General features: G+C 36.5%; 3 protein-coding genes and 1 non-coding gene across 4 annotated transcripts; 3 read left to right on the top strand and 1 right to left on the bottom strand.

The window, feature by feature from the left end:
• Window positions 1-6238: 6238 nt before the first annotated feature.
• LOC145071696 (small nucleolar RNA R71) lies at window positions 6239-6345 on the bottom strand. The gene has a single exon (XR_013690703.1). It is a non-coding gene; the product is annotated as a small nucleolar RNA R71 (small nucleolar RNA).
• An 11709-nt stretch (window positions 6346-18054) lies between these two features.
• On the top strand, window positions 18055-19330 carry LOC145066765 (uncharacterized). The gene is made up of 2 exons (XM_079014039.1): window positions 18055-18204; window positions 18326-19330. Exons 1-2 carry the CDS (start codon window positions 18055-18057, stop codon window positions 19328-19330), a joined length of 1155 nt encoding a protein of 384 aa, XP_078870165.1.
• A 24966-nt stretch (window positions 19331-44296) lies between these two features.
• Window positions 44297-46602, top strand: LOC145068573 (glycosyltransferase BC10-like). The gene is made up of 2 exons (XM_079015554.1): window positions 44297-45577; window positions 46284-46602. The coding sequence occupies exon 1, from the start codon at window positions 44487-44489 to the stop codon at window positions 45552-45554; it is 1068 nt and encodes a 355-aa protein (XP_078871680.1). The 5' UTR covers window positions 44297-44486; the 3' UTR covers window positions 45555-45577; window positions 46284-46602.
• Window positions 46603-51783: 5181 nt separating this feature from the next.
• Window positions 51784-58056, top strand: LOC145065684 (exocyst complex component EXO70A1-like). The gene is made up of 12 exons (XM_079012727.1): window positions 51784-52139; window positions 52940-53035; window positions 54421-54626; window positions 54738-54977; window positions 55117-55255; window positions 55322-55534; window positions 55612-55817; window positions 55959-56159; window positions 56883-56982; window positions 57303-57412; window positions 57503-57649; window positions 57754-58056. The coding sequence occupies exons 1-12, from the start codon at window positions 51963-51965 to the stop codon at window positions 57869-57871; spliced, it is 1953 nt and encodes a 650-aa protein (XP_078868853.1). The 5' UTR covers window positions 51784-51962; the 3' UTR covers window positions 57872-58056.
• The last annotated feature ends 14033 nt before the right edge of the window (window positions 58057-72089 follow it).

Raw genomic sequence — 72089 nt, 5'->3', positions numbered from 1 at the left:
AAAAAAAATTACAAACACGAAGGGTACCTAAATTAAACGGGTTTCGTGTAGAGATATCACTTTATAAATTTTTAATATGTGCACCACCCCTCTTTGATATAGCTAAGGGGGAAAACCAAATCCCCAAAAAATTTAAAGTACCCCACCTTCCTCTACCTTTGCGCTCTCTCTTTTAGGTCTCACGATTGGTTTGAGTTTTGCGTTGTAATGTCTCAAAAATTACAATAAATTTATACTTTTTAAAACAACCCAATTACTGAAAAGAAGTGTTTATATCATCATTGTTTCAAAACATTATTAAAAAATAGAGTCTTCCAAGATCCAATCAATCATAAAACCATGGATGTGTAATGTCACGGCTTCGCCTTGCCCCAATCCTATGAAGTACCTGAAACGAAACTAAAACTTTAAACCAATGCTTAGTGAGTTCCCCCAAACTACCACCACATAAACATAACAAAAAAGCATGCAAACATGAGCATCAAGACTGAATGGACCTCCTCGCATGGCCTACAGCCTATCTGGACCGCTCCACGAGCAGCCAGCCTGAATGGATCGCCTCGCAGAGCCTACAACCTATCTGAACTGCTCTACGGGCCGCCGGCCTAACTGGACCGCCTCGTAGGGCCTACAACCTATACAGTCATCCCCAGGTGTCTTAGCCTACAACACAAGGCAAGACCACCTCAACCTAAACCAACCTGTCGACATATGCAACACATAAACATGAACACAAAGTCGGTAAACATAGATAATCGTACGGATCCAAAGGATCATAACAACATAACATCATATGGTAACCAGGATATCAATCCAATGGGCCAACCTTGGTGCCTTCGACCCGTAAGTATAGTCAGGAAAACTCACTTCACAGACGCTCCGCCACCCAAATGGCTTGTTGTCGTCGTTACAGTTGTGAGTTCCAACCACCACAACCTCCAATCTCGTCGGTACTCTCCATCATGTGCCTTCGTTTGTTGCTGCCAAGAACAACCACTAACGTAAGGGTGGTGTTGCTATCGTGACCACCGAGAAACCTTCACCACCATATTTATTAATCTGTTACGATTCATGTTTCTTTCTTTTAATCACTAAGGATCAAAGACCCCAAACCTCGATTCATTTTAATCAAAACAACCCCATTGTTTGTATTCTTAAACAAAATCAGCCCCTCCAATCATTTTAACCATTTAATCAAATCAACCTCGCTGGTTTGTGTTAAATAGCCAAAACAGCCCCATTTGAATAGATTGACCAAAACTGTCCCTTTTAGTTAAGTTAAGTTACTAAACAACCCTTTAGTTTAAATTGCTACAAAATAGTCTCGAAAACACTTCAAAGTTCAAGAGCGGGTTATTTTGTGGTTTCTAATGATAAGCATCACAAAAGCGAATAAAATACGAGATCACGTATCTAGGGTGAGTGCTTACGGCCCCTTTTTAACGTTTTTATTATTTTTGGGGAGAATACTTGTGAAACACATATATCGATTATGAAAAATGCATACAAAAAATTATATCTAGCATAAACAATATTTTATCAAAGCATTATATCATATATTTGTTTATCATGGCATACATATGTTATAACGGGTTAAGCATGTTCTGTACTAAAAATATAACCTATGATAATGCTATGATTTTCACGTGAATATGCATGTCATAAAACATGTGAAACAAATGTTTATACCTATACCATGCATGTATTTATACATATGTTAAATATATATGTATAAGTTATTAACCTTTTATCTTGAAATTTATGCATGCACATGAGAAACTTACTATCTATTTAAGCGAGTAGTATACACTTTTACGAATTAATCGAAGTTACTCGTCTTTTATAGAACAATTATATCGTATACCTTAGTTAATTGGTTTTATAGTGAGCCACTATTCATTACATAAGTTTAACCACTTACTATTCCCACTCGGCTATAATCATTAATTCTCAGAGCGAGATACGTATGTATAGATCTATACATGTTGACACAACCATGTACGGTTGTTGGCTACAACCTTGACAAATCAATCGAAGCGGGTGATAGTTTCATTTTATTACTTCTTTTCATAGTTTATTTTTAGTTAAAACCATCTCATTTTAGTTAATCATCATGCATATTTTATCTTTTTGTTATTTTTCTCCTTTATCGCGTGCTTTCCAGCCTTTTGAGCTTATTTGCACGATTTAACGAAGACTTTTTGTCATTGGAGGTATGAAAGGAATCTGGGACTATTGGAGGCTTGCGATTTGCCTATGGACTTGAAGTGGCGCAATTGGGTTTGGTGTCAATATAAACAAGAAGCGTGTTAGACTTAATTTTTGGACGAGACGACGAGGACTCGAGCTAAGGAAGATTAAAGGAGCATTGGATCATATTTGAAGGATTTGGAAAAACATAATCGGGCTCCCAAGAAGTGATGCAAATGGGCTGAGATGCTAATGAAAAGATTGGGCTGGTTTGTTAGTTAAATGGGCCAAGGCACCCATTCAGCGAGACCCACGCGGTCCGCTTGGATCCACAAACGGTCCGCGTGGATCGTGTTGTGAAGGATCCAGGTTTTTGGATTGAGTCTCTACTTTGGGAATGTTGGTGGATTACTTTTGGCCAGCTTTTAGATCTGGAAATAAGCCCCTATTTACTGAAGATTTTGAAGGGAATTCATCAATAACACTCTCAAGAACAACTCATTTTGCTCTCAATAAGGCTTTGGAAGAAATTGAAGATTTAGAAGATTGGTTTAATTTCATTTCATCTTGCAACTTGAACAATGTTCGGTACCTCTAAACTACTTTGCATTTCTTTTTGTAACATCCTGATTCCCGAGAATGAGATTTCAGGGATTTCATGCAATTAAAGAAGCTTACTCGACGAGTTGGAGGTCCCTAACTTGTCGCGTAGGGATTAGTCAGTCTGTGTGATTTATGAGGTCTACTCTAGGGTTTTACACCCTATTTAAAGGGTCATTAGCCTCCCTATGCCTCCCTTACCATCCCCATTGAGCTCAGAAAACCCTAATCACGCTTACTCTCCATTTTTTTAGTGTTAAGAAGCTTGGAAGGTGGATTTTGTGAATAAAGCTTCAAGTCTAAGGAGCTTAGAGCATGGAGAAGCTTGTGGATCTGATTTCTACTTCATCTTAGCATCATTTTCAAGGTAACAAGTCATTACCTTGACTTTTCTCTAGCTAGATCTCTTCATGCAAAGGTTTAAGTCCATTTCTAGCTGGTTGTGGGTTCTTTCGGGTATCGGGCATGATCTGAAGTTGTAACTTCAGATCCGAACTCCTGTAAGTCCTTATAGTCATAAAGTTCCATCCTTTAGCAAGATGTGGCCTTCTCCTTACCTAGAACTTTTTCTTTGACTTGGTTTTGGCCTTTAAGACCTTGCATGCACGTAAAGTTTGCAACTTTACATGATAACTATGCCTTAGGAAGCTGGATCTACAATTTGGAGCTTTGGAGTAGCTTGAAATTATCTGGATAAGAAGTAGACTGCATGAAGTTGATGAGTTGCATAAGCCAACTTGATAATTCGAGACCAATTTCCCCGTTTTCAAGTTTCGGCATGAACCCGATGAGTTAGTAAGAAGACTCGACGAGTAGATAAGGTTTTACCCGACTTTTTGGACGTTGCATGGACTCGACGAGTTGAATAGTCAACTCGGCGAGTCGAATCTGATTCACGAGACTCTCTGAGTTTTGAAGGAAATCGAAGAGTCTGTAGGTTGCACTCGATGACTTGGGTCAACATGGACTGTTGACCTTGATCATTGACTTTGACCTTGACCAAGGGTTGACCAGTTTGACTTCTAAGGGTATTTTAGTAATTTGGGAATTTATAAAAGTGGATCATTGGTGGATGTAGGTGATTAAGTTTGGAGCTGCATTTGGGAGTTTGACATTTATCATCCCGAGCTACTTGTGAGGTGAGTTGTCCTCATCACTATACTAACAGGGTCGAAGGCACCAATGCCGACCCTTTTCGGATTTATATCCTGGTTTATTGAATGATATGCTTATTGATTTGCATCCTGGTAGTTAGGATGGTGATATGCTTAGTGACCTGGTAGGTTGGTATCCTGGTATATAGGATGATGCTATGTTAGTGACCGGTTAGGTCGGTATCCTGGTTATAGGATGTTGCTATGAGTAGTGATCTGTTATATCGTTTTGACTGTTATATATGCTAGCATATGAAATTTATGTGCACATGGTTGTTTGATTAGGGGTTGGGTTGGCGCGGACCTGCTTTTTGCTGAAGGCCAACATACCCAAGGCGGACCGGATAGACTGCAGACCCGAATAAGGCATACTAGTCAGGCCGAAGGCCCGACGAGCGGTCCAGATAGGCTGAAGGCCCTGAGAGGCAGTCCATACGTGCCGATGGCTCGGAGAGCGGTCTAGATAGATTGATGGCCCTGCAAGGCAGTCCAGTCAGGCTGACGGCCCATATGCATACTATTTGTTTATATGATTTGTTTATGCTTGTATGTCATTGGTATTTTGGGGGAACTCACTAAGCTTCGGGCTTACAGTTTTGGATTTTGTTTCAGGTACTTCGGATGATCGCGGGAAGGCAAAGGCGTGATCGTGCACCTCCTCACATTTTTATGATCTGGACTTCTGGGATGCTCTGATGTTTGAAATATTTGCAAAACACTTTGTAATAAATTAATGGTTTTGAATGGTTGAAAAAGTTTTAATTTGGCTTGATTTTTATGGGTGTTACACTTTTATTTTGGTTATGCTTGGCTAGACTTATATTTGGTTGATTATGTTTTAGCTCCTGGATGATTGGTTGTTTTGAAGACTCATGTTATCTTGTGTTTGAAGTTTATGGAAATGCTTTCTAGTCAAACATCTTATTGTGTTTATTTATCCTTGATCATGAGATTTGATGAATGAATGCTTATTTTTGTTGACTAATTTATTGGTTAAGTAATGGATCCTCAAATTAGTAAGCAACAAATGGTTTTTATGTTTGTTTTCATTTCATTTGAACCTTGGAAATGTTTCCTCCATAATGATAATGTAAGCATTTGATTATCTTTTGGACTTGGTAACACTTGGAACTAAAACCTAATTGATTTTCACAAGATTATATGCTTCATTAATTTTGTGACTTTAATTAAGGAAATGTGTTAAGAGCTCCTCTAACCATTTTAATAACAATGAAGAGTTGAGGTAATTTGTGCTTATGAATTGCTATAGCCAAGTTAAATTAATTCACAAGTATTGTTCAATTTAGTCTAATGATAAGTCAACCATGTCATCCATATGGTGTATCCCAAAATCAACCAGATTTACTACACTGAATTTAATCAAATCATTTACTTGTTTACTTGTCATATTTACATTCCAGCTTAGTTTTAATATTTCGCAAGCAATCAAAAAGATTAAAACCTCCCATTTTACTTTTACTCTTGTTTTATAAGTACTTGAACAAGTGATTTATATAGATATTTAAATTGAATCAATCTCCGTGGATACGATCCCTTTACCGCTATACACTATTCTAGTGTGTAATATTTAGTGTATTTATTTTGTTGGCCTCGACAACCACCAAATTTCGGGCCTTTGTCGAGGATTGGTTTATTTTTAATCAATTTGTTTCACTATGCCTAGATCTCAACGTACAAGTGACTTGATTCATAATCCGGAAATTGAAAAAGAAGCAAGGCGTTTGGAGAAGGAAAAGAGAATAGAACGTGGTCAAACTTCAAATCGTCACAGGGACCTGGAGGTTGAAACCGCTTCTTCTAGTGATACGGAACCCGATTCTAGCCCAGACCCTCGCTAAGAAATTCTGGAAACACCACCCTTGTAACAAAATCCACCAATCATAGAACCAATTTCAATGGGGGACGGTGGAGAAGCTCCCGAAAGAACCTTGAGGCAAATGATGGAAACCGATGTTACACAAACTCCAACCGGTATCAATTACCCCGTTTTGGAAGGAGGTTTGGAATTGAAGTCAAGTTTAGTCCATCAACTTCCAACTTTTCATGGATTAGAGAATGAATACCCTCATAAGAACTTGAAGATGTTCCACATTATGCACCAGTATGAAGCCACAAGGGTCAACCGATGACCAAATTAAATTAAGGGCATTCTCCTTTTCATTGGCCGATAGAGCAAAGGATTGGTTATTCTATCTTCCCCAGGGCCAATAAACTCATGGACCGACATAGCAGGAGCTTTCCATTACAAGTTCTACCTCGCTTCAAGAGTCTCAAGTCTTAGAAATGAGATTTGTGGAATTCGTCAAAGTCAAAATGAGACTTTCAATGATTATTGGGAGAGGTTCAACAACTTGTTCTATAGTTGTCCACAACATCAAATTCCTAGAACAACTCCTCATTCAACACTTCTATGAGGGATTGTTGCCAATGGAGAGAATACTAGTTGATGCCTCAAGTGGTGGAGATGTCTTTAACAAAACTCCATAACAAACAAGACAATTCTTCAACACCATAGCCGCAAATTCACAACATTTTGGCCCGCGCCAAGATATGAAGAGAGAAACTCAACAAAAATTCAATGAAATGGGGACATCGAATCTAGAGTCTCAAATCAAAGATTTAACATCCATTGTTCAAAAGTTAGCCATGGGACTAACTCCATAAGTGATGGTTTGTGGAATATGCGCAATAATGGGACATCCTATGGATATGTGTCCCATTCTCCAAGAAGATGCGGAACACGTGAATGCCATGGGAGAATTCCAAAATTACCATAATAAACCATCCAGTTACCAAAATGCTTGTAATTCAAGTTGGAAGCCAAATCCCAATATGAGCTACAACCCAAGACCATTGCCTCAAAATGCTTTGGTTAGACCCTCCTACCCACCACAACAACCTCAATACCAACATCCACAACCACACTATCAACCCAAACCACACCCTCCACATCACCAACAACCTCTTCAATCCCAACTGAGTAGCTCCAGAATGTCTCTTGGAGACATTGTCACATCCTTAGCCACTAGTACCCAACAATTCCAAAAAGATACAAGGACTAGTATCTCCAACCTTGAAGCACAAATAGGATACATAGTTACATCCATAAGCAAGTTGGAGTTGATGGGTTTTACACAAAAGAACATCCTATGTGCACATGCAAACCCTAAAGCTTGGATCTAGGTTTCTTTATTGTACATGCAATTCATCCAAGACTTATAAACCCTAGATCTGGCATACATATTTCGAAATTATCATAAGAAAATAGATCTAGATGATTACCTCTTCAACAATGGCTTGAATCTTCTTGTCTTGGATCTTAGAGTCACAAATGTCACCCCTCTAATGGCTTACAAACACCACACAAGCAAGAGGATGATATAGGAGAAAAGGGAGAGGCACAATTTCGGCTATGAACACTCTAGGGATTCAAGTGGCTAGAAATTGGATGTCATGGGGTCTTATTTATACTGGTGCTACTAGGGTTTCAGTTAAAACCCTAATGGACAACTTTATGAACGGATTCTCAATAATTCTAGTCAAGTAATCTTAAGATTCATGCATCAAACTTGAGATATGGAAGGAATGTACCATTCAAATACTTGAATTTGAGATGTGTGCTTGACTTTTTCACTGCATCTTCAACCTCAAGAAAAGTTGATCTCTTCAATGGTGGAATGCACAAACGGAGGTAAAAGCTTCCCTTCTTCTTTACAAAATACCTCCCCAGGCTTGCTCTTGAAACCCTACAAAAGAATTTTGAAACCTAATACAAGAATCAATTCAAAATTTGCAAAGAAAAAAATCTAGGGTTTTATGCAATATTCGATTTTGTACACTTTCATGGAGGGAATTCTACCTAAATGAAGAAGAATATGGAGTTAGGAACTTAAAACAACAAACCTTTGAGCTTTAATGTTGGAGTGATTGATGAAAGTCAAAAGTTTATGATTGTTTAGGAGGAGAGAGTACACAGTCGTGAGTTGTTAGGAGGAAGAATGACACAAAACACATGGTCCAAGCCAGGCCGTGCTTTTTTTATGATATCCCATGCGTTTTCGGAGGTAGCCTGTGAGTTTTTTTTTCGAAAATGCGCATAGTCTAGGGACAGGCCGTGTGTTTTCAATTAGCCCATGCATTATTAGCATGGTCCCTGAGTTTTGGCCATGTGTTTTTAGCATGGCCCCTGAGTTTTGGCATTAGGCCGTTCGATTTTTTTTGAAACTTGTGACTAGCACGCATGGTCTAGCCATAGGCCGTGCGTTTTTTTGATCTAGCCCTGCATTTTGGAGTTTGCCCATGCCATTTTTTTAGTAAAAACCTCGATGTCCACGCATGGTCATAAAATTAGGCCATGCATTTTATGCATAGCCCATGCGATTTTTTTACATGCCCGTGCGTTTTCTTTCTGTTAAACTCAAAAACTCTGTTTTTTTAACCTCACAAAACTTTTTTTGTGCATGGAACTCTAAAAAGACTTAACAACATTGCAACACAATAAAGTAAATAAAATAAGAATAGGAAGAAAATATTGCCTGAGTTGCCTCTCGGTTAGCCGTCCTTGTTTCAAGTCTTTGGCTCGACTTGGCCCTTAATTGGAATATGTTATTCTTTGAATATTAGGGCTTTCCAACTCATTGAACTTCTTACTACTTCCTCAAATTGGCCACTTATCTTATACCTGACTTTCTTTTTGCTTGGGAACCATATCAGACTTAGACCCTTGATGACAACAATCATCCAATTGACCCCTTTCATGTACTTGTCCGGTAAGGTGATCAACCCTTCCTTCTTTAATATGGTGGTTGAGTAGATGACGGATTGGGTGTTTTCCTTCTCGGAATTTGTATCCTTTGAAGGGTTTGGCAGGTTTATCATTTCCGGCTCTAGTGACTGGCCTACCAGTGAAAGGATTTTTTCATTGGTAGTGGGTGGCTCAGTCTCTTTTTGCTCAACCTCCAATACAGCCTCTACAACTTCGATGTCATCCTTCTTAATTTCTACTTCTTCCTTAACAATCTTCTCCAATTCTACTTCTTCCTCCTCTTCCCCATCTTCAAATTACAATCTTGGGTCATCAAAATGTTTCCCATCGTTCAAGGTGATGGCAGAAACGGTATGCCTTGGGTCCTCTTTAGTCTGCGATGGTAATTTTCCTTGAGTTTCCAATATACTCACAGATTGAGCAAGTTGTGCAATTTGTTCCTCTAAGCTTTTGAGGCTAGCTTTTGTAGTTTCCTGGAAGATTTGGGTAGTAGTGGCAATGCTTTTCACAATGTCTTCCAAGGACATGCTCGAAGTTTCAGCTTGTTGGGGAGGTGTAGAATATGGTTGTTGGAACTTTGGAGTTGGTTAGTATTGGACATTTCCCCAAGCTTGGTATGGGTTTTGGCATTGGTTGTTTCCTCAAGCTTGGTTGTTTTCCCACCATTGATCATGTTGAGGTTGATCATAACTCCATTGGTTTGGCAAGTAGTAGCTTCCATATTCCTGCACTTCCACCCATTCCCCTTATAAATATGGACACATCAATTGGTGTGATGTCCATTGTGAGTGCAAAAATCACAAGGAATAGGTGTGGGTTGCACACTTTGGTCATTTCCAATCATCATAACTATATGGGCTAGCTCAGAAAATTGGTCTTTATTGTAAGGAGTGTTCATTTCCGAGCCACACTTCTTTTTTGTTTTTGTTTTTTTTTATTTTTGTTTTTTTTTTCTTTTGATAGAGATGTACCAGCTCACAAAAATCTTGACATAAACAATTGGTAACACCGTGTCCCCGACAACGACGCCAATTTGTTAGGCGTGTCAAACCCAACAAATAATAGGGGTACAACTGACTCCAAATACACCGCTTTAATGCACTAAAAAGTAGTACAAGGCAAGCAAGGTCATACCACAGAGACACTAGATAAAAGTCTATACCTCTTTGCGCAATGTACTTTGGTCCCAAATGGGGTTTTGTTTGCAAAAGTCAAATAATGAAAATAACAATCAACTTTGAAACATGCAGAAAATGAAACAGATTTGTAAACAAGATGTAAAAGTGCTTCCAGTTCTAGTTCTCAATGTTGTCATTTAACCTGATTATGACTTGATGTAATTTGTTATTGCTATTCTAAGTTGGTACTGAAAGATATTAACACGCTCTAATACCTCTCTCTTGCCAAATTATCTAGCCAAAACACGCTCTTTGACTAGACCTAGCTTCACTAATTAAACCTAAACACACTCTTAGATTGTATTGAAAAACTGCATTAAGTTTTGTACAAGCTTCCCAACAATGTCCATTTCTTCTCATATGCTCGGAAGTGTGAAAACATGTGATATATGTTTTACAATAAGATAACTTATTGTTTGTTACCAATCATTAGCTTTACAGAACGATTAGGTGCCCTAAAAGTTAATTAACTGCACAAAAATTCAATTAATGAAAGTGGCCAATCAAACACAAATCAAATTTAAGGGTTCTAGTTTAAACAAAAACATAATCACTAGAATAGAATCACAAATCAAACATCAAATCACATGCTTCCAGTCAAGCAATCAACATGTTTTGAACAAGAACTAGAAACTAGGGTTTCTTAGCCACACATGGCTAAGAACAAATCAAACAAGAATAAAGATGGAATTGGAATGTTTAATGCTTATAAAAATGAAATCAAAAGTGTTTGCAATGATTAGGTCTTCTCAAAAGCTCTAAGAATTCTCCCAAAATCGCCCTAAACTACTCCTCAAAAACCGTTCTCCTTCAAAAATGATGTTCTTGTGTTTTTAATTAAAGTTCTCGTGTTTTCCATAAGACCATGCGTTTTTGGCATGACCATGCCTTTTTCCCATGTGTTTTTGGCATGGGCATTTTTCTTGACCATGTGTTTTTGGCATGTCCCATGCTTTTTTGCTAAAACACAAATAAGTCTTCACTATTGGCTCCATCTTCGGTCAAACTTCACCACGAGTCATGTTGCTCAACTATGAGATGATAAAGGACAAACACGACCCGGGTCAGTGTGACAAGAACCGCGTTTCAAATGTAGTCATTTGCTATGATGACAATACACAATGACTCGGGTTCCATATTCATGTTTTCTGCCATGGAATGACTGGTTCATCTTATCCTCATGCTCCAAAGCTCCAAGCATCCAAGCTCCACGTTCCATGCTCCATAATGCCTGCAAAATAAATCAAAAATGGTGAAGTACCAGGAATTCTTAATGAAATATGCAACTGCCCAAATAATTAACTAGATGCAAGAATTATGAAGTAGAATGCTACGAAATGATAGAAATAACATGCAAAATAGGTGCATAAAATGCACCTATCAATAAACTTCGAATTATATGCATTCGCTATTCACTAATCAAATCATACATAACAATGCATTTTATAACATCAAGTTACTGATGTGTTTACTCATTATCAATGCACAACCAATTAGCAAACAATAAACCATATATCTAGGTTTTAAGACCATATGATATTATCATCTGGCGATCACTCGAGATCAATTCCATGAAGTGATGCCAGCAAGCGCAGGTTTATTCCAATGCTCAAATCTTATTCATAAGCATTCATGAACGTTGTAACAAACTTTTGCTATGTCTAATACACTTTAGACAATCTACACACCAATTCATGACAATCTTCTTTCATGCCTACTTCCAACATATGAACGACTATGGACTGTTATTATTCAGAAAGTCAAAATATGCAAAATGAAACAATATGTAAATAATTAACATAAGATAGTAAGTTTACTCATCAATAATACCCATGTATTTAATTATCGAATGTTAATTACAATTTATCTATTACATGTTTCTAAACTATCTAATCTAAACTAATATCGTCCTTCAGCCCAATGCTCCTAGCGTGCTGCAAGTGCTTAACCCTACTCAGTCCCTTCGTAAGCCGATCTGCTGAGTTATCCTCTAATGATACCCTCTTCACTACAAGGAGTCCTTCTACTCGATGTCGAATAAAGTGATATTTTCTGTCGATATGTCGAGATCTGCCATGATCCCTTGGTTCCTTGGTCAAGGCAACCGCTCCTTCATTATCATAGAAAATTTCCATGGGCTCCTGTATGGCTGGCACAACTCCAAGGTCTCCAATGAAGTTCTTCAACCATATTGCCTCCTTTGATGCTTCGCTTGCTGCAATGTACTCTGATTCGCACGTTGAATCAACTACGGTCTCCTGCTTGGAACTTTTCCAAGTCACTGCTCCTCCATTTAGGGTAAAGACCCAGCCCGAATGCGAACGGTAGTTGTCCCTATCGGTCTGAAAACTGACGTCACTGTACCATCATACCTTTAAGTCATCACTCCCACCGCGGGCTAGAAACCATCCCTTGGTCCTACGAAGGTACTTAAGAATATTCTTGACTGCGGTCCAATGTGTTTTGCCATGGTTCCCTTGATATCTGCTGACCATGCTCAAAGCGAAGGCCACATCAGGGTGAGTACAAGTCATAGCATACATAATCAAGCCAACTGCGAAAGCGTATGGTACTCGGCTCATCTCTGCTATCTCGACTTCGGTACTCGGACTTTGAGTCTTACTCAACTTGGTATTACTTTGGATTGGTACCCCCCCCCCCCGCCCCTTCTTGGAATTCTCCATACTAAAACGTTTTAGCACCTTGTCCAAGTAAGTATTCTGACTAACTCATATTAGTCTTTTACTCCTGTTTCTCACTATCCTTATTCCCAAAATATAGCCAGCCTCTCCGAGGTCCTTCATAGCTTACTATACTCCCACTGGCTTTGACATATTCACATGATTCATCCTCGCTTCGCAGAAATCCAAACTCTTTGACTTTCTCATCGAAACAAATATTCCATATGCGAGACGCTTGTTTCAGTCCATAAATGGACTTCTCAAGCTTACACACTCTATTGGGATGCTTCGCATTGACAAAACCCTCTGGCCGATTCATGTAAACATCCTCAGCCAACTTTCCGTTAAGGAAAGCAGTTTTGACATCCATCTGCCATATCTCATAGTCATGAAATGCAGCAATGGCCAACATCACCCTAATAGACTTTATCTTCGCAACTGGTGAGAAGGTCTCATCATAGTCAACTCTGGGAGTTCGAGTAATGCCCTTCGCAACCAATCGCGCCTTATACGTGTGCACATTCCCATCCATGTCGGTCTTCTTCTTGAAGATCCACTTGCACCCGACCGTCTTACGACCTGACACATTATCAACCAAGCTCCAAACATGGTTATCGTACATGGACTGAATCTCGATGTCCAACGCCTCTTTCCACTTTGCAGACTCCGGGCCTGCCATGGCTTCCATATAGCTGTTAGGTTCGTCCAATTCACTAGTGTACTATCACTAATGAACGTATCCCATTCTGTAGTAATATGAAAACCATAAAACTGGGGTTGAACCCTATATCTCTCGGAACGTCTAAGAGTTAAGGACTCGTCAATCGGTTCAACCGGAGTTTCCTCCTCGGGTTGAGCGCCATCGTTAAAGGTTCCTTTAACGCTCGACTCTTGAATCTCTTCAAGATCTATTTGCCTCCCACTTTCCCCATGGCTTATGAGTTCTTGCTCTCAGAAAACCCCTCTCCTCACGACGAAGACAACATTCTCACTCAGTCTATAGAAGAGATATCCAAAGGACTTCTGCGGGTAGCCGATGAAAATACAACGCTCAATATGCAGTTCGATCTTGTCGTGAGTCTTTTGTCTTATGAAAGCCTCACAACCCCAAACCTTGACATGTGCCAACGAGGGAGCTTTCCTTGTCTACATATCGTGATGTGTTTTGGCAACCTTCTTCATAGGGACTAAGTTAAGGATGTGGGTGGCAGTCTCTAAGACACACCCCCAGAATGAGATAGGTAGTGAAGCACAACTCATCATGGAATGAACCATGTCTAGCAAGGTTCGATTACACCTCTCAGCCACATCATTCAACTGCGGTGTCCTAGGTGGCGTTAATTGCAAAACGATTCCACATTCCTTAAGGTAGTCGTGGAATTCAAGACTTAGGTACTCTCCACCTCGATCAGATCGAAGCATCTTGATTTTCCTGCCAACCTGATTCTCCACTTATTGTTTAAACTCTTTAAACTTTTCAAAGGTTTCTGACTTGTGCTTGATTAAGTAGATATACCCATATCTGTTATAATCATCAGTGAAAGTTACATAGAAGCGGTTCGCATCCCTTGTGGTGGATCTAAAGGGCCCACATGCATCAGTGTGTATGAGATCCAATAAACCCTCACCCCTTTCACAAGTGCCAGTGAAGGGTGACTTGGTCATCTTTCCAAGTAAACAAGATTCGCACACGTCATCGTCCCTAAGGTCGAATGACTCTAACACTCCATCCTTTTGGAGTTTAGATATGCATTTCTTGTTGACATGTCCAAGACGACAATGCCACAAGCATGCTTTATCCAAACTATTGGAAGAATCAATACACAACACATCATTTCCTAAATTATTTTCAATCATCACAGTTTCATATATTCCATTACATGGCAACGCTTCAAAATAGAAAACACCATTAAGATAAGCATTAATAGAAACCTTTTCATTATCAAATGAATATCTAAATCCTTGTTTATATAAACCATGAAAAGAAATGGTGTTTCTTGCCATATCTGGCGAATAGCAACAATAGTTTAAATCTAATCCTATTCTATTACTAAGCACTAAAGAGTAAACTCCAATCTTGGTGACAGGTGACGATCTTCTGTTCCCCATGATCACGTTTATCTTCCTATGCTCCACATCCGTATTTCTTCTTAGGCCCTGCAAATCAGAACATATGTGAAAACCACATCCCATATCAAGATCCCAAGAAATAGCATGCGACGAATCATTAGATTTAATAGTCTAAATACATGCGAAGGACGGCTTGATCTTTCCATCCTTGATATCTTGCAGATAATTCAGGCAGCTTCATTTCCAATGCCCTATTTCATGGCAGCAGTGGCACTCTGCCTCCTTGGGGTTGGAGTTGGGTTTAGCAGAACCAACCTTGGTTCCATTAGAAGAGGTACCATCTTGGGACTTTCCCTTGCGGTTGCTCTTTGAGAGAGCCTTCCTCTTCTTACCCTTTTCCTTGCCCAATTGCCAAGACCGGGGTAGCAGCAGGAGTAGGAGTTGATGCAACAAATTTATCTTTGAGATTGCTCTCAACAGTCCTTAGCAAGCCTTGAAGCTTGCTTAAAGTGACCTCTTCCTTACTCATGTGGTAGGTCATGCGGAATTGGTTGTAGCAGGGAGGCAAGGAGTGAAGGATGATGTCAATTGCCAGCTCTTCATCAAAGTTAACATTTAACTATATCTGCATCTTTTGCAGATGAGTGGTAAGGGACTCTCCATTACCCATTTTGGCAGTGATCATCGAAGTGATGATTTCGTAGCTTTCTTGCCTAGCGCTTTGGTGGTACCGGTCCAGCAGATCTTGATGCATCTCACATGGATACATGTCCTTATAGGACTTTTGGAGTTCTGCAGTCATAGTCTCTAGCATGATGCAATGGACTTTCGTAGCATTCACACTCATGGGCCTCAAAGGCAGCAATCTCATCGGCAGTGGCAGTGTCGAGGTTGATTTCCTTTAGCTTTTCATCAAGGACATACTCTTTGTCTTCATAACGAGTGACCATTCGAATGTTGTGGATCCAATCATTGAAATTGGACATGTCAAAGATCACTCTCCCATACAAATTCATGAGTGAGAATGAGCTGGAGGAATTTAATCCGGAAGCATTGTTGTTCACATTCGACATCTGAAATAGAAAAGAGACAAGTTTGATTACAAATGAATCCCCAATTAAACACCCAAATGAGAAATTAGGGCTAGGACCCAACAACATTATTTACAAATTAGAAGAGGGATGCCGTAATCTAACATGTAAATAATTTGAAGGTAAGTGAATGCCGATTCACTAATTCTCCACCATGAAAAAGGAAAAAGAGATTAAGTTTTAAATGTATTGAAAACTCCTAGATCTTTTGAGATTCATTGAACGTTTCAATGACATGTTTAAATCTCGATATGCCCCTTAAGTTTGTGACTGAGATGTCGAGGATCAGAAAGCGGGTGTGAATAACCATGTAAATGTACTTGGTGCCCCCAATGTTACAGTCACCTGATCGACGTGCCGGTTAGCCACACACGCTCCATCGATTTATGACAAACATCGAGTCACCCTTTGCAACCTTTGCTTAAAGCCCAATTAGTGTGCCAGTTAACCACACACACTCCGCTAACATCTTAGCAAGGGTACAAAGTGCAATTTCATGGAATTGCATCAAATTCACTTTTTCCTAAAGTAACTAAGATTGATAATTTTGTAAAAACATTTAGTTACTTTATAATTTCATTATACTTTTAATGAGGAAAGGTTTGCCCTATCCTACCCATTCGGCTAATGACCCTCCACCAATCAAGAAAGCGGTGGGTGAGAGTGAACACCTATTAAACGACCATTTTATAGGCCATAACCTTATACCCCCTTATAGATCGGCTTCATGAATGAGGCCTACTAACGGTAAGACTAGCAATTTAAGTTTTATATATGTGTATATATATATATATATATATATATATATATATATATATATATATATATATATATATATATTATAATAAACAAAGTATAAGGTTGAATTTAAAACTTGTAAAAATCTAGGGTTTAAAATTTAAATAATTCAAATTAAACTTTTAATCAAAAAATTTTAATTTCAAAACTTGAGGGCAAGTTTTTGAACTTTTCAAAACTCATAGGATCAAATACAAATAATTTAAATCATACAATTAATTTGATGATTATCTAAATTTGACGTATTCCATTTTATTCACAAGATAATTCATCAAATAAATCAAATAATCAAATTTTATCATATAATGAATTTATTATTCAATTAATTGGTAATTATCTTTTGTTTTGGTAAGGATAATCACATAATAATAAAAAAATTCGGATTTTATTAGTCAAAAACGATTTTGGTAATTATCCTTCAGCAAAACAACAAGAAATCCCGAAAATCCCTCTGTCTAACTCCCCGACTCGCCGAGCCACCCAATAGACTCGCCGAGTTGGGCCGAATCGCCGAGTCAGGTCGGGCAGAGGGCAAAAAACGATTTTTTCCAGCAAGAAGAACATACAAGGCATCAATACAATAGAAACCAATCAAGGATCTGATACCAATGATGAGTTTTACACAAAAGAACATCCTATGTGCACATGCAAACCCTAAAGCTTGGATCTAGATTTCTCTATTGTACATGCAATTCATCCAAGACTTATAAACCCTAGATCTAACATACATATTTCAAAATTATCATAAGAAAATAGATCTAGATGATTACCTCTTCAACAATGGCTTGAATCTTCTTGTCTTGGAGCTTAGAGTCACAAATGTCACTCCTCTAATGGCTTACAAACACCACACAAGCAATAGGATGATATTGGAGAAAAGGGGAGAGGCACAATTTCGGATATGAACTCTCTAGGGATTCAAGTGGCAGAAAATTGGATGTCATGGGGTCTTATTTATACTGGTGCTGCTAGGGTTTCAGTCAAAACCCTAATGGACAGCCTAGGCCTTAAGCAATCCAAGGAAGCTTATGGAATAGGGCCCTTATGGCTGAAATTAGGATGGACACATCCCTAATTTCATCCATGCCTAGTCCATGAGGCTCCTCAGCCCAATATTCAACTATCACACATTTGACAGTTTAAGTCCCCTTTATTTAATTAATGTCTTTTAGTCACAGAATTAATTCTTAATTAATTATTGTCTAATATTATTTAAACTATATGATTTCTCCTTTAATATATTATTCATATAATATATTAATAAACCATAATAACTTCTCTCTCTCTCTCTGTCTCTCTCTATAAATCACCCTGTCAAGTTGCTTTGGTGAAGGCAACCTAAAAGGACCATGCACAACCGGGTCAAGTACTTACCAAATATAGTTACGGGCTTAGACACAAATCCAACAGGAGTCTCGTGGCAAGCTTCCTTCTCAAACCGAAAAGAACCCAAATGTCAATGTGGTGATCTAGAAAAGTGGCAAACAAAGCGGAGAAATTAGTTCAATGAAGAAGTCAAGGGAAGATGAGGAAGAAATAGAGATCACTCCCATTGAGGATCCTATTGTCGAGAATAATACACAAGCTGGGGTTCCAAAGAAGACTATTCCTCTAGTGACACCAATAGCCACTCAACCGCCATTCCTCTCCCGACTTGTAACTTCAAAGAAGAATATGGAGGAGAAATAGATTTTGGATACCTTCCGAAAGGTGGAAGTAAACATCCCTTTACTTTATGCAATCAAAAAAAATTCCTAGATATGCAAAATTCTTACAGGAACTTTGTACTAACAAGATGAAATTGAAGGGAAACGAGAAAATCTTAATGAATGAAAATGCATCCGCAGTCTTACAAAGGAACCTTCCACCTAAGTGCAAAGATCCAGGAATGTTTGCGGTTCCTTGCAAGATTGGGTATGTCGCTTTTTGTAGTGCCATGCTTGATCTTGGTGCTTCTATCAATGTCATGCCTTATTCGGTGTATGAATCAATGAATGTCGGACCTTTAAGTGAAACTGGTGTCATAATTTCACTTGCGGATAAATCAAGTGTCTTTCCTAGATGTGTTTTAGAAGATGTTTTGGTGCAAGTGAACCGATTGGTCTTCCCGATGGATTTCTACGTGATTGATCAAGAAGAAAAAGTGTCCTCCAGGTCGGCTCTAATTTTACTTGGGAGACCATTTTTGAAGACGGCTAGAACAAAGATTGATGTGTATACAAGAATCCTAACGATGAAGTTTGATGGGGAAACAATAAGTTTTAATATCTACGATGCTATGAGATATCCTAGTGATGTTTCATACTTGTATTTTGTTGATGTTGTTGAACCTTTAACCCAAGAATTGTTTGAGTTGTATAATGGTGACATGTTAGAGATGATTTTGAGCAAAGGATTTGATTGTGGAAAATTAGCCAATAAGTTGAAGCTCTACTCATTAGACCCGGAAGTTGAAATATTGGTTAACAATTTAAAGATCAAGAAAGCTACCCAATTCAGTGTGAAGCAAATTGAATTACCTCAAACTCACACAATATTGCCGCCCTCCCTTGTTCAACCACCGGAGCTACAATTGAAAGTCCTGCCTCAACACTTAAAGTATTTGTACTTGGGAAACAATAAGACTCTCCCGGTTATCATTTCAACTCACTTAACCGAATGTGAAGAAGAGAAACTCCTAAATGTGTTGAAGGAAAATAAAGAAGCAACGGTTTGGACGATTGCAAACATCAAGGGATTGAGCCCTTCCACTTGTATGCACAAGATTTTGATGGAGGATTAATGCAAACTAAGTCGGGATGCGCAAAGAAGGTTGAATCCGCCAATGATGGAAGTTTTCAAGAAAGAGATTTTGAAGCTCCTTGATACGGGAATGATCTACCTAATCTAGGATAGCAAGTGGGTGAGCCCAGTGCAAGTTTTTGCCAAAGAAGCCGGGAATCACGGCGGTCGAGAACAATAAAGGTATGATGGTCCCCACCCGTGTGCAAAACGGGTGGAGAGTATGTATTGACTACCGCAAACAAAATGCAAGAACAAGAAAATATCATTTTCCATTGTCTTTCATTGATCAAATGTTAGAAAGTTTGGCCAAGAAATCTCATTATTGCTGTCTAGACAGGTATTCTGGTTTTCACCAAATCCCGGTGACACCAGAAGACCAAGAAAAGACAACCTTCACATGTCAATTTGGCACTTTTGCATACCGGAGAATGCCATTTGGATTGTGTAATGCCACAGCCACTTTCCAACGTTGTATGGTTAGCATCTTTTCGAAATATGTTGAAAACATAATTGATGTTTTTATGGGTGACTTCACAGTATATGGAAACTCATTTCAAGAATGTTTGACCAATCTCACCAAAATTTTGAAAATATGCATTGAAATGAATATGGTTCTAAATTTTGAAAAATGTCATTTTATGGAAAATCAAGGTCTTATTTTGGGGCACATTGGGTCAAAGAAAGGAATCGAGGTTGATAAGGCTAAAATTGATGTTATTCAAAGCTTACCTTACCCGACTTGTGTTCGGGAAGTTCGTTCTTTTTAGGTCATATCGGATTCTACTGAAGGTTTATCAAGGACTTTTCAAAGATAACAAGACCAATGTGCCAACTCTTGCAAAAGGATGTTGATTTCGAGTTCAATGAGGCGTGTAAAGAAGCTTTCGACAAACTCAAATAGTTGCTTACATCTGTTCCTATCATGCAAGCACCAAATTGGGATCACCCATTTGAGATCATGTGTGAAGCAAACAACTATGCTATAGGCATTATTTTGGGTCAAAAGAATGGAAGATCCTCCCATGTGATCTACTATGCATCAAGGACACTATAAAACGCTCAAAGCAACTACTCTACCACGGAGAATGAGCTATTGGCCATAGTGTTCGCTTTGGAGAAGTTTAGGCAATACCTACTTGGTACCAAAGTTACTGTGTACTCGGATCATGTGGCCCTCAAGTACATGATGGCGAAGAAAGATGAAAAGCCAAGACTTATCCAATTGATCTTACATTGCAATAATTTGATTTGGAGATTCGGGAGAATAGCGGATGCAAAAACCTTGTTGTCTATCATCTAAGCCGGATCACTTCAAATGAGACTCATTTCCCGTTACGGGACGAGTTTCCGATTGAGCATCTCTTTTGCCATACTCAATCTACTCCTTGGTATGCCAATAATGTTAACTTTTTGGTCACAAAAAGGTATCCCGACACATTCACACGTGCTCAAAAAGATAAATTGAAAAGTGATGCAAAATACTATGTGTGGGATGAGCCTTACTTGTGGAAACATTGTCCCGATCAAATTATTAGGTTGTGTACCCCAACAAGAGCATCAATCCTTTTTACAATTTTGTCATGAATTTGCTTGTGATGGTTTTTATACAAACAATCCTATGTGTGCATGCAACTCTAGAGTTGGATCTATGTTATCACTATTAGTTATTCAACTTTATGAACACAAAAAGAAACCTGGCATGCTAGTACTACTTTTGAAATCCACATAGAAGAATAGAATACATACCTTTTGTTGTTATATAGTAATAACAACTAGTTCCTTGAATCTCCTTAGCTTTGAAAGCAAGTACCACAAGTGTAGTACCTCTAATGGCTCACAAACACCAAGAGCAAGAGGATGACTTAGGAAAAGAGGAGAAGCACCCAAAAATGTCTAGAAACCCTAAGGAAACTCTTGGCCACGTTTTTGATGCTTTAGGGGTCCTTAAATAGTGATACTATTAGGGTTATCAAATAAGGAAACCCTAATTTGACTGCTTAGGCCCCAAGCAGCCCATGTACTCTCTTCTTAGAGGCCTTGGACGATTTCTAATGGGTTTTCCCATAAAATTCGTCCACCTCTCTAATATGGAGTCCATTAGCCCAATATTCAACTTTCACACAATTGACAATTCTAGTCCCCTATATTTAATTAATGTCTTTTAGCCACAAAATTAATTCTTAGACTATTATTAATTAAACAATATGATTTCTCTTTTAATATATTATTCATATAATATATTAATAAGTCATAATTAATACTCTTTCTCCATAAATCATCCTATCTAGTTGCTTTGGTGAAGGCAACCCAAAAGGACCATGCATAATCGGGTCAAGTACATACCAAAATAGTTATGGACTTAGACACTAATCCAACAGTCTCCCACTTGGATAAGTCTAATAACTATTTTGTGTATGACTTCAGATCCTGATTAGCAATCGTAGCTTTCAAAAGCCACTGTCAACTCTGATCTTATCAGAAGCGTGTCCTTTAGATAAGAGATCATATAATCCTCCATTCTTAAGATATCGTATATACATAAGACATGAATTTTAATCATTCTCTCTTTAGTGTTTCCAGACTTCCGAGTTATGACGACTGACAACAGATTATAATTGAACACATCAACTTAGTCTTGGCTTGGCCAAGCGCTTAGATGCCATCACTAAATCATCGAGGGGCCCATAGATATCGCTTTATCCTGCTTTGGGTAAAAGGAATGGATAAACTTTGACTCATATGCTCGCTTGCATTCACTCATCGAATCACACACAACAATAAGTTTTATAACACCAAGTTACTGGTGCGTTTACTTATCATCAATGTGAAACCGACCAACAAATAACAACTCACACGTCTTGTTTTCAAGAATATACAATATTATCGACTCACAATCACTCGTGATAAAATCCATGAAGTGATTCTTATGAGCGTGGGTTTAATCCAATGCTCAAAATCATATTCATAAGCACTCACGAACGTTGCAGCAAACCTTTGCTATGTCTAATACATTTTAGACAATCTACAAACCAATTCATGACAGTCTTCATTCATACCTACTTCCAACATATGAACGACTATGGACCATTCGAATAATTTGATTATTCTGAAATAATTAATTATTCAGGAAGTCAAAACATGCAAAGTGAAACACAAGAATAATACTAATCCTATATGGTCCCAAACCTTTGAGTATAAATAAAAAACCTTTTATTTATCACCATATCGATTGCTCATTATTTGTTGTTTCGGTTAATTAACTTATTACTTGAACTATTACTACAATTATCCCATGCTCTTAGCATGCACACAATGTTTACCTATGGTCCTTACTTTGTCAAATAGATCAAATGAACACATTTCCAATCATACTCGTTTCACAACTCCCAGTCCTCATCATAAGTGTAAGAACACAAGGTTCTTGACACTATTAGAATATGCTAGATTCTAACATTTTATGCAACGATCTTTTCGTAATGTCATAACACAAAAGTCACCAAGACCCGGCTAATGAAATTACAAGGTATTCTATCAGAAATTGTTACAAGACAATTCCATAGACGTGATGTCTCTCACTCAAAGTACATTCATTTGAACATCCTTTTGCATAAAATTTTCTAATCTAGACATAGACTCTCAATATCCAACTCCCAATATGGAAGCATTTCCATATTTTCCATATGACAACTCATTCTTAATAGAATCTTATCTATTCATAATAACGTTGATATGGTCCATCCAATACCATACTTCCAACTACTCACAAGCGACCAATCCTCAGCGAACTTTGGATCGTCCTTTGATAGTTGTTTAATTATCTTAGTCAAAATCGATTCTTGTCCTTTTTCCCTCTTAATGCGCTAGACATTTGGAAATTTTTAGAACGGTCAAATATTATAGCACTTGCAATCGATCCTATACCCAAAGCGTATAGGACACGATGCATAATGTCTAACATAAAGATACGATACTCTATCAATCTTCTGCCATAATATTTTATGTGTCACGTTCTTATAATTCGAACTCTGAAGAGGGATTCCGTAATCATAACCAAAATTTAAGAACACACTACGTATCCTTTGACTAAATTTATTAAAATTTCTCAATCTAAGCTTCATATTTTTAAACAAAGCATAATATTCTCTCCCTTAATTGTAGCAAAACAACTTTTCAACCCTTGCGACTTTGCAAAGTATAACTCTTGTTTTCTATAATTAATATTGCTAACTTGCAATACTTTCCTTAATAATCATACAAGCATAACATTTATGCTCCCACTATCATGATGATTATTATCATATAAGCACAACACTTATGCTCCCACTAGCTTTGACATGTATTCAGAAAACAGTTGAACTTCCAGAAAACAATACCTATTGAATTTCTTAAGTTCATATTTCTAATACTTAATGCTTTGATAAGCCTTTATCTAAGCTTCTTAAACTCATACACCTTTGCCTTAGATAGCTCATATGTGTGTCTAAACAATTCAGAGCTTATATCAATAAGTCCCAAATGTTAGACTAATTGCCAAATCACACAATTCGAACTGTGGAAAGGGATGCCGTAACCATAATCGAATTTGAGAATTCAATTTTTACAATTGCTATCTTCTTAAAATCTCTCTTAGTGAAAGCATTTCCTCACAGTCATTTTCATGAAGGATGGAATCTTACGACACATAGATTTTATGGTGTATGTGTTCCTATCCATGTGAATTTTCCAAAACCAAGTTTGCGACAAATCCAAACTCATATGGACTGAACTTTATTTATCTTGATTTCTTGCCTTATGGTAACACGAGTGCCCACCATGTCTTCCAAGTAGTTTAGCAACTTATCCTTACATATCAATGTACTTTCCATCGATCAAGGTGCTTTGTCTTTCCACATTCAAATGAGAACTCATAGAACTCACATACATAATTAACTCAATTGGAATGGCACAGAAACAAAATAATGTCAACACGATAGGTTGTAAACCTCAAGTCATGTGCTAGTGATGATCGATAAGGTTTATTCTTGATTAGTTCTTGAAACCTTTTTCAAGATAATTGAAACTCCCACTGACCTCTTGACATACATGATTCTCTTGTCAGGAAACTTTCTTAGACAAAACAAATATTCAAGAGTTAGTGTAGTTCTTATCAAGACAAAACACTTCACATAATTGGTCCTAGTTGGTCTTTGTCTTATCCAAGATAGCACAACTTACCAATTTCAAATGTGCAAGAATAAGAAAACTTTTCCAAATTCCACATTTGTTGATTTTTATAAACCTTCTTAAGACTTGTCACTCAATTCACAATGTTGGAGTATAACTCTAAGACTTGATATTGGAACGAAGTATGATTGACTTCTTGATTTTAACCATTTCCACAATTCTCGATTCCTCTTCTTAGACATACAAACGCACTAAGACTCACTTAGAGGATCAATTGAGATATGGTTCTTAATCATTAAGACTTATCAAAAAACACAATAAAAGATACTCTCCCTTCTTCTTAGAATAGAGAAACTTTTATCTTTCTGCCTTCTTGATTCTTCTTATTCGTTCTGCTATTCATTGAAACTCTTTCAATCAACTCAGAATTACACTTAATCTTATAAGTATAATCATATTTACTAAACTTTAGTATATCATGACGAATATCTTTGTCACTCTTGTGGTGGACTTGATCAACACACAACCTAGTGTGCTCGATCTCCTAGACCTTCACTTGACACTTTGTCAGAGAATTAGTCTAATTTCCAAAATATGGAGTCTCTCATTCATCACGCAACCAAGTTGTATGATTCCACGTTTCTGTCCAATTGAAACTTGGGCGATGAGAAACTCTCCATATTTGGTAAATTCTCGACATTTCCACAAATAACCTGATTAAGAATCAAATCCATCAGTGCTAATAATAGAAACCTTCAAACATCAATTTCTCATACACGCCATTGCAAGGATAAATAAATAAGATAAAATCAAAATTTATTTTATTGCGGAAAAATTTGTCCTTACAATGTAATTCAATTGAAAACTATGTTAATACATATTTCTTAGCAATCTATTCTAACTCCAAGTAGTAGCTCAAGAATCTAATCTTCAAGGAATGCGATCGAAATCCATTTCTTCACGATTAGATTCAGCTCACTTCTTCCCTTAAGCTTCCTCTCTTTTCTTCGATCCTATAAAACATCAAAATGTAATATTATTACTGTTGGATAAGGTGTCTAAGTCCATAACTATTTCGGGCTTGTACTTGACCCGACCCGGCATGGTCCATTTGGGTTGCATGGCACCATGCAATTGGATAGACTAAATGAGAGAAATAACACTTGGAGATTATTAATATATTATAAGTTCTAATATATTAATAATATTATTTAATTAGTTGATCAAAGAATTAATTTGGAATTAATTAAGTGATCAAAGGATAACTAATTAAATATATGGGTTGATTATGTAAATCATCCATATCTTGTATAGTGGGCTAAGAGGCTCCATGGATTATCAAGTTGGGTTCTACCCATAGGATGCTCCATGGATGCTCCATGGGAGTTACAAACCCATGGGTCATGGAAATGAAGAGTCATGACACATTAGGGTTTACATGGTGTAACCCTAGATGTGCCAACACTATATAAGAGTCCCATTCTCCACAAAATTGGCTACACAAGTTGAACACTAAGAAACTAGAGGGCTTAGCTGATTTTGAGAAGTGTGTGTTATCTCAAGAGTCTTTCCAAGAGCATTTGGTGTTGTGTGAAGCATTTGAGGCATCACACTTGGGGTGCTAGGCTCACAAGGTTTCAAGGAACACAAGCAACAACAAGGTAAGTTATTCTATCTATGATTCAAGTTAAAATTGTTCCCCATGTATGCTAGATAGGAATATAACCTTGGAATTCAACTTTGCATGATAATTAGACAAACATAGATCCAAGGTTATTAGGGTTGCATGTACACTTAGGAAGTGTTAGAATGCTCAAAACCCATCAGTGGTATCAGAGCCTAGGCTTGTTTGTTTGTTATTTGTGCTTAAAAGTTGAAGAAAGTCGAAAATTCTGCTGTCTGACTGATGGACTCGGCGAGTCCATGGGGAGGACTCGTCGAGTTCATGTGTATCTTCAACCTACTCGGCGAGTAGGTTTATGCACTCGGCGAGTAGGGTCGACAGAGTGCAGAATTTCGACTTGAGTTGCTGGAAATGAATTAGAATCATTACCCTAAAATGTTTTGGTACTTGAAAACTTGTTTTAGAAGGTGTAATGTCTTTTCTAACTCATTTACAACAACTAGTTATCAAGATTACAAAGATTAAATGTGATTTTTATTCTTGAAAGTGTTCATATTCATATTCTTGTTCTTATGATGTTTAGATGATCATAGGAATTATTTGTAACCTATGTGGTAGATTAATTCATGATCATAATGTGTTTTAATGGAGTCCATAACTTGTCCTCAAGTTATGGAAAACCAAAAGTCTCTTGGATTAAAAACCATTAAAAGAACACAAGAGTTAGGAAAAATGAAAAGTCCTCATTTTATTACTCTATTAAACTCATAAGTTACAAGAAATGAAAAGTTTTGAAAGTTTACAAAACTTGCCCTCAAGTTTTGGAACAAGTAAAGTTAAGTTAAAACTTTAGTTCCAACCCCTAGAATTTTAAAAGTTAAAATTCAACCCTTATACTTATATTATTATGATTTAATAATTATATATATATATATATATATATATATATATATATATATATATATGTATAAGAACAAAGTCGTCTTACTGCTAGTACGCCTCATTCACGAAGCCAGTCTATAAGGTGGGTATAAGGTTGTTGCCTATAAAATGGTGACTTAATGGGTGTCCGCTCTCACCCACCGCTTGCTTGATCGGTGGAGGGTCGTTAGCCGAACGGGTAAGACAAGGACTTATTAATTCTCATTCAAAGTATGATGAATATTATAAAGTAACTAAATGTTTTATTAAATTCCCAATCTTAGTTACTTTAGGAAAAATGTGAATAAGGTGCTATTCCATGAAATTACACTTTACACTTTGATTAAGTCGTTGGTGGAGCGTGTGTGGTTAACCGGCACACTAACTTGGACTTAACAAGGTAGGTAAAGGGTGACTTAGGGCTTATTATAGTATCGATGGAGCGTGTGTGGTTAACCGGCACATCGATTGAGTGATAAACTTTAAGGGTACCAAGTGATTTGCATGGTTACTTCACACCTCGTTTTGTGATCCTCGGTATCCCAGTCACAAAACTTGGAGGGCACACTCGAGATTGAAACATGCCTTTGAAAAGTTCATTGAATCTCAAAGAATCTAGGAATTTCTAAGAACCATTCAAAAACCTAATACTAAAATACTGCGGTTTTCGTGGTGGAAATTGGTGAATCGTCATTCACCTACCTTTCAAATATGATATAGCTTAGATTACGGCATACCTCTTCTAAGTTATATTATATTGTGATTGGATCCTAGCCTTAATATTACATTTGGGTGTTTTATTAAGGACTCTCTTATATCTAAACTAATCTTGTCCTCTTTTCTTCAGATGTCTTTCAACAATGCTTCTGGCTCTAATCCTAATGGCTCCTTTACCCTTATGAACTTGTGTGGGAAAGTCACCTTTGATGGATCCAACTTCAATGAGTGGATCAGAAACATCAGGATGATTACCCGCTACGAGGACAAAGAATATGTCCTTGACAAGGAGCTTAAGGAGATTGATGAGTCCACTGCAACTCCTCAGGAGATCGCTGAATTTCGGGCACATGAAAGGGATGCTACGAAAGTGGCTTGCATCATGATGGCCACGATGACAGTGGAACTCCAAAAGTCTTATGAGGATTTCTACCCTTATGAAATGCACCAAGATTTGATGGAAAGATACCATCAAAGTGCACGACAAGAGAGGTATGAAATCATCTGCTCCATGATAACAACCATGATGAAGGACGGGGAATCCGTCACGAGCCACATGAAGAAAATGCAAAGGTATGTGGATCGTTTGCTGAAGCTTAATGTGAACTTTCCGGAGGATCTTGCAATAGATATTATTTTGCATTCCTTACCATCGTGCTATGATCAATTCTGCATGACATATCACATGAACAAGGAAGAAGTCACCCTCAGCAAACTTCAGGGACTTCTCAAGACCGCAGATTCAGGTCTTAAGGGGAAGTCGGTTGCCATCACTCCTACTCCAAACTCAACTCCGGTTTTGGCAATCGGGAAAAGTCGGGGGAGGAAGAGAAAGAGATCTTCGAAGGGTACCAAGGCTCGGACCCTTGATGGCTCTTCTTCAAGTGGAACCAAGAAAGGTTTCATTACTCCCTCTTCTGACCCAAAAGAGGCTGAATGCTTCTATTGCCATGAAAAATCTCATTGGAAGCGGAACTGCCCAAAATACCAGCAAGATGTGAAGGATGGGAAAGTTAAACCCAACCATGCAGGTATTTACACTATCATTTCTAATAACTCACCCCATTCTAATTCTTGGGTCCTTGATACCGGGTGTGGTATTCATATTTGTTGTGACTTGCAGGGACTAAGAAGAAGTGAGAATGTGGAGCAAGGAAGAATAAACTTGATCATGGGGAATAGGAAAGCTTTACCTGTTACCAAGATTGGAGTTTATACTTTATCGCTAAGTAGTGGGTTTAGTTTAGATTTGAATAAGTGTTGTTATTCGCCAGGAATGGCAAGATATATTATTTCCTTTCATGCTTTGTACAAACAAGGGTTTACCTTTTCATTTAATAATGAAGTTGGTTCTATTGATGCTTTCTTTAATAATGTTCTTTATTTTAAAGCATTACCTTGTGATGGTGTGTATGAAGCTGTATCTGTTGTAGATAACTTAGGAAATAATGTTTTGTGTATTGATTCTACTAATAATAACTTGGATAAAGCATCTTTATGGCATTGTCGTCTTGGACATATAAGCAAGAAACGCATAGGCCAACTCCAAAAGGATGGAGTCTTGGAGTCGTTTGACCTAAAGTCAGATGATAGTTGCGAATCATGCTTACTTGGAAAAATGACAAAGTCACCCTTCACAGGTTCGTGTGAGAGGGGTGAAGGTTTGTTGGACCTTATACACACGGATGTGTGTGGACCATTCAAACATGCCACAAAGGATGCTAATCGTTATTATTTGACTTTTACTGATGATTATAGTAGATATGGATATGTCTACTTGATCAAGCATAAGTCAGAGACTTTCGAGAGGTTTAAGGAATTTAAACAGGAAGTCGAGAATCAATTGGGCAGGAACATTAAGATGCTTCGATCCGATCGTGGTGGTGAGTATCTTAGTTCAGAGTTCCTCCACTATCTAAGGGAATGTGGGATAGTCTCACAATTGACACCTCCCAGGACACCACAGTTGAATGGTGTGGCTGAGAGGCGTAATCGAACCTTGTTAGATATGGTTCGTTCCATGATGAGTCGAGCTACGCTACCAATCTCATTCTGGGGGTATGCCTTAGAGACTGCCGCCCATATTCTTAATCTAGTGCCTACAAAGAAAGTTGCCAAAACTCCTCACGAGATGTGGACTGGTAAAGTACCTAAACTAGACCACATTAAGATTTGGGGTTGCGAGGCTTTCGTGAGACGCGAGACTCATGATAAGCTCGAACCTCGAAGCGAGAGGTGTATTTTCATCGGTTACCCACAACGATCCTTTGGTTACCTCTTCTACAGACCTAGTGACAATGTGGTCTTTGTAGCAAGAAGAGGAGTCTTTCGAGAAAGAGAGTTTATAAGCCAAGGAGACAGTGGGAGGCAAATTGATCTTGAAGAAATTCAAGAATCAAGCGGTGAAGGAACTTCAAACTCTAGCCCTCAACTTGAGGAGGAAACTCCTGTTGAGTCAATTGACAAATCTGTACCTCTGAGACGTTCCACGAGAGTTAGGAGTGCACCTGAACATTACTATGGATTCCATATTACTATAGAAGGTGAGACACTTATTAGTGATGAAACACTAGTAAGTCAAGATGACCCTAACAGCTACGAGGAAGCCATGGCAGGCCCCGAGTCTGCTAAATGGAAAGAGGCTATGGATAGCGAGATACAATCCATGTATGATAATCAAGTTTGGAACTTGGTTGAAAATGTACCAGGTCGTAAGACAGTAGGGTGAAAATGGGTCTTCAAGAAGAAGACCGACATGGATGGTAAAGTACACACTTATAAGGCTAGACTGGTTGCAAAGGGCTTCTCTCAAATTCCTGGAGTGGATTATGATGAGACCTTTTCTCCAGTAGCCAAGATTAAGTCTATTCGGGTTCTGTTAGCCATAGCTGCATTTCATGATTATGAAATATGGCAGATGGATGTCAAAACCGCTTTCCTTAATGGAAAGTTGGCTGAAGATGTTTACATGAGTCAGCCAGAGGGTTTTGTCAGCAACGAGTACCCTAATAGAGTGTGTAAGCTTGAGAAATCCATTTATGGATTGAAGCAAGCACCTCGCAGATGGAATCTTTGCTTTGATGAAAAGGTCAAGGAATTTGGCTTTTCTAGGAGTGAAGATGAATCTTGTGTGTATGTCAAGGCTAGTGGGAGTATAGTTAGCTTTTTGGTATTGTATGTGGATGACATACTACTCATAGGAAACGACATTCCAACCCTGCAGGAAGTAAAGTCCTGGCTTGGGAAGTGTTTCGCTATGAAGGACCTTGGTGAAGCTGCCTATATTTTAGGGATAAGGATCTTGAGAGATCGGAGTAAAAGACTAATTGGACTTAGTCAGAGTACCTACTTGGATAAGGTGCTGAAGAGATTCAGCATGCAGGATTCCAAGAAAGGAGAGTTACCCATCCAGAGTAACACCAGATTGAGTAAGACACAAAGCCCTAGCACTGAGGCTGAGATAGCAGAAATGAGTCGAACACCTTATGCTTCGGCCGTAGGATCGATCATGTATGCTATGACGTGTACTCGACCCGATGTAGCTTTTGCCTTGAGCATGGTTAGCAGGTATCAGGTGAACCCTGGCAAGGCACACTGGACTGCGGTGAAGAATATCCTCAAGTAACTACGGAGGACTAAGGACTGGGTTCTTACCCTCGGTGGGAGTGATGACTTGAGAGTTGTAGGGTATAGTGATGCTAGCTTCCAGACTGATAGGGATAATTTCCGCTCTCAGTCGGGCTGGGTCTTTACCCTAAACGGAGGAGCAATTTCTTGGAAGAGTTCCAAGCAAGAGACAGTGGCAGATTCTACTTGTGAATCAGAGTATATTGCAGCTAGCGAGGCAGCAAAGGAGGCGATATGGCTGAAGAACTTCATTGGAGACCTTGGAGTTGTACCAGCTATTAAAGAGCCAATGGAAATTTTCTGTGATAGTGAAAGTGCTGTTGCCTTAGCCAAGGAACCAAAGGATCATGGGAGATCCAGACACATCGACAGAAAATACCATTTCATTAGACATTGGATCGAAGAAGGACACCTCGTGGCAAAGAGGGTATCATCAGATGAGAATCCGGCAGATCCCCTCACAAAGGGATTGACTCGGGTTAAGCATCTTCAGCATGCTCGGAGCATAGGGCTGAAGGATGATATTAGATTTAGTAGTTAGATAATCTCGAAATTTGTAAAGTGTAATTGACATTAGATGATGAATAAAAGATGTTTTATTTATGAGTAAAGTGTTGCTATCTCTTGTCAATCGTTTACTATATTTCTTTTGCATGTTTTTGACTTCCAGAATAATTTTGTTTGGTATAACATATTATTCAAACCTCCACAGTCGGTCATATGTTGGAAGTAGATATGAATCAAGACTGTCATGTTTGGTTGTAGAGGTCTTGGACAAGGCTACAACAATCATGAGTGCTCATAAGTTCTGAGCATTGGACTCAACCCACGCTCACTGGAATCACTTCATGGAATTCTATCTCGAGTGATCGTGAGACGGTAATATCATATAAGTCTTCAAACCTAGAGATATGATTTGTTACTTACAAGTTGGTTATGCATTGACTGTACGAAACCACATTGGTAACTCGATGTTATAAAACGTACTTTTGTGTGTAATTCAATGAGTGGTAGAACAAACATATGAGTCGAAGTTTATCTGTTCCTTCTTGGATTAGAAGCTGATATCTGGGCCCCTCGATGATTTTGTTTTGACCCATGTACCGGGCCCGGTCAGAACTAAGTTGATGTGTTCAATTAAGTTCTATGTCAAACAAATCGGAAATCGGGAAACAAATGCTGGACAATAAGCAAGACAATGTTCCATGTATTTGTCCGGCTGATATCTAGAACAGAGGATTATATGATCACTTATCTTAAATGGCGTATCATCATCTTCTCAGTTCCGAGAGACCTTGAAAGAGCTACGATTGCCGGTCGGTTCCTAAAGTACTAGAGATATAGTTATTAGACTTATCCAAGTGGGAGACTGTTGGATAAGGTGTCTAAGTCCATAACTATTTCGGGCTTGTACTTGACCCGACCCGGCATGGTCCATTTGGGTTGCATGGCACCATGCAATTGGATAGACTAAATGAGAGAAATAACACTTGGAGATTATTAATATATTATAAGTTCTAATATATTAATAATATTATTTAATTAGTTGATCAAAGAATTAATTTGGAATTAATTAAGTGATCAAAGGATAACTAATTAAATATATGGGTTGATTATGTAAATCATCCATATCTTGTATAGTGGGCTAAGAGGCTCCATGGATTATCAAGTTGGGTTCTACCCATAGGATGCTCCATGGATGCTCCATGGGAGTTACAAACCCATGGGTCATGGAAATGAAGAGTCATGACACATTAGGGTTTACATGGTGTAACCCTAGATGTGCCAACACTATATAAGAGTCCCATTCTCCACAAAATTGGCTACACAAGTTGAACACTAAGAAACTAGAGGGCTTAGCCGATTTTGAGAAGTGTGTGTTATCTCAAGAGTCTTTCCAAGAGCATTTGGTGTTGTGTGAAGCATTTGAGGCATCACACTTGGGGTGCTAGGCTCACAAGGTTTCAAGGAACACAAGCAACAACAAGGTAAGTTATTCTATCTATGATTCAAGTTAAAATTGTTCCCCATGTATGCTAGATAGGAATATAACCTTGGAATTCAACTTTGCATGATAATTAGACAAACATAGATCCAAGGTTATTAGGGTTGCATGTACACTTAGGAAGTGTTAGAATGCTCAAAACCCATCAATTACATCATGTATTAAGAATCTAGAATAGGAAAGCTTCCTCTCTTTTCTTCGATCCTATAAAACATCAAAATGTAATATTATTACATCATGTATTAAGAATCTAGAATAGGAACTTAAAAGAGTTCGTTAATGGATTCTACCTGAAGTAGAGCCATGCGTCTTGACTCTCCTATCTCTTAGATCTCTCAGGTAGTTAGGGCAGCTTCGTCTCCAATGCCTCTTCTCTTGGCAATAAAAGCAAATGGGCTCCTTTGGCACAGCACATCGGACAATCATAGACTTAGTTCTTTCTAGACTTTCGATGTTGCCAGTGTCCATTGCAGTTTGGAGTTTGACTCACCAGACAAATTTGCTTGACCAGCACGCCAAATCATTGTTGATTCAGCAGCTATAAGCAAATAGGTGAGATCCATGAGGGTCACGTCATGATCCATCATATAGTACTCTCTAACGAACTCACTATATAATTCAGGAAGTGACTGAAGAACCCAATCAACAACCAACTCACTTGAAATCTCGACATCCAACATCCTTAACCTATCAATGTGTGACTTCATCTCTAAGACGTGTGCACACACAGTTTTCCCATCTTCGTGTTTACTTGTCAAAAGGGCTTGAGTGAGCTTGAACTTTTCAATCCTTCGAACTTGTGGGTTAGGGAGAACAATTGGAGGAGGTGGAGGAAGTGAAGCATGATCTCGTGGAACATCATCTTCATTTGGAAAGCTTGTTCCATGGGATTTGGGAAGACCATGATTATCATAACTAGACATCTACAAAACTGGAGAAAATTCAAGTTAAGTTGATTAGAATCCTTGATGTGACACCCAAATGAAACATCGAGGCTAGGATCCAACACAATACTCTACAACCTAGAAGAGGGATGTCGTAATCTAGTTGCAGAATATTTAAAGGTAGGTAAATGACGATTAACCAATTTCCACCATGAAAATGAAAAAGAAATTTAAGTTTCAAATGTATTGAAAACTCCTAGATCTTTTGAGATTCATTGAACTTTTCAATGACATGTTTAAATCTCGATATGCCCCTCGATTTGTGACTGGGATGCCGAGGATCACAAAACAAGGTGTGAATAACCATGCAAATGTACATGGTGCCCCCAATGTTACAGTCGCCTATTCGATGTGCCAGTTAACCACACACTCTCCACCGAACTATAACAAACATCGAGTCACCCTTTGCCACCTTTGCTTAGAACTCAATTAGTGTGCCGATTAACCATACACGCTCCACTAACGTCTTAGCAAGGGTACAAAGTGTAATTTCATGGAATTGCATCAATTCACTTTTTCCTAAAGTAACTAAGATTGGGAATTTTTGTAAAAACATTTAGTTACTTTGTACTTCATTATACTTTTAATGGAAAGGGTTTGCCCTATCATACACGTTCGGCTAACGACCCTCCACCAATCAAGGAAGTGGTGGGTGAGAGTGGACACCCATTAAACGACCATTTTATAGGCCATAACCTTATACCCCCCTTATAGATCGGCTTCGTGAATGAGACCTACTAACGGTAAGACTACCAGTTTAAGTTATACATATATAATATTAGACTTTTAAAGTTATATATAGTATAAGGGTGTATTTTATGCTTTTAAAATACAAGGTGGTTTAATTTAATAAATTACACTTTTAATTTGATTAAATATAAACCATATGATTATGGATTTATTAACTCTCTTTTAACTATACTTTTAATTAACTTAACAAAACCATAAGGGTGTAATTTGAACTTTTCAAAAAATACTAGGGTTTTTTAATCATAATTAACTTTTTCTAAAATTAAAACCTTTTAATTTTAAACTCTTAAATATTAAATATTGATTTAATAATTATCCAAAATTAACCAATTAATTTAAAATTATTAAATCTTGTAGGATTATCTATTAAATTAGACAATAAATTTAATCTAATCCCATATCCACTAAGATTTGAAAATTTATGGAATGGGATAATCCATAAGACCATTAATTATCTATTTAAGGAATCAAGGATAATTACAAGATATGACATTATCCAAATCCCAAAAAAATTGGGAATCCTATCTAGGGGACATATGATTTTTGAAAAACCCTAGGGTTACAAACCCTAATTTCGAAAATATGGAGGCAAAGGAATGGGTTTAAAAACCCTATCAAAAAAATCGCTAACTAGGGTTTTGCAACCCTAATTGCGAAAATTACCAAGCCCTAGGGTTTACTAGCTATAAACCCTAATTTGTCAAGTTCATACATTTGAATAATGCTAATTGAAAACAAAAACCAATGGCTCTGATACCACTGATGGTTTTTATACAAACAATCCTATGTGTGCATGCAACCCTAGAGTTGGATCTATGTTATCACTATTAGTTATACAACTTTATGAACACAAAAAGAAACTTGGCATGCTAGTACTATTTTCAAAATCCACATAGAAGAATAGAATACATACCTTTTGTTGTTATATAGTAATAACAACTAGTTCCTTGAATCTCCTTAGCTTTGAAAGCAAGTACCACAAGTGTAGTACCTCTAATGGCTCACAAACACCAAGAGCAAGAGGATGACTTAGGAAAAGAGGAGAAGCACCCAAAAACGTCTAGAAACCCTAAGGAGACTCTTGGCCACGTTTTTGGTGCTCTAGGGGTCCTTAAATAGTGATACTATTAGGGTTATCAAACAAGAAAACCCTAATTTGACTGCTTAGGCCCCAAGCAGCCCATGTACTCTCTTCTTAGAGGCCTTGGACGATTTCTAATGGGTTTTCCCATAAAATTCGTCCACCTCTCTAATATGGAGTCCATTAGCCCAATATTCAACTATCACACAATTGACAATTCTAGTCCCCTTTATTTAATTAATGTCTTTTAGCCACAAAATTAATTCTTATTAATTCTTGACTATTATTAATTAAACAATATGATTTCTCTTTTAACATATTATTCATATAATATATTAATAAATCATAATTAATCCTCTTTCTCCATAAATCATCCTATCTAGTTGCTTTGGTGAAGGCAACCCAAAAAGACCATGCATAATCGGGTCAAGTACATACCAAAATAGTTATGGACTTAGACACTAATCCAACAGCTTGTGGGGGACACTTCAGACCTAACCGAACTTTGAGAAAGCTTCTAGATTGTGGACTATTTTGGATAACCATGTCACGCGATTGTTATTTGTTTTGTAAAAGTTGTGAACGGTGCCAAAGGACAGGGAACATTTCACATAAGAACAAATGCCACAAAATCTAATCCTTTTTTGTGAAGTTTTTGACGTATGGGGAATTGATTTTAGGGGCCCATTTCCCATCTCATTTGGCAACGTTTACATTTTGCTCGCGGTTGACTATGTCTCAAAATGGGTTGAGGCCAAAGCCACAGGATCGGATGATACCAAAACGATTATCATGTTTTTAAAATCTAATATATTTGTTAGATTTGGTGTGCCTAAGGCTTTGATTAGTGATCGAGGGACGCATTTTTGTAACAAAATAATGGAGGTTTTATTAAGGAAGTATATTGTGACCCACCGTGTCTCTACCGCGTACCACCCTCATACGAATGGTCAAGTGGAGGTTTCGAATCGAGAAGTGAAGTCTATCCTTGAGAAGACGGTCAACCCAACAAGAAAGGATAGGAGTTTTAGGCTTGATGATGCCTTGTGGGCCTACCGGACCGCTTACAATACCCCGATAGGCATGTCTCAATTTAGGTTGGTCCTTAGAAAACCATGTCATCTTCCCGTAGAATTGGAGCACCGCGCATTTTGGGCGGTCAAGCAATGCAACTTCAACATTGATGAAGCAAGAAGACATAGGAAACTTCAACTTCAACAGTTAGAGGAATTGAGAAATGACTCTTATGAGAATACAAGAATATACAAGGAGAAAACCAAGGCGTTCCATGACAATTCCATCACCCAAAAACATTTTAAGCTGGGATACAAAGTCTTACTTTATCATTCCAGTTTGAAGTTATTTCCCAGAAAATTGAGGTCAAGATGGATAGGTCCATTTGCTGTGCTAAACGTCTTTGAGCACGGAGCGGTTGAGATCTAAAGTGAAGAAACGGGGCAAATCTTCAAAGTCAATGAGCATCGTTTGAAACCTTTTAATGAAGGTTTTAATTCAAATGTATTAGATGTCATTCAATTGGATGCCACGGTATATTGAAATCGAGAGGGAAGGACGTCTCGCCTGAGACGTTAAAGAAGAGCATTTTTGGAAAACCCTGTGTTTTCATCTTTTCTAATTCTGAATAAATTTTTAGCTAAATCCTTTTTGCATTTCACATTTATTCTTCCTTCTTGCAGTGAAAGAGTGTTGAATTTTAAGCCCCCGATGTTCGTTTTTTGCTCAAGCACAAAGATTTGAGATTTTTTACGGGTTCATAAATGGTCCGCGTATACTCTAAGTTTCGTCTACGTGACCCACAAATGGTCTAAGTGTACCTGTCCAGGAGGTCTGCGTTGTGTTTGCAATTAAGAATCCGTACATAAGTACTCACGCGGACCGTGTGTGGTCTAAGCCTCGACCACGTGGGTCAAAAATGGATTGCGTATGGTACACAAAATCGACCATGTCATCTTTGCAAAAATGGACCCTTACAGAACTATTTACGCGAACCGCGTGTGGTCTAAGCCTAGACCGCGTGGGTCAAAAACGGAACACGTATGGTCCCCAAATCGACCGCGTCATCCTTGCAAAAATGGACCCTTATAGAACTATTTACATGGACCGTGTGTAGTCGAAGTCCCGTCCGCGTGGCCCATACACGGACCGCGTATGCTCGATGAAATTGACCGCATGAAGTTTAAAATTAAGGACCATTTCAATACACCTCACGCGGACCACGTATACTTAAGAAAACGTCCGCGTGAGGTGCTGACTTCTGTTGACCCGAGTGTTGACCATGTTTGACCACGAGTTTAACCCCCAAAATACACCAACCGACCCTTTCTTCCCCATTATCCTTCTTCTTTTCCTTCTAACCTCCATTAAAACACCTCCCATCTTCAACACAAAAACTCGATTTCCCGTCAAACTGTCAGTCGTAATTACGTGAAACCACTGCCATTCTTCACCATTTTTCACCCTCTACATACCCCACCCAAAAACCGGTCCGATATGTTGCCGAAATACCGGGCGCCACAACCACCATCTCGCAACTTCCCGACTATTTTCTGACCAACTCCGACTATCTCTCACAATTCCGACACCACCATTGTGTTCCTTTTGGTCAAGGCTACAAACCCCACTAAAAATATTCCTCAAAGCTCGTCGGAAAATTTCACAGGAATCTCAAGCCGTTGCCGGATTTCTCGGGTTTTCGCGGTAAATTACTTCTCATGGGGTATTAAGCAAAGCTTCAAGTTTGGGGTGGAGTATTGCAAAATTTTCAAATCCTGAATTTTTTGCGCGTAGTTTTCGACTTTTAAAAGTCATGGGCACCAAAGGGTACATTCTTTCATTGACTTTAATTTACCAATATGCATGTTTTAGAACAACAATTTATATGGTATTGCATCAAATGAGTCTAGGAAATATTTCTTGCATTGATTGTTGAACCTTTTTAGAAGTATATAGGGAGTCGATTGGTGATTTGAATTGAAATATTATTTGTTGGGATTGTTGGTCCGTGTGGTTATTAATTTCCTTATAGGTTGGTCATTTCCACATCAAGAAAGCGCTCGGCTGCCGCCCGAGGCAAGGCCCCTGCTAGAGCTTAAAATGAGGAACCGGACATTCCAAGGTTCCAGGACTCAAAGGCGACTGAAAACTATAGAAAAAGTCTGCCGAGGAAAGTTGCCTAAACCAAATTTGTGTGTAGGCCCACGCTCATTTCATTATGGGTTCTTGAGGGGGTCAAGTAATTGTTTCGTAACGTCGGGTGGGAAAACCTCGATCTCATGGCATACACTTACCATCTCCATACTACTTGCTGACTGCGGGTTAGACAACGAGAGAAAAAAATTTGCATTCCAACTAATGTGGGAGCCAATGCACATCGATTTCGCAAGGGTAAATGACATCTTGGGCTTACCTTCCTCGAACACATTCGTGGCTTTCGACTCACTACCTCCCGAGTTCAACCACGAGAATTTTTAGATGGAAATTACCGGTGGAATCTTTTCTTGTGTCGGGCACAATAAAGCCACTTCCGTCATACACCCGTGCCTCCGCATTGCCTATCGTATCTTAGTGTGCACTGTTTTTGCCTGCAAAGAAGCCGGTCAAGTCACAAAAATTGAGCTATTCTTCTTTTGGTGCATGACACGACGTGAAAACCCACCAATCCCGTATTTTTCATCGTTCTTTTTTCTACAATTGTGCACTCATGAAAACCAAAGCAACCGGTGATATTTGCATTAGAGGATTTGTCAACTTTTTAGCCCGCGACCTTGATATTGAACTCCCGGACGACTACACGCCCGTAGACAACAAAATTCTCTTGGATGAGCGTGTTATAACAAACATGCATCACGTCCATCGTAGGCGCAGAGGCAGTTTTACATGGTATTGTCCTCAAGGGGTCGAATATCTTATTCTTCCCGAACCTAGAGTCTCCAACTTCACTTTTCACGATCACACTCAATGGAGACTCGAGAGGACCATCACTCAAACATCCAATGAGGACGCACTCCACACTCAAGATGATAACGGGATACATATGGATGACGAGTCCGACGATGAGCCCACCCATGGTCCACAACAAGCCCAACCACAAGCACCTCCTGGATATTACCCGCTGCCCCCCAATTTTTCCGAACGGTTCGAGGCTCTTTGTGTCTCCAACCAAATCATGTCGCAAGATATGCACCATATGTGGGGGTGACACCAATCGCAAAACCACTTTGAGAACGTACCAATTCCTCCTCCATATCTATACCCTCCATCCACTCACCCTTATCCGCCTCCACCTTACCCTTACCCTTACCCTCAATACCCATATCCTCCTCCCGATCCCGCGGTTTAGGTACTTTCACCTCGCCCCAAGCATTAAGGACAATGCTTATTTCTAAGCTTAGGGTGGGGTATTCCCTTCTCTTTTTTCTTACTCGTGCATTTTAGCTTAGGTTGCATAACATTTTAGCCTGAATTTGCATTCATTTTTTTAAAACTCCAAAAAGATTTTATTTTCTTTTTTTTCACTTTTTATTTTTGCTTGACATTTAGCTTAGGACATTAGCATTCATGCATTTTTGTTATCTCTTTATTCTCATCTCCGAACATCTTTACTTGAAAGACTCGACACACCTTAAATACAATTCTTTTAGACACTCACATAACAAATAAGAATCGCTCTTAGGGACTTTCAGTTGTTGCATATTCTCTTATATATACGTGGGGAGAGAGTGCAAGTAATTATGCATGTGAATCGACTCATGGCAAGTGTGGCATAAGTAGGGGGACAACTTAGCCTCGTGTCGACTAGTTTCTCACTTGCATGTTCCTCACAAGCCACAATAAAACCCCAAAGAAAGGAATAAAAACTAGATTTTGCTATTTTGAGATCTTTAGTGTCTAACTGCTACATTTCACATCATATTTCATCACTTTATGATTTAGACACATTTTCCCACTTGATTGATCTTGAATTAACCTTAGTGTAGTTGTGCTCAACTTTTGCACTTAGTTCCTTTAGATGTGCTCATTTGGTCTCTTGTTTGGGTTAGATTTAGATTCCACTTATAGTTTGTATATAGTTATGTTTTGTATTTTTATTTTCAGGCTATATTTGTAAAACTCCCATGATAAACCAAAAAAGTGAGCCCCCAAGAGAGAGAGAGAGAGAGAGAACTACCCATTTTTTTTCTAGTTTTGTTTTGTGTTTCGTAAATCAAAACTAAGTTGTTTTAACATGTTGTTTGAAAAATTTTGCACTAATTTTCGGAAAAAAAACTTAGTAGAAGTCTAGTCTTTAGTATGTGTATGTAAAGTTTCATATGTGTTTAATTTGTTTAGAGAAGTCAAATTTTGATCTTTTGTGAAGTTTGAACATTATTTTTGTTGATTCTAGTTAAAAAAAATGTATATAAAATTGTTTTGAAAAGTCGGATATTATCGCAATCATAACATGCGGATATAGTTAAATATTTTTAGTGTTTCCTTCATTGTGTTTTTTTAGTAGGTTAAGTATTTGTTTTTGTAATTGTGTCTTTTGGGTTTTACTATAAAAAATAAAATAAAATAATAATAAAATAAAAATAAAAATTAAAAAAACAAATAAAAAGAAAAGGTCAGGCCATAGAGTTGCATCCATTTATTTTCTTTTGTTAGATGTTTAGACCTTTTTAGGTGTTAGTTAATGTAATTTGTTTCTAGTTTGATGTTTTTATAGTTCATATTTCATCTTTTGTTGGCAACTACAATGACGCCCTTTTCTCACCGCGTGCTCGATTATTCACTCTACATGAATCTTATTTTGGTGGAAGCACTTATTCTTCTAGATGATTGTAGTTTGCCAACATTTGTACATAGCTCGTTCCTTGCCATTTTTGGCTTGAGTTATCTTTTTCTAGGTTTCATTTATGGGCGTGGGGTTAAAGTTGTGAGGAGTGAGGAACATTCTAACTGAGGGACGCTTTCGTATGGCTTGTGGGCTAGATCAGACCACGAAACAATGTCACATAAACCATAATAGTAGGGGTGGCAACTCTCGACCCAACCCGTAACCCGACACTGATCCAACCCGAAAATATACGGGTTTGGGTTTACAGTTTTGACCCGCCAACCCGTATGTATATATATATATATATATATATATATATATATATATATATTACATTTAAAAAATGATATATTTAATTATTAATGAAATTTGATTTCCATCCGTATTCGTAATATTTCTTATCATTGTATTCCTTTCATATTCGTATGTGACTAATCTGCGTTTGCGGTTTGTTAATCAAAAAAAGTACATGTCGTTATTTTTAGATACTCACAAGTCACGAATGAAAAATACATTCATTTTTTATGAATGTTTTTATTTTTCATTATTATTTGGATGTTACTGACTTTGTGAATTATTGTTGAAAACCTTTTTTTTATGATAATTATTTTAATCATTTTATGAATTTATGTTGAAAAAACTTCATTTTTTAAAATGCGTTGCTTATTTATTAAACCGGTTATATGGGTTGGGTTTGACCCATTAACTTGTGAACTCGCGAACCCGTATACTTAAATGGGTTATATGGGTTGGGTTGGGTTGAGGTTTCCAACCCACCAACCCACCAACCCATATATTATATGTTCGAGTTGAGTTTATATTTTTTGACCCGCCAACCCGTTAACCCATGACCCGCCAACCCGAACTCAACCCAATTGCGAGGCCTACATAATAGTGAAGTATGCATGATCATTTTGTATCTTGATCGACATGCATCCCTTGCTAGAAAGGTAACAAAGGCTCGTCCCTTAAAACGATTCTTATCTCTAAAAATGGATTATATGTTTTTATTTTAAGAGCGTGTCGTGCATTTCTGCTTAAGATGTTCATTATTTTTTTTTTCCTTTTTATGATAGTTCATTCCAAGTTCATTTTAGTCTTGTCTTACTTGAGTACAAGTAAGGTTTAACCCTGAAGCCACGGATTCAGTTTCTCCCTTTATCGGACATTTTAAGTATAGATTACTTATGATTCCTCTCTTTATCAAATAGTTTAAGTATCAATTTACTTATGATTTATTTCTTTATTAAACATTTTAAGTATGGATTTACTTATGGTTTCTCTCTTTATCAAAAATTTTAAGTATGAATTTACTTATGATTTCTCTCTTTGTCAAATATTTTAAGTATGTATTTACTTATGATTTCTCTCATTATCAAACACTTTAAGTATGAATTTTACATATGATTTCTCTCTTTATCAAACATTTTCAAACATGGTTTTAACTACAATAGAAATATTTTACTGACTTTTTAAAAGTATCATTATTGTGGTTAGTAGAAAACTTGTAACTCTCATCAATGTCTATATTGACTCTCAAACTACATATATTCTCAGGAGATCACTGAACCAACTTTTAGCCGAAGAAATGTTCATGGATTATGGACAACTTAGTTTTTATTATATTTGCCTATCTGCTAAAGCAAATTTATGTACTTATTATTATTATTTGTATGAACCATGCATTCAAATTTAAAGTGAAATATAACTTTCGTGTTGTTGTTGTTGTATTTGTGATATACATTGAATTTGCTTTTAATTTATGAACTAAGTCGCACAACATGATGTGTTTCGTCGCCTCGGTAGGGGTGTGACATGGAAAGAGAGAAATATTCAACTCAACAAAAAAAATATTTTTTATATAATTTATTAAGTTTAATAACAATTTTTGTATAAAAAAATAGTTTATTACTCAGCTAAGTCATTTTCTTTAATCAAAATATGTCATATTTTTCTATTTTTAATAGACTACGGGATAAAAGCAATAATATTGTTTTTTTGAATATTTTAGTAACTGTAATGATAATATGCGTAAAAAATATATATTAAAAAGTTTATTATATGCAAAAGTCATTTTTATTTATTATTTTTATTATTATTATTTTTTTATGAATGTTTGTGAACCAGTGAAGCAAAAGTATGGTAGAAGTTTATAGAGAAGGGTTTTATCTTTTGATCCAAACCGTTGAAACAAGGAACGATTGACGTGGCGCATCGTGATTAAAACCCACAGATACCTTCCCCTGCACCGTCAAGGTAGAAGAAAAATGGTGTATAGAGCCACCGTTTGTTTGTCCCTTTCCTATTTCATCATCTTGGTCATCACTCTCAATTTCATTCGAACCCTACACGAATGCATCTCTATCTTCCTTTATTCATGAATCCTTCTGTCTTCTCCCTCCAAACCACCACATCTTATCGATTTTCCCGGCAAGATACTGTCGAAATCCATCGATTCTGTGCATAGATAGTGCTGATTTTGAACTATGTTCAACGCCCCATTTGTACTCTTGTTCGCTCTCTTACTTACCCTACCTCTTTTGTTCATCTTCGCACCTCGAATCCTTCCTCCTAGACGCGTTATAATCTCTCTGCCCGACGAACTCGATGACCTCGCACTTTTCCGGCGAGCTGTTCTTTCGACGGTTCGCCCACCGGGATCCGTATCCCGTCTTGGGTCCACTAACGCTAAACCTAAAATCGCTTTCATGTTTCTCACCAACACTGATCTCCACTTTGCTCCTCTGTGGGAAAAGTTCTTCAACTCGCCTAAATCGAATCAACAAAAGTTGTATAATATATACATCCATGCCGATCCAGATTCCGACGTCAAGTCTCCTGGTGGCGTCTTCGAAAATCGATTCATTCCCGCGAAAAAAACGCAGAGATCTTCTCCGACTCTCATCTCCGCCGCCCGCCGCCTTCTCGCTACCGCCATCCTCGACGACTCGTTAAATGCTTACTTTGTTCTCGTCTCCCAACATTGTATCCCTTTGCATTCCTTTCGCTATGTATACAAAACCCTATTCCGAACACCTACTGAGTCTACTCGGTTCTCAACTCGGTTTCCGACTCGGCTCAGTTTCATCGAAGTGTTATCGGAGGAACCCCAACTGTGGGACCGGTACACCGCCAGAGGCAAAAACGCCATGTTGCCTGAGGTTCCGTTTGATAAGTTCCGGATCGGGTCACAGTTTTATATTTTGACCCGGGCTCACTCTTTGATGGTAATAAAGGACCGGAAGCTATGGAGGAAGTTCAGGCTGCCGTGCTTGAACGTTGATTCGTGTTACCCGGAGGAGCATTACTTCCCGACGCTTTTGTCAATGGAGGATCCAAATGGAGTTAGCGAGTACACACTCACTCGGGTCAATTGGACAGGCAGTGTGGATGGTCATCCACATACATACCACCCGGCTGAATTGTCGCCTGAGTTAATCCGGTCGCTCAGAGTTTCTAATTCGACATTTTCGTATCTTTTTGCCCGGAAATTTTCGCCGGATTGCTTGCTGCCATTGATGAGTATTGCTGAGAAGGTGATTTTCAGGGGATGATGTCATTCACTACAGACAAACAGGTATGGCGTCTTGCTGTGCAATTCTATTCCAAAAAGCAATAGAAATTATAATATGTGTCAATGGATTGAAAACCCCACTTTTGTCTGCATTTTATTATCATCTATTTATCATTATTCTATCAAAATTTATAGAAAATCGTAAGTAATATGATTAAAATAATAGAATTGTATGACACTAAATAGTTATATTCTAAAATAATTTTTTAAATTACAATTTGTTTATATGTTAACTATTCTATTATTTATGTTAGAAGAGGCATATATATATCCATTATTGTCTATAAACTAATAATATCCATCATTGTCAAAATCTTTTAATTTTGATTTTATTATGTAAATTGATATGTTATGATGTATTAAAATTAAAGTAATATATTAAAGAAAATGCTATAATAATTAAATGTGAAAGGGCAGTTGGCACTATCAAGCATCTAAAGTCAAAAATGTTGGTCGATAGTCAAACACATCCAACCAAAAAGAGAAATATAGACCCACAAATTAACATCAATTCATCATTCATCAACAAAGATACTATTAATGTTTAAAGGGACCTTGGCTTGGCTTCAACTTGTTATTCGACAAAAGAAGTTGTTATGTCATCCTTTCTATCTTAAAATAAAACCAATTTATTCAATCAACCTTCAAATTATAACTTTAAGATTGTTAGAAGAATGTATACAAGTGTTGATAATTATTGATTTTGCAGGTTTGATGATTTTGATCATAAACAAATAGATAATGGGATTTGGTAGAGAATAAGGGCCCAAGAGCTGGTTTCTGGGCAAAAGCCCAGCCCAGTGTGTGTAGATGGATTGTTGGGCTTAAAGTGGAGTTTATTGGGGAGAAGAAAAACTGAAAAGCATACAACATACCAAAAAGGGTGTGAATGTGATGCATTTCTTCTATTCCATATCTTCCGTTTGCTCTTTTTGTAAATATTCTTGTAAACTTTTGTGGTTTTCATTCTATTTTATATTATATTAAAAGAACACATGGTGCCCTCGGTCCCATGTGAATTCAAGTCACGTTCAAAGTTTTACAAAATATGCCCAATGGATTGGTATTGTGTTAGGGTTCAATAAGCGAGTGAATTCCAAAATGGTTGAAAGTAAGCTTGATTTTTTTTTCTTAGTCATAATCTTCTACTCTTCTAATTAGGGATGAGCATCGAAAGCTGCCCGGCTAGAACCGGCCTGAGAACCAAACTTGGTGGAAAATAGGAACTGAACAGGACCGTCAGTCCTATCGGTTCTTACTGTGTCCTCAATGTTGGAACCGGTCCTCGAGAAATAGCAATATATGATTTCGGTTTTTGCCGGTTCCGGTTCCTATCGGTTTCCTGGTCCAAATACTTATCCTTACTTCTAATGAAATGATGGTTAGATGTTGGTGTAATTGTTATCGGTTCTAAACCTAAGTATCCAAGAGTTGTCGAAGCCCATAAATGGAATCTATTACTTTGCGAAAAAACAGTATATCAATAAATGAAATCTATTTCTTTGAAAAAAAAAACAGATAAATAATAATAATGCTAGGTATAACTGATTTTGGAAAAATTATGTTTTTAATTAGATTTGAATTTAATACATTAATTAACAAATTAAGTGAGAATTTAATAAGACATTTAAGTTTTTTTATTTTCTTTATTGTATTTTTAATTTACATGAGAGTTTAATAAAACATTTAAGTTTCCTTATTTTCTTTATTATATTTTTAGATTAGATTTTTTTATAATTTAATAACAAAACATAAAAACCACAATTTGACAAGTGGATTTAAATGAAATTGAAAAAATTAAAAAAAAATGTTAGGTGACATATTGAATTAGGTGATTACATGTGGCAGAAGTTTTTTTATTTATTAGGTAGGATATTGAGTAAATTACTAAAATCATCCCTATGGTTTGGTCAAATTTGCATGTTTGGTCCTTGACGATTTTTTGTACTCGGATCGTCCTTGTGGTTTGATTTTGTTGCGTGTTTTATACGTATGGTTTGGTCTTGCACGAGTGGTCCCTAACTTTATGTAATAGACGAAAAATACAACAAAATCAAACCACATAGACGATTCGAGTGCAAAAAAGAGTTAGAGATCAAACATGTAAATTTGACCAAATCATGGGGACGATTTCAATAATTTACTCTAATATATTTGATGTTTCAAAATGAAAATATCGAAATTGCTTCCAAATCTTAAACAACAACAAAACCTCTTGAAGCCATGGGGTAACCAGAAATTAGATGTGGATAAACATATCTCCAGTTAAGGGTGTTTTTGGAACGAGATCGTTTGGAAGCTTTTAGTTTCTAGCGTTTGATAAAATGTTATGTTTTGAACAAAAAAGTCTCATTTGACACTATAAACTTTTAACGTTTAATTTAAATAAAGCACTTCAAATCTAAAAGTTATACCATGTAATGTTTAACAAAACGCTAAAGTCACAAAGATTGGTTTCATGAAATATCTCTGACATGAAGATTGTCCACTACAAAGATGATGTGGACAAAGATGATAAAAAAAGAGGAAATGATATGGAAATACTACCAATGCTAAAACTAGTATCGAAAAGCAATAAATTGTATAAATGAGATATAAACACCAATATAAAGATATAAAGGGGTGAGCAAAACCTAAATTGAGAACCGGAAAATCGAAAACGAACCCAAATCTAAACCGTCGGTTTTGCATCTGGATCTTTTATAATCGAAAATTTGGTTTGGGTTCGGTTTCTACATTACAAGCCGATCTGAACAAAAAACCGATACACGGAATCGAAATCGACCCAACATGTGTATATTTTAAAACTTACAATAAATATATCGCTAAATTTGGTTGGAATATGTTTCAAGTTTTTTATAATTGCTTAAAAATGGGTTAATACCCAAAACCCATTGGTTGAAACCGAAAAAAGAACTCATTCCAAAACCGAACCCAATGGTTTCCAAAACTTGAAAATTAAACTTTTCGGTTTGGGTTCAATTTTACCTCAAAATCAACCTAAACCGACCCATGCTCAACCATACCAATACATATAGAGATAATAATAAATGTCAAATGCCTAAACTACTCAATTCTACCAATACATATAGAGATAATAATAAATGTCAAATGCCTAAACTTCTCAATTCTACCCATCCTAGGCATATGTATACAAGTTGTGCATGAATAGAAATCATAGGTAGAAAGTGTTGACATATCATATAAGTACCTAATACCATTAGTTTAAATATACATGATTAATAATGAATATGTCCTCATATAAATATCATGTATGTGTTATAAAGTTTCCATCATAAAACTTGAAAAAATACAATGTTTTAAAAACTAGTTTTTTAGTTGAACCAATATAGTTTTTTAGTTGAACCGATAAAGTTTCCATCATATAGCAGTTAATTTGATTTGTCACTTTATATAATTTATCTATGAAATATTTTGTGACATTTTACGAACTTTTAGAGGTATTATAAAAATACATTTAATACAATGTGTGTTTAAAAATGACTTACTAAATGGAGGGGGTTATATAGAACATTTTAAATAGATAAATATATATTAGTTAAATTTAAAGAAAAAGATAGTGAAAGAGGTTAACCATTGGAGAGACCATTTATGTAAGTTAAAGTTAATGGAATAATGAGGTGACATGAACTTTAAGCTATAACATAGCTCAACCATTGGAGATGCTCTTAGTTAAGACATAAGAAAACATGTTTATATGAATTATCAAAACTTAAAATAAAATAAAATATAAAACATACTACTATATTACAAAGGTTACAAATAAAAAAGTATTGCTATGACCTATTTTTTTCTCCTCGAGTTGTCTCAAAGAAAAATAAAATTTATGAATTTATTAGGTACATATGCGTTCATAATTTCTCCTTTCTACCATGATTGTTAAAATCGTGATCCTGATCGTACGATCCTATGATCTGACATACGTAAATCGATCCCGATCTTACTTGGATCGTTTTACGGTAGGATCGCGGATCAGATCATAAGATCATAGGATCGTTATATATATATATATATATATATATATATATATATATATATATATATATATATATATATATATATATATATATCAAATAATTTTTTTTGGACTAACTACGTAGAATAACACTTTTGAATTGTTTATCATTAAATAATGTATTTTTTATGTTTTAAAGTATTTATTGTTACTCGGATGGTTAATTGATGGATGTATATGTATTTTTTATGTTTTAAAATGCTTTTGGTGCGATCGTACGATCACGATATTGCAAAACAGAAAACGATCCTATATAATATCCCGATTTTAACAACCTTGCATTCTACCATCAAAAATAGCATTTTGCTTTGACTTTTATGTAGATTCACAAAATCAAAGCCATCAACTCTCTTTCAACATAAATAACTCTAATTTATATTAACCAACATAAAAGCTCTTCGTTACATTAATAAAATAAATCATAATCACTTTTTCTCTTCAATGACACCATAGTAAGGATTTTCATACACTACATGAACATATAACTTCTTGCAAAAAATCAAAGTTTATTTATCTTTTTCAATCGATCAACATATAAACGCCTATAAAAGGAAAAATGTTTGTGAGAAGTTAGCAAAAAAATATAAATGTGTATTTAAGTCTTTCCCCGCATCTCATTTTCTTAGCCATAACAACTTGATGTATCTCCATGAACTATAGCTAACTCTATATCAAACAATTATACGATAATAATCATCATTAAATAGTATATGTTATTTTCTTTTTGAGTTGTAATGATTAATTAGTTGAAAATTGAAGATTAACCAATCAATTAAGTAGAATAAATTGAAGAGTTCGAGAGTTTCAATTGAATATGATTTAAAATAGATGATATATATTGAACCATATTGAATTGGATGGTTATATTATAAGCGTTATAAAAATAAAGATTATGTTTCTGACATCATGACAAAAAATAGCAACTATTTCCATGTCAACATTCCTTAATATAGTCAGACCGTTTCAACATTGTAAGTTGAACTTAGGAGGGGAAGGGTTCTAATGGCAATTTTAACAAAATAATAAAAGAATTCTTGAGCACCCCATAACAAAGTTTATAAAGACAAATAACATACTTTAATTTATATAAAAGTAAATTACCAAGTAGTTTAAGAATACATAATATGTTGACGTTAATGGAAGAATAATACATTTATTTACGGTGGTTGAGCGTTATATTCATAGCTGATTCCACTCCGACGATAATCTTATTCTTCTCTATCAACTTTAATCACCGATACTGTAAACCATTAATCTTTAAAGGCATACTCAAAAGTCAAACCATTGTATAAGATTTGTTGTCTGGTATATTCAAACTCCGTAGTAAAAGGAGACAAAATACTCACACAAGTCATCAACACACTAACAAAATATAATAATCTTGAATGAAGTGATACTGCCAAGTAAATGTAGGTTTAATAAAAATGAAATTGTTATGAATTATATGAGTTTATTTTCAAAAAAAAAGTTTAATGCAAATATAAACAATCATAATGGAAAAAATACAAATTAAAATAAATTCCGAAATCCATATCCAATTGGATCAAGTTGATGAACCATTAACAACCAACCAAAGAGGGTTTCAAATACTTTACATCACAAGTGTAGGTATCCTTTGATGTTGAAGGAGGCTATGATCTAAATTGAACACAATTATTGTTATCCATACAAAGCATATGAAAGTATTGTTAGATTTCCAATCATAAAAAACAAACAACTTTTTCACTTTTACTTTGTCGTGGTTGACGAACACACAAGTTCAATCGATATTGATCTTCAAATCCACTGTAAGCCAATTTGAAATCTCGCTATGTTGAGCTTTAGCCATTATATGTTTACTAGACATCCCGACTCATTCAACCATACATTATAAATGATTTAAGTACTATATAAAAGATAAAAAACCGTAAATAATAAATGAAAATTGAATTCATAGTCGTAATTTTCATCAAATTGTTTCTTTTCTCAAGATATTTTAAAAAATTGATCATTTATATTAGTCATTCTGAATAAAAAACAAAAATCATTGAAATGGGTTGATTAATAATGTCATGAACTTTTTGTTAATAATAAAAAGTCATTAGTGATTTTAGAATGGTTTCAATAATTATTGACATTTGATGGACACATATAGAACGGTAGAACCCGGTTACCCACACCTGATTTTCTAATTGGGGAAGCAAGAAAACCATAAACACCGATTTATACGTGGAAAATCCGTATTTGTATAACCCACACCGTCACCAACACCCTGTCAAAGCAAGAATCGACCAATAATGGTCAACTAACCTTCATACCCTTCAACGATTTCCTGCTGAATTTTTCGGTACTTCTCTCAGAACTTGAAGAGAGATGGGGGTTCCAGTTCGTACAGCAAGGGTGATGGGTGTGGATAATTTGAGCGAGAAAGCTGCAAAGATGAGAGAATCACTGCAGAAGAGTCAGTCCATCACAGACAACATGGTTTCTATCCTCGGTTCCTTTGACCACCGTCTCTCCGCCCTTGAAACCGCCATGCGCCCAACTCAGGTTTTTTTGATCTGTTTTTCAGCTGTTTGCGTTATGAGAAAATTCGAAGTGATTTGAATGATTTTCTCTTTTAGTTCGGAAAATAGGTCTTCCAATTAGTCGATCTACTTTAATTTATCGATAACTGTTTAGTGATTGTTTTGATCTGCTATTCATGTTGATATGTTTCCTACACCTATCTCTTTAGTTTTCGAAAACTTAATGAACAAATTCAAGCGAAGCAAATGTATGATTCTGTTCCAGTTTCAAAAGGAGGAGCAATGATATGCGACTTGATCTACTTCAAATCTAATAACTTGTAATTTCAAACATCCAAGCTAATTTTCGTTCAAATTTTGATAAACATCCTGCTACTTATCTGAAATTTCCTTTGAATTACAGTAGATCATGCTATTAGTTGTAGCCGTCAATGTGAAATGGTGTAATTTGCTTTATTAGTACTACAGGATTTGTAGCATACCCCAAAAACTATTACACATCCTTTATTGGTAAAGCTTCAATGAATAACTTATTCATAGATCAGCATCATTGCAAATCAATAAAGCTATTGATTTGGTTTATTGGTAAAGCTTCAATGAATAACTTATTCATAAATCAGCATCATTGCAAATCAATAAAGCTATTGATTTGGTCCATAAGGTTCTGTACTTTTCTATATTGAAAGGTATTCTAGACATTTGATTGATTCTATTAAACATGGTTTGAGACAATCATTGCATTTAGTACATCTGGTGATTGGAGTATTTGGTTATGCTTTTACTCTTAACTTACTCTACTCCTTGTTTGTATATTACTTTTAGATCAGAACACATGCTATTCGAAGAGCTCATGAGAACATCGATAGGACTTTGAAGGCAGCTGATGTTATATTGGACAGATTTGATCTTTCTCGTGAGGTTGGGTCTTATATCTACTTATTCTTTATACTTTTTTATGACTTGGTGACTTAGAGTTTGAGTAGATTACTGCAATTGAATTAATAGTAATCTTGTCACTTTAGAAAATCAGAAAATGGAGTGAATATAATATATGCTATTTCTTTTGGTAATGAAGCAACCCTAGTACTTCTTTTTGTTGACTTTTATTATCTAATCTACAAATAGACTCATATTGATAAAATTTAATGTTTTGGTCAGCTTTTATCATGTAGTCTGGTTTTGCCAACCACATTCAAAACTTCTATACACAAAATATGCTCACCCAAATTATCATTGATATTATTGAGTGTTTATTAGTGATTATCAATACATTTATAAATTACAAGTCATTAGGTTTATACGAGTTATTCATATTAGAATTCGTTATATCAATCCTATATACATTTTATAGTTGAGTTATCAAGTAACGTATTATAATAAATGTGTTACATATGACTACAAAAATCACATTATTATAATAATTTATGTTTTTGAATGACACGACACGACTTAAGACTTAAGAGATTGTATACACGAAAACTACACTTTGAGTGACTTTCAGCATATTCCCAATTGACACATTTGTAAATGTAAATCAAGTATAATATATGTGGAAACTGTAAATGGGACAAAATCTGCCCACTTTAGGTAAGTAATATTTTTATGCAAGAAATAAATATAGGAGAGATTGACTACATCCTACTTAATAACTTACTTATAAGTGTAATATGTGAAGAGGGCTAATAGAAAGAATAGCAACAGAATTACATTTATTTCTGCATTATAACATCCTACTCTCATTTATTTCTATCACAATGTTATACTTTCATTTTTTTTATCTTATAAAAGCATTATACTTTGAAAAATCTACCTAATCATAGAAATGTATTACACTTAAAAATTACATAATTTATAGCATGGCACTTTCAAAATTTATATTTTGGAACATTGTTCTTTAAAATTTTTTCCCCAATTATAGCAGTGAAAATTGTTTCATATTCAGCTGACATTGCCATTATTAGGTAGATACAATGTTGTAATATGATGAAATAAGAGGAAGCTTAAGCTAATAAACACATCAACTAAAGTACATTGCTATTTCTTGCATTTAACCCATTCAGAATTTCTATCTGCACATTAGCTATTCAAAAAGCTTCTTTCAGAGTATGCACTACAATAACAATTTTATATTCTTCTACAATACTAAAACGGAATTTAAGGGTATGCACTTTCCATGGTTCTTATGGTTGGTTTTCCAATACTTTTGAAAACTTACATTCTATTGTAATTTGTAATGGATGAATTTTGGATAAAGTTTCTAAATTTTGTTAGTTGATTGAATATTTATGTTTCCAAATATGTAGGCTGAGGCCAAAATAACTAGAGGCCCACATGAGGATCTTGAAAGCTATCTTGAAGCTATTGAACAACTAAGAAGCAATATCGTCTTTTTCACCAACAATAAAAGCTTCAAGAGCAGTGATGGAGTCATCAGCCATGCAAGTAACTTACTTTCCAAGGCTATATCCAAACTAGAACAAGAATTCAAACAGCTCTTATCATCATACAGGTTCTTCTCATCATTTTAAAGCACATATACATAAATATCTTTTTTAATAAAAGCTTTTCTTATCTCGATTCTTAACATGTTCATATGAACATATATACATAAACTTTTCAGCAAATCTGTTGAGCCTGATAGGCTATATGAATGCCTCCCTAGTTCACTAAGACCATCATCTGGATCACCTGATGCAAGTGGAAAGAACCCTAATAATAGTCATACGGGTCATATCACTGCTGAAAATGCTGTTTTTGCTCCATTAATTCTCATTCCGCCACGTGTCCTTCCATTGCTCCATGATTTAGCCCAACACATGGTGCAAGCTGGTCATATACAACAGTGCCTTGTTATTTACAGGTAATTACATTCATTTTTGCATCAAAATGATCAAAATGGTGCAAAATATTGTGCAATCAGTAGTTCCTCTCCAACATGAGTGAGGATTTGTATATAAAAAAATGAAATTAATATATTTTTCTAATGTTTTGTTGATTAGGGATACGCGTTCTATAGTATTGGAAGAAACCTTACAGAAATTGGGAGTGGAGAAGCTTAGTAAAGATGATGTACAGAAGATGCAATGGGAGGTTTTGGAACTCAAGATTGGGACATGGATTCATTTCATGCGTATCGCAGTAAGTCCTTCATTGAAGTAAAATCTTTTTTTTACTGAAAGAAATTAATTATTGATGTTTAAACAGGTGAAATTACTGTTTACTGCTGAAAGAAAAGTATGTGATCAAATGTTTGAAGGCATTGAATCACTTAGAGATCAATGTTTTGCTGAAGTCACTGCAGGCAGTGTTGCCATGCTTCTTAGTTTTGGAGATGCAATTGCTAAAAGCAAAAGATCACCAGAAAAGTTATTTGTGCTTTTGGACATGTATGAGATAATGCGTGAACTTCACAATGAGGTATGTGTATATGAATATGATTCTGTTCTTACTTGTTATTATAAAAACATACTGTATAATACTTTAAATACTTTCAGATTGAGTCACTTTTCAGAGGTAAAGCTTGCAAAGACATTAGAGAATCAGCTCTAGGGTTAACAAAGAGACTTGCACAAACAGCTCAAGAAACATTTGGGGATTTTGAAGAAGCTGTTGAAAAAGATGCAACAAAAACAGCTGTCTCAGATGGAACAGTTCATCCTCTCACAAGCTATGTCATCAACTACGTGAAATTTTTATTCGAGTATGTGTGTAACTTTCTCTCTCTCTCTCTCTCTCTCTCTCTCTCTATATATATATATATATATATATATATATATATATATATATATATATGTTAAATTACAATCTTACCCTTTTCTTACGTAACTTAAAATTGATTCAGCTATCAGTCGACACTGAAGCAGCTGTTTCAAGAATTTGAAAATGGAGAGGATTCGAATTCACAGCTGGCATCTGTAACAATGAGAATTATGCAGGCTCTTCAAATTAATTTGGAGGGAAAATCTAAACAGTATAAGGATCCTGCACTCACCAACTTGTTTCTTATGAACAATATTCATTATATGGTCAGATCTGTACGCAGGTTCGATATCCAAACCTAGTAACTTTTGAAAAAAATAATAATATATTATTTTTGGCAAATTACAAAAAAACCATTATGTTTTGGGTAGTTTTTCGGTTTAACCAATAATAATTTATTTCTTCCACTCAAACCATAAAAGTTTTAGACAATTTTTTTTCCAAATGAACCATTTTGACATATTATATCTGGTTTCATTGGTAATTTTGTTATATTAGGTTTCACCAGTGGTTTTCCAAATTAACCATGTTGAAGGTCAACATGGTTAGTTTAGAAAAGTATGGTTTGATTGAAAAATCAATGTTTAAACAGCAAATTTGCCCAAGCTATTATAGTTTTTTTCTGTAATTTGTCCCACAAATTTATAATTTGAGTAAAATATATTTTTGGTCCCTGAGTGAGTATATCTGCTTTTTTTTTTTTTCATGTTTGGTCCCAAAAGATTTTCTGTTGCAATTTTGATCCTTATTTGAGATTTTTGTAACATTTTTGCTCCCTGTTGCAAGTAAAATGACTATTTTTGGACTAAAATTCCAAAACTCAGGTATACCCAGGGATGAACAATAGTCATTTTACTTGGAACTGGGACCAAAAATGTTCAACCTTAAATAAAGACCAAAATTGCAAAAGTATAAACTTTTTGGGACCAAAATTGCAAAATACTACTACAACTATACTCAGGGACAAAAATGTGATTTACCATTTTAATATTCTGTTTGGCTATAGGTCTGAAGCAAAGGATTTGTTAGGGGATGATTGGGTGCAAAGACACAGAAGGGTAGTTCAACAACATGCTAATCAGTACAAGAGGATAGCTTGGGCAAAGGTTCATTTCTCTCAAATATGTTATAACCTAAAATAAATAAATTAATATATATATATATATATATATATATATATATATATATATATATATATATATATATCCAACCAAGGTCACAAGTCACAACATTTAAAAAGAAAAAAAAATTATCATTTCTTATAAGTTATTATATCCAGATGTTGGAAAATATATATATATATATATATATATATATATATATATATATATATATATTTTCCAACATCTGGATATAATAACTTATAAGAAATGATAATTTTTTTTTTTCTTTTTAAATGTTGTGACTTGTGACCTTGGTTGGATAGATCCTGCAATGTCTCTCTATTCAAGGCTTGTCTTCATCGGGAGGTGGTTCTGTTGGTGGTGATGGAGCTGGTAACAGCAGTGGAGCCTCACGAGCACTTGTAAAGGACAGGTTTGTCTTTTCAACCCCTATATCCTTTTTTTTTTGTTATATCTTAAAAAAAAATTAAAAAAAAATTAAAATGTGTTGGTTTTACTTTAGGTTGAAGATCTTCAATGGTCAGTTTGAGGAGCTTCATCAAAGACAATCTCAATGGACAGTTCCTGACACAGAGCTTAGAGAATCTCTCAGACTTGCAGTTGCTGAAGTCTTGTTGCCTGCATACAGATCTTTCATTAAACGTTTTGGGTACATTTTTTTATGTGATCTTATCTCAATTCTCTGGCTCAAATAAATGAAAAAAAATAAAAAAACTAAACAAATATTTTGTTTTCTGTTTTTTACAATTACAGGGCACTTGTTGAGAATGGGAAGAATCCCCACAAGTACATAAGGTATTCAGCAGAGGATCTTGACCGGATGCTTGGGGAATTTTTTGAGGGTAAGACTTTGAACGAAGCTAGACGATAGAGATAGCAAAATGTTGAATTACTCTTTTACCCTTGTGGTGTATGTTAGTGTACTGTATCCTGTAGCCTGTAGTCGATGATAAAAGGGCATGACATGTATGTTCTTTTTGTATGTATTGGGGTAATAAGGATATGGGTATGCTAAAAAGTTAAAGAAAGAAAAGAGAATGCTGTAACTTCGATTAATTTTTTTTTTCTTGGTTGGTGTTGTTAGTTGTTAGTATGTTACTGCTGTTGTGTTGCTATTCATTTGTAATTGTGTAAAGGTTAGTGTAACAAGTTGCCCCTTTAATCACATTCTTGCTCTCTATGTAATTTTCCTGGGTCAACGTGGCATTCTGTTAGAGTGCATCGTAAATATGCAAAAGGTTCCACATAAGCGAAGATTATTTATGAATCACCGATTATTTTTTTACATATTCAATCTTTCTCTACTTAAAAGGTTCCAGATAAGCAAAGATTCAACAGAAAATAACGTTCATGTTCAAGAAATTCATGAGTAATCTATCCATGACAAATTTAAAATTTATGAATTGCAAACAGTTTGTGATATTGGCACGGTTCGTTGTCAAGTCAGCATTGTCGCTACCAACGTTATTCCAAACCCACCATACAGTTGCTCTCTTGGATGACCACAAAAATCCTCCCAAGTGAGCAAAACACTTATACTGATCTCTAAACAAAAATGAAGAGTCTTAAAAGTTCTTAATTACCACAATGGTCCTCCCAACGGAAGCATTAAGAAACGTTGGTCACTACATAGCACCAAAGATCTATCTTCATTGAATTCAAGCAACAACTTACACTACAAGAGGAGATTATGAATTGTGTACCTTGTCTTTGACGTTCTTGAGAATCCAAAGCAAAATTCCTCCGTCTTTTCACACCCCAATGTACCAATCCACACTAATAGCTTCAGAATCTCCTTGCCCTTTCATTGTTAATGTTGACGACGAGATAACTGTGTCGATTTCTTGTTGACCAAGAAAGACTAAACCCTAGCTAGATTTGCTAGGAAGATAATGATGAAAGTCCGAAAATCTTGGAAGTAAATCAAATTATAGGTTAAAGTTTAATAACCTTTGATGATCGCAATGCATATATGGTACAAAACGATGTAGTACGTTCGGATTTGATATTTAAGCTTATATAAGACTGTAATTTTTGTTTCTCATATATATATATATATATATATATATATATATATATATATATATATATATATATATATATATATATATATAGGGTTAGGTAATTTTGTTTTCACTATCTGTTGTGTGCACGTGTGATTGATTCTGGATCAATCATTTTACTTATTTTAAAAAAGTAATTAATGCATATTACATGTTGAAGATATAATGGATATTAATTACATCTTCACATTTAATATGCATTAATTACTTTCTTAAAATAACTAAAATGATTGGTCTAGAATCAATCATACATGCACACAATAGATAGTGAAAACATTTGAACCTAACTATATATATATATATATATATATATATATATATATATATATATATATATATATATATATATATATAGGGTTAGGTTCATTTGAGACGAGTCTAATTTTGTGAGACCGTGAGACTACTTTTTTCTAGTGAAACATTCTAACATTCTGTTATTCAAAAAAATATAATATATGTAATATTTTGATATTCTAAAACAATAATTTTAACACATTTTACATTGAAATATTCTAAAAGCATATAATTTTAGAATATTATACATATTATATTTTTACGATGACTAGAATATTAGAATATTTCACTAGAAAAAATTGGTCTCACGCTCTCACAAAATTATGTCCGTCTCAAATGAACTCTTATATATATATATATATATATATATATATATATATATATATATATATATATACATACATACTAGCCATTTACCCGCGCCAAGTGATAAGTGCGAATAATTTTTTTCAGAAGTTAGTTTACAGAAACGATTATATATATATATATATATATATATATATATATATATATATATAGTTTACTACGTCTAAATAATTATCAATAAGATCATGCTATCAGAAACGAAATCAATAAAAATTAAAAATGAAAAGTTTGTATTATTTACAAATGTACATGAAGACATGATTGGTTATGCATTATTAATCGTGCAATATTTCTTTATACACCACATTTGATGTATAGACTTCATTGTCGTTGAATTGTTCATCGAACTTTACTTTTACTTTCGTTATTTGTATGTATTGTTGGAAAAATATTTTCTTATATTGGATCTATTATGTCGAAAACAAAACATCTATATTTCGTGATAACATTTCTATTTCATGACAACATATTGGATTCCAAAGAACACAAAATGAATTATAAATGTCATTTACTATTTAAATATATCGTTAATGTATATAAATAATTGTATGTCATATTGGATTTGAGTTGTTCGTTCAAATTGTACATCATAACCAATTAATATATCGTTAATGTATGTAAATTACGTTATTTTTGGCACATAATTTTCTTGTATCGAACAATCACTTATTTATTTTTAGATGATAAGTCTTTTAAATATATAAACTATATGTAAAGAATAAATATACTTATCAGTATAACTTATAGTTTATTTTAGAATTTTTAGATGTTTTTATTATTAATGCATTGTATACTCTTTATTTTCTTTATTATGGATCGTACGGGGTGCTTTTTATTTTGCATAATGTATTTTGCAGGTTTTTGGAGCTTGTTGCGGTTATGGTTTAGCTTGGAAATGGGCTTTGTGGGCTTCCGAGGCATTATTGGGCTTTGCAGATCAATTAAAGAAAATTTGGGCTTAAAAGGCTAAAAACTTGGATGCAGTGGGCTTGTGAAGATGGATCTTGGACTTTTATTTTGGGCTTGGAGCATCCATTTTTGAAGCTAGAAGATGATTGGTTGATTTGAATCATGTGGCATATGAAGGGGACCAAGAGAATCTTTGGTAATGGGATGGTTAGTGGAGGAAAAATGCGCCAATTGCATTACAGCAACACTTGCGCGGGTGGGATTTTCGTCGCGTGGGTACCCGCGCAACTGTCCAGTTTGGGCATTTTGGTCATTTGGCACACCATAACCTTGGGGGATCAGATCTAGCAGCCATGACTTCAATTTTACACCATTGGAGAGCTGGAGAAGGCGATTTTGGGAGCTTGAAACCCATTTCTTTTCATCTTTCCAAGTCATTGGTAGTTTCTTTATGCAATTAGACTTTTGTGATTGTTATTTTGTTGTCATGAGTGGTTAATTTCTCTATATTGGTTAACTTTGGTTAAAACCTTTGAATGTTTGTGGGTTTTTGAAGGATTCATGCTAGATTATCAATTATCTTATGTTTATGGTTCTAGATCATATTTCTTATGCTTTTTTACTACTTTGATCATGAGCTTGACACTTGAATGAGCTATTGTTAGTTTATTTCTTTGGTTTTGCATTGAATCATTGAATTAACTTAGAAGAAGGGCTTTATGATGGTAAAAATCATCTCTAGTTTATGAATCATAACTCCTTTATGGATGTGTAAGCATTGACATCCTCTAGGAATTGGGGATTCCTTCTTTCTTAAGGTTAATTAACTTCTTGGGTTCAATTGCTTCAATTAAACCCTTGATCTTGATTAAGAAGGTATTCCCCAACCTCCATACTACCTAAGAGGAATCTTGGCATATCATGCTTCATGATTGCTATAACCAATTTGGGATGAATGATAAGCTTCATGTTGAATCCTAATGATAAACACACAAATGTTTATTGTGTTGAATTGCCTTAGTTAACCAACTCTCTCCAATATTTGAGCATCTCACTATCTTGTTTAATTGCAAGTTTTTAGTTATTCAAGTCTTTTAGTTTTCAAGCAATCATGGCACCCCCCTTTTAGTTTAATTGTAGTAAGTTAGTTTATTTACAATAGTTCTTTTAGATTGCATTGGTGATTGAATACAACCATTTCCCCGAGGATCGATACCCCTTTTTACCATTATATGACGTTTTATTTGCAAACAAAGGGTGTAATTTGCTTGGTGGACTTAACATCCCACCAATTAACAAATGGTAAGTTATTTTTTTTATACTTTTTTTTTTCGATCGGCAAAATTAAAAAAAATAGTAAAGGATAAAATTAGTTTTAATGATTTATGGGTGATTTATCTTCAGGGTTTTTATATTTAAAAAAAATATAACGAATCCTAATATTAAAATTATCAGTTTTAATCTTTTTTCAAAACCATATAATCCAAATTTACAAACCATTATTTCTATCAAATTGTCATGCTGTAAATTTAGATTTTGAAATTCAAATACAAAATTGTATATTTATCTAATCTTGTTTGTGAAAACAAAGATTGCAATATCAACATTGTCCAACTATCTTTATACAACTTATAGACTTAATAACATAAACAGTTGCAAGTTTTTATATTTAAGTAGGTAATTTATTATTTTCAAATGATAAGGTCTCTGTCTTTTGATGCCACCCAGATACATTTTATTTACATAATACAATTTCAAAATCAATTAATTCTCAATTAACTATTGTAACTGATGCCATGGTTGTAGCCACCAATACTTAAAAACAACATCCCTTTGTTCCAACAATACAAATTTTAAAAAGATTAAAGTACCTACAATAATAATATATTACCATTTCAAAAGTATTAAACTCTAAAGAAAGTTTAGATACATAAACATAATGAAAATACAATCCATAATGATGTATTATAGCATCATATTTTCGTTTCTTTTCATTACAATATTATTTCCATTTTTTTCTTATCATAGCATGTTAGTTTGAAATTTCTTCCCACTCATGGCATTATACTCTCAGAATTATTTCTTAGTAAAACATTATACTTTCAAAACCTACCCAAATTCTATTTCTTTAATTGAAAGTACAATGTTATTTTTTCAAAGTACGATGCAAAAAAGTGAAAATACAAATGCTATTTTTCAAAGTATGATGAAACAAAGCCAAGAATGTTTGGAGTGAAGGAAGAAAGAAAAAACCATGATATGAAGATTGGATCAGAAATGCCTTTTAGTAACCATTACAAAAACTGAGAAACATAGTACCATCACAACAAGGTTTGCAATATACTCATCAATGTCTGTAATTCCAAGGAAAAAAATCCAGTCACTTCAAAACACTATGGTTAGATCGAGTTATGTACATTTGTCATTCAAAGAAATTGCTAAACATTTGAAGAAAAATTAACAGAATGATTTAACTATAAGGAAAGGGTGCAAACTCACTTTTCTTCTTTAACTATAAGAAAAAGGGGAAAACTCTGATTCCATTCCAAATTCTCCATACGCCCTCCATGCAGAGTCATCCCTATTTGAACCATTAGCTAAACAATGACATCAATGTGACAAAAATAAAAGAAACGGAGGCATATAGCTTTAAGAATACACCACTTTAAAAAGAAAATAAACTTAATGTACACATGACGAATAAAAAGAAAAATGTTTTATTCATTAGCTCCTGTAAAATACATGAAGATCTGTTTTCTTCTTTTGGAATGCCATTTTAATTCCTTTATTTATCTACTTCAAGAATGCCATCCCTGCCACTGAAAGTAATTTTTTGAAACATGAATTTCAGTATTCTAAACATATAAAACTCATCTCCTCCAAGATCAATTGTGTTTGTATATAAACCAAGCAAACCACAACAATAAACTTTTTTGTCAAACCAAAAGAAAGTAATTACTTCCCTTCTACTTGCAATACACACACATGCAATTGACTAAACCACCCTTGAATCCACCAAATTTACTGCAAAGATTGCTCAAACATCCTATGACACATTTCCCTCATTATTGTATACGGAAAACTATCTTATGTTAACAAACCGAATAAAAAGGCAATGAAGAGGAATACATCTTAGATTATTCAATTTTGAGAAATAAAACCAACTATTTGAGTTGGGCAAGAAGAGTAAAAGGGCAAAGTCGGAAAAAAAAGTTACCTTGAATTTCAAGTGGAGCTTGGATATGTCTTTGCAAAGCTTGGATCTATACCCTTTTTTCTGTTAGCTTTCTCACAAATCATTCCAATCAAAAGTAAAATCTCAAACAGAACGATAAGCAAATAATATCAAAATTGAAGAAGTTGGAAAGAGGTTCAGATTAAGCTTCGAGAAGATAGAGAAATAAGTGTTTACTTCTACAATCAAACATCTCAAATGGTTCAGATGTTCACCTTCACCAAACATCCATAAGAAGCTCCAAAAAAATCCATAAAAACTGAAATTAAAGAGAATCTTGTTTAAGAATGTTACCTCTGGAAAAAAATCTCCGTTAATCCTACATATTTTTAAGCATGTATCCTGAACCCAAAACCAAAGCCATATTCCGGGTTATTTGTCAATTGCATCCGTCAATATGAGGTTGTTGAAAAAAACCAACATGTAACATCCATAAAATTCAAGCCGAATCTAAAACTTTTTAAAACATTTAAAACCATTAAGTTATTACAGTTTGATTTCAAAATAGTTTAAACATCAGAGTATCCTTAGAATCAAATCAAAAAATCATTAAATATGAGGAGATGTACAATCACGCCTTTGCCTTCCCGCGATCATCAAAAGTACCTGAAACAATAATCGATAAATGTAAGCTCGAAGGCTTAGTGAGTTACCCCCAAAATACCAACGCCATACAGATATAACCATATCATATAAACATATAAGCAAACAACATAAAGAACAACATGCATAATGAGCCATCAGTCTGACTGGACCGAATCCCGGTCCTCCGTCTATCTGGACCGCTCTCCGAGCCCTTGGAACGCCTGGACCGCCCTCATCGGGGCGTTCAGCCTATCCAGACCGCTCGCTGGGCCTTCGACCTGACTAGATTTTCCCGGCCCATGCCTGCAGTCTACCCAGTCTGCCTAGGGTGTCTTGGCCTACTGCACACAGCAGGACCTGACTCAACCTTTTCCCCCAACCAACAAACATGTACACATAAATATAAATAGTTAAACATCCAGATCTAACAGATCACTAATCATGGCAACCATCCTATAACCAGGATACTGATCTAACCGATCTCTAACATAACAACCATCCTACCTACTAGGATGTAGATCAATAAACATATCATGCAATAAACATATCATGCAAAAACCATTCTAATGGCCTTTTCCTCAAGACCAATACATTTCCTTAGCCCAAAACCTTGTTTCCAAATGGCCTACGAAGGCCTACAACAACCTAGTCCAAGAATTGGCCCAAACCGAGGCCCATAATTACGAAGTCCATTTCTATATTGGGCCACAAGGCCCAATAGACCCAACTATTCCAATATTGGCCCAAAGATATACTTAGGCCCAACAACTAGTAAATCTAGGCCCAAAACCATTAAGGCCTATAGGTCCGAAGTCCACAAAGACCCAAGCCCTCCTGAGAGCATACGCCTAGCGTACCTCTTCGGTATGCTTAGCGTACTGGGCAAAAGGGATGTCCGCGCAGCGTACTACATTGTACGCGCAACATAAAAACGGCTTATGCACAAAATCCATTAAGTGCTTAAAGCTTCAAACCAAGGGACCCAATTACAGATCTGAGCTCTACTTAATGTCTGAATCCATAAAGTCACTGACTTAGCGACTTATATGACCCACATGAATCCAAACTCAAAGTATAACATCCTACTTCCATGAAAATGACCATAACTCTTGCATGAACCCATTAAGTCCTCCAAGATGGAAACTTTCCTGCCTAAGGGACTCAAATAGCTTTATGGGTGGCAACCCTAAGTCCTGAAACGAATTTACACCATAAAATCCATTCTTGAAATTAAAAAGGGACAATATCCATGAGAACCTAGATGTATGTTGTAGAAGCACCAAGATGAGAACTTTATACCTTCAATAGGCTGGAAATGATGTAAAACCTCTGGATCTATAAGCTCTCATCAATCCCTTGCTTCTTCTTCAAATCACCCAAAATACTCCTCTAATGTCCCTCCAAGCTCCAAAATCACTCAAATGAGGGCTAAAGGGTGATTGCTAGGGTTTAGAGGGGTGGAGGCTAAAGATATTAGGGTTAGGTTATTAGATAAGGTGTTTAAATAGGGTCCAAGACCCTAAAATAGGGTTCTGATCTGATTGGCGTATGCCCAACGTACATTTGGTACGCCCAAGGTACTCCGAAGAACATTCGCGACCATCATGGTCAGTACGCCCAACGTACTCCAAGGTACGCCCAACGTACTGCCTTCTTCACTAGTGTGCCCCGCGTACTTGGCTAAGCCTGAAAACCACGAAACTTCCGAAGGCCATAACTTCTTCATTATAAATCCGATTCCGACGATCCTTATATCCACGGGAAGGTAATGAGAAGCCCTACACTTCTATAAACTTTATTTAACCTAAAACCCAACCGAACTAAAATCCCAAATTCATAAAAGAGGTCTGAAATATTACATTCCCGTTTTACCCTTGATCCCAAAGTGCAAACCAAGCTATTGGGTCACGTACCTACATTAACCACATCCAAATGGGCCTAAATCTTACCTTCATAAAGTCCCTAATCCTTATGATGACCGTTCTTCGGACCACAACCACGAATTAGGACATTAGTCGAAACAGGGCGTTACAACTCTCCCCCACTTAAATTTGATTTCGTCCTTGAAATCGTTTCTTACCTTCCCATGAAATCCAACAATCTGGTCCATACCTCCACAATCCGAACTAAATACAACCTTCCCAAGGTATCCTGGTACCAACCCTAAAAGAACTTACCCACCTGAAAAGGAACGAACCCTAAACCTTCCTGCATAAAAACCTCTCTGTTCTTCCGAACTCGAAACTTCAAATTGACCGACAACTGCCCACACTGAACCATCATCGAACTTATATCATAAGAAAACTAGCCTAAATAGAATACTTTCCAAGGCGACCATAACCAACCTTGCAGGGTTCTGAAACCTGAAGATATACGAATTCCTTGCACTTATCTCCCAACTGGCTACTCAAATTCTGATAACCTGAGGTTCCTACTAGAAGACCGATTCACAGACCAAATATCCCTGCAGTATACTTATACTTGACAAAAAACTCATCCAGAATACCGAATTCTTGCCCGGTTGCTGAAACAACGAGCGATCTTACAGTCGCTCCTCGTGATTCCCGAAGGAAACTTCGACTAGCCATAACTGCCCTAGCTATATCACTACTCATGGCTCCATCAATCCTTCTGGTCCATCCGACCATAATAGCCTGATAGCCGGCGCCATCGAATCAAATACGAAAAGTGAACGCTACTCGAATACTATATTCTTACATCATGCCCGGTCCCCAACGACCTACCGTTTCCTGATTCCAATCATGTTGTGGTCTACCCGAAATCTTACGAACTGGACCACATTGGCCTAATCATCTGAAAGAATCCATGAATGCTACGAATCATCCTGCAGTCTTGCATCACTTCTCATACTATCCGATCGCTCATGAATACTACAGCTACCTCCACAGTCTTATAACACTTCCCATACTATCTGACCGCTAGATCTAACTGATTACGTATAGAGTCTTCAACATGACTGGACTGCCTCACCTGGCCTTCAACCTATCTGGACCACTCTCGGAACCTTCAGCATGTCTGGACCGCCTCTCCAGGCCTTCAGCCTGTCTGGACCATTCTCCAAGCCTTCAACCTGACTGGTACGCCCCACTGGCTTTTAGTCTATCCAGACCACACTAAGTCTGTTGAGAATAAACCTGGAACCATCCTGGTGCCCTCTACCATATAACCACTTCTCCCCCACTTGGGGTTTCAAACCCCAGATCTAATTCGGGGACTATAATCTCGGCCTAACTCTAGACTTCATGTTGATCGTCCACCCTTTTGGGAAACCGTGGTCTGATCTCTGACCTGCGTATCTACCACATACACTAAATAATCCGCACACCCGTGCTGAATGTACTACCGAGCCCTGGCAGCTAACAAAATCCTCAATCTATCAATCCAAAAACACACTCGACCGAACATCCGAACTGAACTCAATTCATTACTGGAACCCAAACTGATTCCCCAAATTTTGCAATCAAGCATCGAGAAGACGCGATACACATGCTGGGGAGTTTTACCAAACTCCCAACTCACACAACCCTCAAACCAAACAGCCACTTGGGCCGCCTTTCTTCCTAAAATGGATGCGAAACTTATCCCAGTGTCGAAACCACCCCCACTTCCGAATCCCGAAACGATTCTCCCCCACTTAGATTCGACTAAGTCTTCACAATACATGAAAATTGGAGAATTCCTGATCCTTCTCACTTTCCAACGATCGATCCGATGACAACCATCTCTTCCCAACTAGTGCTCCGTTACTAGCCAATCCCAAATGATCACACACTTCTAAGAAGTAGATGAACACTTCGTAAATACTAGTGAAACCGACAATCTCTAATGCTTGAATGATCCCACAGTCAATCTTGGAAACCAAAGGATAGATGGTCCAACTAATACCTCAACAACGAGCCACTTCCTTTGGCGCCTTCATCCGTCAATCAATAACGGTTAGTAAAACCACTGAATCCTAACAATGCCGAAAACCATCCTGTGGGACCTTGTCCGCAGACCTCCCACATAATACTCTTCTTCCCAAGATACTCCAAACAAGTCTCTCGCTCTCGAGCTCTAGAAATCATTTCATTCAAGGTTCGCACCCTAACTCACTCACCATTTCAATCATCCACAGCTGAACTGCAGTAGTTGAAGCAACCTCTGCCCTAAACTGGGCTACAACTACTCCTAAGACATAGTCTACAATCCCAAAAGTGCAATAGATCACACAATCAATCCTTACCGCCCGATACAAAAGATACAAGGCGAACCGGACCTCACAAAATACTTATTCCACATCGACCCACCCGCACTCACCAACGCTGAGCTACTGTCACCAATCCTGATGACCAACTGACCCCGAGCTGGAATACAACCTGATCCTGGGGTCACAAGCCTGATCACTCCTTCAAATTCGAAAACTGAAAGGGCACAATCCTTTCCCTATAAAACGACATTCCACTCCATCAATTAACCAGTCTACTTCCAGCTGCAACACTCCAGCTGCACATAATCATCACTTCCTTCCGAAGTCCCCGCATCTCGCATTCCGGCCTCGGGCAAAACCCCTGAAGCCTCAAATCTAGAAACTCCTATGCTAGCCTCTCCCAACTGTGACATCCCCAAAATCACGGCCAGAAAAGACCGGTTTCATTTATGCTTTTAAAATAATTTCAGAGTAAATCCTTTTGATTTAAAAGAGTTGCGGAATTTGTTCCCAAAACAAAATACGATAAACTAATATTTATCAAGCATTTAATCAAGAGATGCATTTTCATTATATAATGAAAACTCGGGATGTCATGTTCCGATACAGACCATAAAGCATAAACGATAACATTACAAGTCATTCAACAAATATATACATGTACAGACTTGTAAACAAAAAAACTTGATGATTCAACCATCTTATGCCCTTGCGCCACTTCCTGTAATACTAATAAAACTGAGTGGGTCAGGCTTGGGAGCCTGGTGAGCATATAGGGTTTTCAACCCACAATAAATAAATTATATTTAATTTCACCAACCAACGATAACCCGATTACCCATTCCCGTTATCCTCACTTTACGTCCCTAAAACAACATCTATCTCAAGGGACCTAATCTAGGATTTTTATCGGGACGAACATTACTGCTAAGGGGTTTCCTCAACAATAGATATCCTAAAGGCAACCATGAGGGGGATAGAAGACATCGCTGAACACATCGTTCACAACACCTACAGGTTATGAACCTGCCAGCGTTCCACAGGACTGTCTAGAAAGAGTCTGTGGTTGTTATCCATACTCCGCTGAATAACTAGATCAACAACAACAACATCGAGGCCTCTCATCTGTTTATTACACACCAACTATCTAACCATGTTCTACTCAACATATTAGTAGATAAAAATATATATTTTTATGCATAGTTTAAAACCTGTATAGCATTTTCATTCGATACATATTCCACATAACAGATGAGGCACACCCACATAACATGTATTTCATAGAAAATAAATCAGATCTATGAGATAGAAGAGAGTGAATATACATTCACACACATAACAACAAAATTATACACATAACACGTATTTCGTATAAAATACTTCATAATTATGCATTAGAAGAAAGTAACTACACATTCACTTGATCAGAAAATGATCGGACATCACTACGACTTGCAGAAGTAGTATTCTTCAGTAGATCTGGAAGATCTTCACAAAAACCGGGCTCCTTGCGGGCAGAGCTTCGGCTCGGGAATCGCACTTCTCGGGATCTTCGGGGCTTTGAAACTTGCTTCGGGGCTCGGGATTGATACCGGGGCTTCGGGATACTTCTAGCACGCAAAGCTATGCAAAACGGGCGAAAGAGAAGAGAAAATGAGCAAATGAGCCGGCTGCCCTCGCATCCCTTTTATAGGAGGCTGAGGCCTCGCAGTACGCTGGGCGTACTCCTCCGAAATCGTCATTGCATGCGTCATCCGAAGAACTCGAGTGCGAGGGTCGTCATGCTTCGCTGTACACTGGGCGTACTTCGGATAAGTCCGATGACTCCCCTTCGGATAATGTCGGATTTAATAATTAAATTTATATATTAATTGTTTAATAAACTTCGAAAATTCATATCTTCTTCATACAAACTCCGTTTTCGACGTTCTTTATATCCACGCGTAGGTGAGACTATGCTCTACAACTTTCGTTTAGACTCCGTCGGCTAATTTTGACTTTATTTTTATTATTTATTTTTAGTAGGCCGGGACAAGAAAACTTCGTTATAAATTCATAACTTCTTTATCCGACATCCATTCTCGCCTATCTTTTTATCGCTTCGCTACCATTAACGAGATCTTCGATTCTCGTTTAGATTGTTTCGGCTAAAAACCGCTCGATCTAAATCGAGTATTCGGGCTGCATATCGCTAAGTCGAGACTTCAGAAAATCATAACGTCCTCATACGAAGTCAGATTTGGGCGTTCTATATATATTCTGAAACCTCGTTTCGGCCATTACAACTTTATGTAAAGATATCGAGTTTATTTTACACTTAAATTTTGACGCTTATTTTTATTGTTAATTAATCAAATCACATAATTTAGCAATTAAGCACAAAACACATAATACTCAAATAATACACTTCTATTATTTCAAAATGGGTTACAAAGGTTAACCTAGACTATTATATCAACGTTAATGACAAGCCCAGAAACACAGGCATTACAATATGTTCCCAGTAACAAGACCCGGTACTGGAAAGCTCGACCAGCTCCTCCCCCTGCCATCGTTGCAGCTGCTGAAGCGGCCGCGACAACCGTCTCATTAATGGTTGCATAGAGCTTGTCGAAATACTCAACCTTGGTGGCCTTGATAGACCCAAACATCTCCAGAATCTAACCCCAGACAATCTCCCTGATACGATCCTCTGATAATACTGGCCTATCCTGGCTGCCAGCTCCCGATCCTGACCCGGATCCGGTCTCAAGACGTCTCGTAACCACCATTCTGATAATACACTAGAGAGATCTCGGATAATCCATATAATAACAGGGAACCAACTCACAACTAAACCCCATGGGTTGTGACTTCCTTTCTACGCGTATGGTTCCTGTGCTTTCAGTAGTACAGGCCCATACTACCTTCCACACCTACCAATATTTGTCTCAAGTATCACCACAACACCTTAACAATATACATAAACATAGCGAACGCTCCATCCTCACTCCTAGAGGAATGCTAAATATATCATAACTGCCCCGACCTCTCACAACCCACCCATGAAACTTCCACCAACCCTGCAGCACTCGTGTATGCTAGCCATACATAACGCTGGACCCTATAGACTTTCGAATAACTGATCCTACCCTAATCCCTTCATCAAACAAGAATAGGAAATATGGCCAAACCAAACATTCTCAGGCTATAAGATCTTAATTATGTACAGTCGTGATGCATACACTGAGCAACTACAATAATGATGTCAATCTTATGTAAAGGAAACCCTAGGCTAGCAGGCATCATGTAATCAGGCAATTCTATCATGCAATTCCTGAAGATCCCTAGCCTAGAACTAGCATGATGTTCTAACATATCACATAATCAAATAACTGTATGGTATTTTAGGGTCTACTTATTGGCTCTGGCTAATCGTACACCCTGC

Source organism: Lactuca serriola, chromosome 8 (genome assembly GCF_051521515.1).
Source record: "Lactuca serriola cultivar US96UC23 chromosome 8, Lser_US96UC23_V15, whole genome shotgun sequence".
Classification (NCBI taxonomy): domain Eukaryota; kingdom Viridiplantae; phylum Streptophyta; class Magnoliopsida; order Asterales; family Asteraceae; genus Lactuca; species Lactuca serriola.
The sequence above is the reverse complement of the archived record's forward strand: the minus strand, read 5'-3'. Positions and strand labels throughout refer to the sequence as shown.

Bases quoted from the DNA above. Each gene is read 5' to 3' on its own strand.
- LOC145066765 (XM_079014039.1), top strand. From the start codon at position 18,055: ATGAAGAAGTCAAGGGAAGATGAGGAAGAAATAGAGATCACTCCCATT. The intron at 18,205-18,325 runs GTAACTTCAAAG...AAATTCTTACAG, and splicing joins CGCCATTCCTCTCCCGACTT to GAACTTTGTACTAACAAGAT.
- LOC145068573 (XM_079015554.1), top strand. From the start codon at position 44,487: ATGTTCAACGCCCCATTTGTACTCTTGTTCGCTCTCTTACTTACCCTA.
- LOC145065684 (XM_079012727.1), top strand. From the start codon at position 51,963: ATGGGGGTTCCAGTTCGTACAGCAAGGGTGATGGGTGTGGATAATTTG. The intron at 56,983-57,302 runs GTTCATTTCTCT...TTGGTTGGATAG, and splicing joins AGAGGATAGCTTGGGCAAAG to ATCCTGCAATGTCTCTCTAT. The intron at 57,413-57,502 runs GTTTGTCTTTTC...GTTTTACTTTAG, and splicing joins CGAGCACTTGTAAAGGACAG to GTTGAAGATCTTCAATGGTC.